We start from the raw sequence: 72,089 nt of genomic DNA on the forward strand, positions 1-72,089 counted from the left end.
ATGAATGTAGGTAGTTATTATGCAATAATGCAGTTTTTTGTTAATTCTACATAAAATAAAGGCTAGAAAAAATATTGTGTAAGGATTAAATAGTGAGCGGGTCTGAACTTGCCGTAATACGAGTAAACGCGAAATGTTAGCCAATAATATTAATAAAGGCCGAGCATACCCTTCACATTATCGAGAGTACGGCCAGTTCACTAATTGGGCTAATTAGAGAAACGTGTCGTAGCCACCCTCCGTTTCATTTGACAACTTCACATGTGCAACCCGAAATTTATGATTTTAATAGTTTCGATAAATTACGTATACACACTTTAGTTAACAAATGCAATATTGCATTCGGTGGCGGAATGGTCGTTGCACGATACTATTGCACTAATTATTCCTATTAGGTGTATTATTTTAGTCTATTAAACGGCTGTTTGGACTGCCCTAATGTATTGTTTTAATATTACTGATTTATTATGGTTCGAGGGTGGGTTTAATATCTTTTTTTTTGTTGCGGAATTAAATTCCGAGGAATTTCCCAAACAAATCGACTGATATTTAAACGACTTTATAACGACCGAGCGTCGGAAAATCAAGAAAAAAAAAAATAATCACCCATTTTTTAATATAAAGAGGAAAACCCGATAATGAAATATCCTCTTTAGATATTATTTAAATTAAATTCCGAGGGCCGGCGGCGTTCCTCTTATTTCCCTTATTTTCAAATTCGTTTCGATGATTGCACTAAAATATCTTGAAAATATTCGGCACGAAAAGCTAACGAATTTTTCAGTTAATTTTCTCAGAGGAACTGTTTCCGCTCTCTAAGGGTTCAAGATGAAAGACGTCGATATAGCAGCAAAGCCAAACTGGGGAATTTTTGCCAAAAGTTGTCCGTCGTTTTTTTCTTCGCTTTAAAATTAAAGTCGTCTAGATGAGAAAATTCACTTGACAGCCATTCCACCGGCGAATTTTAATTTGAACTTGAAAAATTCATGGCAGCTGTCATAATTGCAGCTCATTGTCACACTCTGCAGCCTTTTGTAACATAACCACACACATATGGACTCAAAAGGCAGACACTTAACACAAATTAACCTCTTTTAATTTTATTCACCGCACACAACGTGACTTTACCACTCCGAGGGGTGAATCAGATCCGAGCCATAGACTACAAATTAAAGTTAATACCTTTTTATAGCCAAACAGATAAATCTTGTGTCTTTATGTTTTGACAGGGAGACAAGCCTCGATTTGCAGTTATAATAAAGCGAATCGGGCAGGAGAGAAAACGGAAATCCTAGGGGGTGGAAAGTGTTATAACGTACAGTGGTGTAGGGTAAACCTTTTTTTTAAACCACTTCAAATAACAGCAATATTTCAATTATGAACCAAAAACTTCGAAGTCTATTGACGCCAAATAAAATTTAAACTATCATATCTCATATAAAATAAATAATAATAATAGTCACGTTTATTATTTACCATGAAAATAACATGTAAAACTTACAGGTGTATTTAATCATTGAGGTAAATAAAAGTCAATGTACCAGACTCCTGCACAAATAATATATAGATGAATTAAAATGAATTACTTAACTACTTAGGAGATATAATGATTTAGTACAGGATGCAACAATATAGTAGTGCGAAATCGCAGGAATTTTTTTTTTATGAAGTTTGGTCGGCAATTGCTCATAATTCAATATTCATTATAATTTTCATTACTGTAAGTCTACTGCTAGAAAAGATATAAGTGATATTTCTGTCGTAAATGCCTTAAAGAGGAGATTTCAGGTTACATCTGAAATAGCTTCAATGGTATTAAATTTAGAGACTTAACACTTATAATAAATATTTTAGTATTAATTATTGCCAACCTAATAAAATTTATTTAATGCCTCTAGCTTAAGTAGAACAGAAGTTATCAAGCAAAAACTCCGAGGCAGACGCAGCAAGGGCCTGCTGACGTGAAGCAAAATTTAAATCATTATATCTCATTAATAGTGAGTCATAATAAGATAATTTTGATAACGTTTGATAGACATTGGCTTTCTGATCAACTTTGATTATGATGGTCAGTTCTGTAAATCAGCTACTAAAGAAGATATAAGCGATATTTGTGTCGTGACTGCCTTGAAGGGGACAATTGATTTAATAATTAAAATATCTTCACTGCTATTAGGTTTAGAGACTTAGCACTCATTATAAATATTTTAGCGTTGATCATTGCTAACCTAACAAAATTAATTTTATAACTCTAGCTTAAGCAGAACAGAAGTTATCAAGCAAAAACTCTGAGGCAGACGCAGCAAGGGTCTGCTGACGTGAAGCAAAATTTAAATCATTATATCTCGTTAACGGTGAGTCATATTAAGATAATTTTGGTAACGTTTGATAGACATTCGCTTTCTGATCAACTTTGATTCTAATAGTCAGGAGCGTTAGTCAGCTATTACAGAAGATATAAGCGATATTTGTGTCGTCACTGCCTTAAAGGGGACAGTTGATTTAATAATTAAAATATCTTCACTGGTATTAAGTTTAGAGACTTAGCACTCATTATAAATATTTAAGTGTTGATTATTGCCAACCTAACAAAATTAATTTTATAACTCTAGCTTAAGCAGAACAGAAGTTATCAAGCAAAAACTCCGAGCCAGGCGCAGCAAGGGTCTGCTGACGTGAAGCAAAATTTAACTCATTATATTTCATTATCGGTGCCTCATATAAAGATAATTTTAATACCGTTTGATAGGAAATGGCTTTCTGATCAACTTTGATTATAATAGTCAGTACTGTAAGTCAGCTACTAAAGAAGATATAAACGATATTTGTGCCGTGACTGCCTTGAAGGGGACATTTAATGTATTAGCTGAGATATCTTCATTGGTATTAGGTTTGGAGACTTAGCACTTATTATAAATATTATGATTATTTGATCATTTCCAATCTAACAAAATAAATTTCATGACTCTAGCTTAAGTAGAATAGAAGTTATCAAGCAAAAACTCCGAGGCAGACGCAGCAAGGGTCTGCTGACGTGAAGCAAAATTTAACTCATTATATCTCATTAACGGTGACTCATACAAAAATAATTTTAATAACGTTTGATAGGCATTTGCTTTCTGTTTAACTTTGATTATAATGGTCAAGACTGTAAGTCAGCTACTAGAGAAGATATAAACGATATTTGTGTCGTGACTGCCTTGAAGGGGGCATTGGTTCTAATAGTTAAGATATCTTCACTAGTATTAAGTTTAGAAATCTAACACTGACTATAAATAATTTAGCATTAGTTATTGCCAACCTAATAAAACTTATTTGGTGTCTCTAGATTAAGTAAAACAGAAGTTATCAAGTAAAAACTCCGAGGCAGACGCAGTCAGGGTCTGCTGACGTGAAGCAAAATTTAAACCATCATATCTCTTGAAAGGTAAACCAAAGGAGAAAAATGTTGATGGAGTTTGGTTGGCAATTGCCCATTGTTCAACTTTGGTTATGGTATTTATGACTGCAAGTCCGCTAATAGAGAAGATATAAGCGATATTTGTGTCTTAACTGCCTTGAAGGGGACATTTAATCTATTAGCTAAGATATCTTCATTGGTATTAGGTTTAGAGACTTAGCACTCATTATAGATATTTTAGCGTTGATTATTGCTAAACTAACAAAATATATTTCATGACTCTAGCTTAAGTAGAACAGAAGTTATCAAGCAAAAACTCCAAGGCAGACGCAGCAAGGGTCTGCTGACGTGAAGCAAAATTCAAATCATATCTCATGAACGGTAAATCATTGGAAGATAATTTTAATGTTGCTCGGTAGACACTCATTTACCTTTTAACTTTAGTTATAATATTCATGGCCGTAGGTCAACTACTGAAGAAGATCTAAACATTTAATTAAAAAAAGGACACTTAATTTAACAGCTGAAATATCTTTAGTACTTTTGGGTTTAGAGATTTCTTATTGTAGACCATTGTCAACCTGAAAAAGTTTATTGTGTAGCTCTAGCTTAAGTAGACCAAAAGTTATCAACGAGAATCTTCAACACTAATGCCGCAAGAGTCTACTGACGTGAAGTAAAATTTAACTCGTCATATCTCATAAACTATGAATGGTATAAAAATAATTTTAATAAAATTTGGCAGACAGTCACTCAGTGTTCAACTTTTATTATTATAATGATGGTTGTAGGTCAATTAGTATAGGAGATTTTTGTATCGAGACAGTTCAAAAGAGGACATTTTACATCTTCAGTATAATTGAGGTCCGAGATTTTATAGTTACAAGTACTCAATTAGATCAAAAGTTATTATCCAAAAAATCCAGTGACGGTTTGCTGACGTAAACAAAATTTAAATGGCAATAAATGGTTGAATTCAACATCATTGGATTGGTCATAGTAAACTTGATTGTAGATCAAATACGAAAGGAGACATTACCTATTTTAATGTTTTGCCTGCCTTAAAGGGGGTATGTTGTATAACTAGTCAATTCGATTTAAAGATTTAACATTTTAGAGTCAACCATAGTAAAGATAGCAGAATCCAATTATGGTCCTGTTGCACGCCCCTGAATATTCCTATCTTCATCAAAGGGCGAAAATTAACCCCTGGGTGACAGATGTTCATGTATAAAAAATGAAGCATCCCGCGGCTTAAGGCCTATCAGCTTCACCCCAAACGCAGCAGCGGCGATGTTTTCTAGCTTAAATTGCCGTTTATTTTCCAGATTAGTTGTGTTCAGGTTTTTTTTACATCAGGATCTAATATCAAAGGAGAAAAATTGGGAATTAGACTGTGAATAATTGCCCGAGGGTGAACGTGAGCAAAAGCGACATTAAATAGTTTTAAAAAATATATTGGGAATGTATAGATTAAGAAGCTTCAGGGTGTGTGAGTAATGGTGCAATAATGAAACAAAATGTTTTTTAATTTATTTCTTAAATACCGGGTTTTATGCTTTTTTTTATAACCAGATGTAAAATGCCTCTGCTGACTGTGCTCCTCGTCGTGGTCACATTTTATAGGCTTCAGGTGCTAAAAGATTTATTTAATTTCGTCTGGATTGCTTCCCATAATTTAGGTTCTTTTAAATTCTTGTTTATCTATAGAACCTTATGTATTTTACACAGAATATCTAATTTTGTTCCAGCCTAATATAACATTAATTCAAAGTACAAATTACTACTAGAATTAGGTTCTGATATAAATTATGCCATCGTGCCATTATTATATTATGTTCCCTAGGCATCCGAGTGGCGACAGCCCAATTAATAATTTCTACGCCCTCCAGTAACAAACAAATTACATAAAAAAGACATAGAAATATGTTTCGTGCTTAGGGCAAATTAAAGTATAAACGTGCGGGAATTTGTTAATGTTCTAAGTGTTGGGGTCTTTTTTAAATAAAAATCAAGATTTATTATCGGGGATTAAGTTCCTTGAAGAAATTGTCCTTTTTCAAGGATGTACTGGATAAGAAGATTTCAGTGATGATGGTAAAAAATAATTAATAAAAAGTAATTCAACTGCCTAAAGAAATAAAAACTGACCATATATGATTTAAAATTTAAAAAATCAAAAATCATTATAATGCTTTATGACATTTTTTAAAATTACTGCCTGGACCAGTTGAAGAATTTATATGCATAATTCATATAAATTCATTTGTATTATATTATGATATAAATTAAATTCTTTAAAGATTTGTTTAATTGTCTATAATTAACTAAAAATCAAAAGAAAAGGTTAAATTTGTCTTTACAAAAAAATTACTGCTTTGTAACTTCAAAATTACGTCCAGGCAGTCATAAATTAAGAAAATTTGTTTTTAGAAAATTAGAAATAAATTAAACTAATAAAAAAAGGGTAAAAATGAACATGTTTGCTTTAAAAATTAAAAAATCTTTTAATATTTTGTAATTTCCTTAAAACTACATCCAGGCAGATGAGGTATTCATTGAACTAAGAAAAAATCATTTTTTTAAAGCAACCTCTCAAAAATTTGAAAATTACCATTTTTGTCATCAAGTTGAAGTTGAAAAATAAAAAAATTGTTTGAACTGCCTAAAAGAAGAAAAACTCATTTACATTTTTTAAAATGACTTCCAGGCAGTTAAAGTGAGAAATTTAATTAAAAAAAAGAAACACCTAAAAAAATAGAAAAATAATTGGACTGCCTAGAAAAAAATTGAAAAATAGTTTGACGTGTTTAAATCAGGAAAAAACTGATCACAGTTACTTGAAAATATAGAAAATCATTAATTGCTTTAAAAAAATTTTAGAAATACGTCCAGGCAGTTGAAGTGTTTATTTGAACTAACAAAAATTCAAATTTTCAAAGCAAATTAAGAAATTAGTAAAATTAAAAAAAAAAACGGTTTTCTTTTTTTAATAACTCTACCTTTATCCCCCCCACCCACCCCACACAACTTACCAGTAAAAAATTATTTTCAAAAATCATTGTTTTCCAAAAAAATACGCATGAATAACAGCTGATTTTGTCGTTAATATCTAATCTAATAACACAGTTTGTTTATTTAATTTTAATATAATTATATATATTTGTATAAATAAATATTTAATACAAAAAGAGTGTTATTATGTTGAATATTATGAACGAAAAACGGTGATTTTTCAAAAGAATTTCTTACTGGGCAAAAGTGTGGGGTGGGTGGGGGGGGGGGGCAAGGGTTGGGTTAATAAAAAACAATGTTTCTGCAGAAAATATATATTCAATATTTAATTTAATAATATTATTTTATTATTTAAATTTGATGTAATTTTGTATATAAATATTTAGTATACAGTGTGGTGACTTTAACAACTGGAATAAATTTAGTTAAAACTAATCAAAATTTATCTCGCAAAATTCCTGAGACCCGTCGATTTTTGTTTATTTTTTTTCACATTTCAAGATAGTTTTTGTATTTTTTCACCTACAGGGGGGGTCCAAATTAACCCCGACTTTTTTTTTCAAAAGGAAAGCCACTTTTTTTAAACTCTCATTAAAAAGAGCCCTTTTTCCTGATTAAATTGCCCTATTTACTTTTGTGATTATCTAAAGGATAAATACGAAAGAAAAAACCATTAAATTATTAAAAGTTGAGTAATATAAATAAACAATAAATAAACAAAAATCGACGGGTCTTAGGAATTTTGCGAGATAAATTTTCATTAGTTTTAACTGAATTTATTCCAGTTAAAGTCACCACACTGTATAAACAGCGTAATTAGATTGGATAATTTGGACGAAAAACACTGATTTTACAGAAGAATTTCATCAGATATTTGAAGTGTAATAATTGACCTAAAAACCTAAAACTTAAAAACTAGATATGTAACAATTTTTTTAAATGCTGAAATATTCTCCCTTTTCTGAACAGAATGGTATATGACATACGTATATTTTACAGTTTAATAAATATACCTTCACCATATACGGTTCATAAATATACCAAAACCAAAAATTTTCTATATATATTTAACGATAATGATATATGATGTGTTGCTTAAGGCAGGCTTTAAAATAAAAAAAAGAAATTAATTGTTTTTTTTAATTTTCGTCAAGAGATATGAGGTAAAAAAAACACATTTTTTGTCTTAAATTTTTTCCAGGCAGTTAAAGTGTCCATTTAAATTAGTTGAACTATTCAACTACCTGGAAAAAATTAAAAATAGCTTACTAAACTGCCTAAAAAAAGGAAAAATCTGACAAGAATCACACTTCCTTTAAAATTAAAAAATCATTTATAAAATTACGTCCAGGCAGTTGAAGGATGCACTGAATAAAGAATAATTTATTTTTTTTAAACAAACTATCAGAAAATAAAAATCAACTGCCTGGAATAAATGACGCATTAGTTTAAAGCACTTCAAAAATTAGTAAATATAAAATTTTATTTAAAAAAAAAAACATTTTAAAGCCTATAAAATTGGCTTCATTTAAATTTCTTACTTTATAGATATGCAACTAAATTCAAATTTAAATTTAAATTCAAAATGTTTATATTATCAATAAACCTTATTATAAATATTATTATCAATTTTTCTAGGTAAAACCGTTTTCCCTAGTAAGCACAGGCAAAGAAGGGATGAAAAAGCCCTTTACATTTTACAGAAATAATAATAAGCCAACAACAAAGAGCCAAGGATTGTGGAAAAACCGTCATTTCAACGATTTCTTTCAGTTTTTCGATTGTGGCACATTTAAACTAAAGCCCATATTTTTCGATTTACTATTATCTAAATACAAATGCTTGTATTGGAGCATTATAGACTTCATGTGCGGCAATTTTGATGGCATCCAACTCCCTTGGATCAAACAAATTCAACTTTTTCCTATTCACAATACAATTTCTATATTGATGTTTAGAAGACTTACTGTAATTATATTTAATTATAAAAATAATGTGCACTGTAATAAGCAAACATAAAAAATAACTGGAGTATAAGACCCTTTGTTGTCCTAAAAGAAATTTAAACTGTCGAATGCATTATTTAGCCACGAACTCAATCAGGCATGCCTCAATTATGCCAATCAATGGCAAATTGCTCTGCTTCGTTCGTCGTTTGTTTGCCCTCTGCACTGTCGTCTCAGTTCTCTTTTTTTGCAATCATCTGAATTCAATTTTTTCCTTACCTTATTTGATAACGGAATACTCCTTAAAACAATTTCAATTTTATTCACACACTATCATAATATTAATGAGTTTACGCCCTCTGGGACAGTTGTCTATTTATCTAGCTGACACTGAATAAAACTGATTCAAGATAAGAAAACTATGCCATTAGGATTAACAGGTAACCTTTTTTAAATGTTTAGGATAACAGGTGCTACTGACTTACGTCTGTTGTCATTAAAAGGGCTTTTTACGAGCGGAGTCAAAGGGTTGACTGATCCTCCGAGTTATTTTATCATCAATTCTAATCTCTTGGGTCCCTATTAGTTATTGGAGATCAGGTAAAAGTTTCATTGTCAAAGTAATCGTTTGGTCCAAAAACATGGTCGCAACTTTTAATTATTAATCCCCTTGTCATTTACATTCGTAATCCCTCCGCTAAACCGTTCTAATACTTACATATGAATAAAACAGAAATAAATTGCAACCAAATGTCCGATAGTACAAAGGGCATGCGGTGCCCTTGAAGATTTCACGGGCACACCCCCGGACGGGATAGATAAAAGGGCCGTTCGCCCTTCTCCCCATTCGCTATAAATCTCGCTTTTTGATGTCGTGAAATTTGTGTGACGGCCAGACTTTGCAAATATTTAGTCTGCTGGGACATTCTTCGAGAAAATCTATGGATTTTTTAAGAAATAATGTAGAAGCACCACTATTTCTTGCTTAATATGGCAACAATGCTAACGCGATCATTTACGAGTCAGGCCAAATTTGACTCGGCTACTTGTCGTAGTGGAATATATTCGCTTGTGCGCATAGCAGTGTTGCCAAGCGTTCTAGGCTTGAAATTTTGTATCGAGTTGAATATCGTATCGTATGTCGGCCATTTTGCTTGGCAAAATTGACAAGAATGACGTTGTTGACATTGACTGATGGAAAATTATTTGTACTTGAATGTATTTGTATTTATAGCAGGAGTGATGTCTTAATTCATTTGCACCAAGTCTAGGTTTCCGGTAAGATAATAAGATTTTATTTATTACTGTTACATTTTTGTATTGTAATTTTTAAATTTTTTAATAAAATCAAATTCAAGACGTTTTACCTTTCAAATATTTAATTTATAACTTGATACATATTAGAAAATGTTTGACCCCTCATTTTATTCACAACCAAAAAATTGATTACAATATCCATCCTGCGTGTACATTTTAAATGGTTCTGTTAAACAGTAATAAAAGATTTTTTAAATTTACTTTAGACCCCATTACAAGGAAAACATGGAATGAGATATGCAATGTACACTTGGAGCTATAGAAAGAGATCTAAGTATCCATTGTGAAAATTATGTTAAAAAAAGTTTTGACATGAACAAATATAAACAAAAACCTAGTTACACCTAACTCCAAAGAAACCATCTATTTAAATTTTTTTGGCACCTAAATTCTATAATGAAATGCCCAATACTTTCTACCACTTCAAAATTTATTATTGTTATAATTTAAATTTTCGATAATTCAAAATTAGTGAGTAAATTATAATTTTAACAATAAAAAAGATATATTACATGTTTTAAAAAGATTAAAACGATTATTAATTTCAAATGATGATTCATGGTTAATATTGTTGTTATCTAATACATTATTTGCAAAAAAATTAACCATTGCAAGCAATTTTAAGATCTTTTCAATTTAACGAATAAATGAAAATAAAAATTATGTCTTTTATACATTATACATTTTCAAAATTTAATGAATAAATTGTCTATTAATAAGGTAAAATTGTGTTCATTAAAAAAAATATTAATATATTTTTATGAATTTGTTTATGTAAACTCCAAAGAAATTAGGTCATAATTTCTTTTTTTTTAAGCAATAAAGATAAAATTTCAGGTCAGTAAATAATCATTTAAAATTATGTCAAAAAAGCTGATTTTAACCCAAAAATTCGTACTTATCAAATATGCTCAAAGAATTTAAGCCATAATTTGATTTTTTTAAAGCAAAAAAAGCTCATATTTTAAGTCAGTAAATAGCAATTCAAACTTACTCTTGACTACAAAAAACAATGTGCCATATTTTAGCCATAGTTTTAATTAATCTGGAAATAATCATTTTATTACAACCCATAAAAGAGTAAATTTGTAGACTCATTTCGGTACCTTATAACTAGAGTTATTTCAGTTTTTTTTTAACAAAAGATCACAAATATTCACCTAAAAATAACTAACCTAAAAATAACAAAAAATTGCTATGGTTTCTATTATACTAAATAATAAATTTGCATTATAGCCAATTAGTAACCATTAAAAAAGATAAATCCCAAACTACTTACTCCAGGAGCTTGAACTACGTGAAATTCCACTTCAACTGCCTGGAAAATGGGAAAAAATTATCTCAACTGCCTGAAAAACATTAAATAACTATTCCAGGAACTTGGAACATCTTAAAATTTTTGGAAAATTTTGAACAATAACTGTAACTATTCAACTGTAAAGAAACAAGTATAAAAACATTTTAGTGTCAAATCAGTGATTTCCGTGAATGTCATTAATGTGAATCAGTCTTTACTAATATATATGAGTTTTTTAAAGGAACTGGATAGGGGGAAGTCATTAAAATCATATTTAAGCAACAAAAAAAAAACAAAAAAAAACGAAAATATTATCGAATTATTGTCGAAAAAATTACCTAAAATTGAGAAGAAAAATTTTATAAAAATCATATTGATGAATTTCTTGTCAAGGAACTAATTTCATATTATTTTCAGAATATACATTTAATATAAAGAATTTTTTTTATATATCTAAGGAAATTATATTTTCTATAATTTTCTTAATATTTGAGGTAATCTATGTAATAAAAGAATTACCTATTAAAAAAATCAATATTTTTTTATAGCTCGATATTTAACATTTAAGAATAATAATTTTCTTCTGAAAATTGTACAATATTAAAATGATTAGTTTTTAAATAGCAAAAACTTTTAAAAAAGTAATTATTACAAGAAAGTTTTATTTTTTTCCAAGAATCTAGTTTTAATTATATATTTAATAAATATTTTCTCAATAAGAATAAATCTTAATTTCAAATAAACTGAATTAATAATGTCCACAAATATGAAAAGTAATTTTTAAAAATGGAAGCCTTATAGGATTTGGGAACTTTTTTATTCATTAATTTAATCATCAAAATTAAGGGTTGAGTCCGATGATAAATTATCTCATCGAAATGTATAACTCTTAAAACAAGATTACTTTTTAAGAAAACATCTCTCATTGTTATTCCGTACTTGATATGTGAACGTAGTGAATAAATTGTCCCGACAAATAAGAAAAATATTTAAATTTAGTTATTTCTTAAGATTTAATTATATTAAGTTGATGGATAAACTTTCTATAGTTCAAAAAATTATAATCATTAATAAATTAGCCGAAAATTCATTATTTATTAATTTTCAATATTTTGACCTTCTTAATTTAACGAATAATTGACTGCGTAAAATAGTCACCAATATTAATAAATAAATTTGCTATGAATTAAAAACAGACAAATAAGATGAAAATAATAATACAAACACAATTTTGATTATATGAATTTAATCCTAAGAAATTCTAAAAGATCTTTATGGTTTGAATAATTTAGAAAAACATTTAATGAATTCTTTATAATAAAATCAAAATAGGATCAATAAGTAAATAAATTTTGTGAATAAAAAACCAATAAATTAAATAATTACAGACCAAATGGTAGTATACATTTAATTATTAATTTTTTAACAAAATAATAATTACTTTTTGCAATTTGGTCTAAATATAGTACTTTATCAAAAGAAAATAATAATAATAATATAAAAGAAAGTTAAAAATAAAATAAGATAAAATAGATAGATAAAATTTTACTTATGTATTAGTAATAACAATTTCCAGATATTGAAAAATATTTTATTTTTACAATTTGGCAATATGACGGTAACAAATAAATTCCTTTAAAAATTTCGATTAAATTTATAATTGATCTAATTTACAAAAAACGCATACATAACTTGAATAAACTCTTAATTTTTATGAAGAATTTAGTCTTAATTAAATTACTAATAAAAATTAATTTTAGTGGAGACCTAAATTCGACAAGCGAATTTCCAAAAACAATAAAAGTAATGCATACACATATCAATCTATCCATGTCAAGGAGTATAATAATACGTCATAGTAAAATAAACAAATAAATAAAAAAATTTCAAAAAAACTCTTCAAAATTTAATTTAAATGTAAATTTAATAAATAAATCCTGTGAAAAAAATATTCAGTTTTTCACTAAAAAACTGATTAATGTAAAAAAACTTGTAAAAGTAAAGTAAGTTAATAAGAAAGTATAACGAATGAATATCTATAATAACACATTAGAAAATTAAGTACCGTAAAAAAATGGAATAATATTTCAAAAAATTCTTTATTTTTATAAAGAATCAATACTTTTTAAGGTAAATTTATTATTATTACAAAAAAAAATCTTTTTTTTCGGTCACAATGTTTTTCAGAATCTGCACTGCAGAAATTTAAATTTGTCGGTCTTTTATTTGCATATTTCACTATTGTATTTTTTCAAACAAAAATACTTATTATTAATATATTGTTATTAAACATTTATATCTATTATAATAAATTATTGTATATAATTTTAAGTAATTATTTTTCAGGCGAATAAATGATAAAAGTATTTAAAAAAAACAGTGTTTCATTTCCATTTTGACATTTACGAACACCTAATTTAATTAAATTATAAACACCTCTACTTCTCGCTTGGCAACAATGCTTTAGCGTTCAAACCTACTGGCCGTAGTAGAGAATATATTCTTAACCGCACAACAATGTTGCCACACATTCCACAAGTTCCCTACGAGGTATTTGTTGCGTAAAATGAATTCAGTGTAAAAATAGTAGCACCTCTACTTGTCAATGCTGACAAATATGACCGTAGCAATGTTGCCACACGTTCTAAAACTCTAAATATATTTTTATTTTGGAGAATGACCTACGGAACTATGCTTTATGGTCCTGTTACATGCGTGTAAATATGAAAGGATGTACCTGTCAAGGACAGAAATAAAGCACAAAGGAAACTTTGCGATCCTCTAAGGGACCTTTGTAATACATTTCGAATAATTTCAATTTTAATCCAGAATTCGCGAACAATACTAATTATCTAATGCAACGATTACAAAGTTCATACACACACATTATAAATATGCATATAGTACAATGTGGCTGTTTGTCAACATATTTGTTCGTACAAATATACACGTACAGCTTATTTCAGTCTAATGAACGTTTATTAGATCCTACACGTAGTTAATGAAGTTAATTAGACCTCGTGTGAGGTAATAACTTTAAATTTACGTCTGTGTTGTGTTGATGGTAACGTCGAAAGATTCTAAAGCTTCTATGTTGGATAGAATATAATATCGTATAAGCTCATTAGGTTTTTTTATGTAGAGTTAAAACGAGAATCTTATTTTAGGGGATAATCTTATTTTTAACTAAGATGATATTTTCCTTGGGTGAAAATTTTGATAAAAATTAAGCGAGGACCAGATTTCTAATTTTTTTGACCATATGAAATAATGGTGATTTAATTATCGGATTTTGAGTGTATGTTGATAATTTTCTATTGATTCTGAATTGATTTTTCAAGATCCAAAACCGTATATCGGTTTATTAACTAAAAATCAAGGAAATATTTAATTTGATAAGTTCAGTATCAGTTTATTAATATAATATCACTATATTGCCCTGAAATTCCTTACATTCTTAAAATTTTTAATTTCAATACTGTACAAACTATTGAAGTTATCTAACATATAACATATATTTAGATAATTATTAAAATAATTTATACGATTTATTAAAAAAATTGGTATCAGCAGAAAATTAATCAATAGAAAATTACCAATTAATTAATTAATTAATCAATATTAAAATTACCAAATTTACCGCAGATCAGGAATTGAAAAAACAACGTTCAGTCATTGTTCTGGAAAACGTGAATTAAAAAGGTTAAAATAAATAATTAATTTAAAAGAACCAAAACGTCCTGTAAAAAATAAATAGGTTTCGTAACGCCACTCCGATCGCGAACATTAAATTTCTATTTTGACTGTACGCAGAATAGGTGAAATTTTTTCCGGAAACCGCACCGCACCAGTGCAGAGCATTAAGCTTTGTTCACATTGTGCCCTATTTATCATTCAGTGAATAAGATCGAAAAGAGGAGTGATAACTAATGGTTCATGTATTGCCTTTATTGAAATTTGGAAACCGGGTATTTATTACACGCCATTTTATTTGACGTTTGGCAGTTAGCGCTTGGGCGGGAGCAAATATTGCCATTGAAATGGATGTGTAAACAGTAGCGGATTCCGGATTAATGCTATTTGAATTTACATTTTAGGGAACTGCTTGTATCTGGTAAGGTTTTCGTTCGAAGAGGGTGCTGTCGTCTGCAAACATCGCTGATCATAAAAAAAATTAAGGTGAATTCAAACAGTTTGATGCATGAACAATGTCAAAAATTATTTATATATAGTATACGCACTCATACATTTTTATTCTTAAAGTTACTACGGCGATAACTCACTAGTTTTTTCCATTATATGTTTTAAATTGTGTTCAATTTATGACCCACTAATAATTTTTTTAGGAACCCCTAGTTTTTTTATAGTAAACTTTAAAGGTATAGCCTATTTTTTTTAAAACTGGATGTAGCTTTTATTGGAAATAACATGTAAATTTTGCCCGACATAAAATAAAATAAAACGATACGATACACGTCGTTTTCCTAACCGTCTAAACCCATAAAATCCTTTCGACGATGCAGGAAATCAATTAAAACAACAACGAGCGTCAAGGCGAATCCGGAATGCAGCCGATTCGCATTCCTCCGGGACTTCAAAGGACGGGACAATCGCAACCGCAGAGGCATCCCGTTGCAGGCAGTCCGCAGAAGAAGCTGGGAAACTGGGAAACTAAAAGCTTTGTCAACAGAAAGGAGCGTCGACGACAATAGCACATCCGATGAGCCAAAGGCGTCGAATTTTAACTCCCTTTAATGAAATTTGTGGTTTTAATTGAAATTTGGATAAATTAAATCAATATATTACTGTCAACTTATGTCCAGGCAGGCAATTCTTTTTTCTCCTATATTACTCCAGGAAGTCAATTCAGTTAGAAGTAGCACTGGATGTGCGCATAACTCTAGTTTGAGCCAACGGTCATATCAGTATGCCAACAAGATGTTTTGGTTTGGTGCGCACAACCGCCTTTTTGAGTCAACGGTCATTGCACACTCTTCTATTATAAAAAATAAAAGTTCCTACTTCGAAAAATTTTGTATTATTTTGGACAGTTAGTTTTCGCATTTTTTTAATAATAATAATAATAATAATAATAATAACAAATGCCGTATATTCCGGAATAAAAATACAGTTTTCGAAATATAGGCATATTATGTATACAAAGGTCGCAGTCTAGCTTGAATAGCTACTCTACTGAACCACCTAAACAAGACTAACCATAGCATATAAAGGGTTATTCACGATATACGACACGGAATATTATGCCTAAACTACAGGATAAAAAAATATGGATTATTAAAGGCGTTCCAGAAGTATCATGATATACAGGTTGATTCAAGTCCAAAAATCTATCAAAGTTTTTTTTTTTTTAAATAGAACGCCTAAATTTTATATCACTAATAAATATGACAATGAATTCTCTTTCGAATTTAATAAAGTCTCTTTATACCTAAAACTTAGTTTTAATGTGATAAACACGGTTGGTCCCAATATAACTCGGGTAAAACTTAAGTTTTCAAAAAGAGGCACAATTTGACAATACCTGAACATAAATGGCTGCATTGCAGTAGTGAAACAACTGTAAAAAAAATTTCCTTTCAAAGTACCACCCCGACAAAGAATAATGGCTTTTAAACGACACTTTTGGGGGTGTTTTTGCAACTGTGGTGGCCCACAAACCCAATAACAATGGACTGGACAATTGGAAATTGAAAACCCGTAAATATACGGGGCCCCACGTGTATTTGACTCCTTTGGGCAGATGTGTGGTCATCTATTTCCTTTAAAATTTATCTAATTCACCGTTTTCTGTTGCATTATAAACAAACGAATTCAGCAACGGCCCAAATAAAACGGTCGCGCCCTATTTTAAGGCGATCTTTTAGTAATAATATAACAGATTTTAATAAAGAGTGACTGCAAACAGTGGCCATATTAAATTTTTCAGATCCCATCTCCAAGTGCAGCAAAAAATGCGCATTTACATACATATTAGAGCAGAAGGGCAAACCGTCTATGTATGGCGACGAATTTTGAAGATAGCGAGCCTAAAAAATTTAAATTTGCGGCGAAACGTCGCTTGTCATCCCCTCAGCTGACGAATTGGGGACACTTTATTAAATTTTAATGATACGACTGCAGTTACAGTGACGATTGCATCCCTAGTACGCTAACATTTGTTTTTTAAAGTTCCAAATTAAAATATGGCGGTTGCGTTTTTTTATTTCAATAATATATTCTTAATTGTACATAAGTTATGAAATAAAAAAAATATATTGATGAAATGATTGGGAAATAGCGGTCGAATAAGCAGCAACAAACCTTCGATGTGTCACGCGTAATGTTAAACTAGTAAGGAGTATGATAAATGAGCTATGATTATTTTTAAAAAAATTTGACTAACTCTATTTCTATGTAGTAATTTATTGTGAAATCATATTTTTTATAAAAAAATTATTTTTTTTAAATGATTGGGAAAATTTGGTAGATAGCGGTCGAATAAGCAGCAACAAACTTGTGGTTTGCTTAATGTAGAAGAGACTGTTAAGCGACGACTCACTACCACGTAAATAATTTATTGAGGAATTACGCATTTTGCAAAAACTATGAAAAACTATAGCATATTCTCCTCCTAGGATCTTAAAACTCATTTCAAATGTTAGAGAAAATATTGAGAGATTTTTAGCGTGTGGCGGTCGAATAAGCAGCATCAAACTTGTGATTCGCTTAATGTAGAAGAGACTGTTAAACGAGGACTGACTACTATACAAATACTTTATTAAGAAATTATGAAATTTACAAAAATTATAGCAGTTTTTACTCTCAAAGTATTAAAACTTAATTCAAATGATATAAAGAATAAAGAGAGATTTTTAGTATGTGGCGGTCGAATAAGCAGCAATAAACCTCCGATGCGTCAAATGTAATGGTGATCACTGAGCTACGCGGCAAGTAAGAAATATGATAAATGAGCGGCGATTATTTTAAAAAATTTTGACTAACTGTACTTTTTTATAATAATTTATTAAAAATACATAAATTGCAGGAAATATTTAATTTTTTGAAATTATTGGGAAAATTTAGTAGGTAGCGGTCGAGTAAGCAGCATCAAACTTGTGGTTCGCTTAATGTAGAAGAGACTGTTAAGCGACGACTCACTACCATGTAAATAATTTATTGAGGAATTATGCATTTTGCAAAAAATATGAAAAACTATAGCATATTCTCCTCCTAGGATCTTAAAACTTATTTCAAATGTTAGAGAAAATATTCAGAGATTTTTAGCGTGTGGCGGTCGAATAAGCAGCATCAAACTTGTGATTCGCTTAATGTAGAAGAGACTGTTAAACGAGGACTACTATACAAATACTTTATTAAGAAATTATGAAATTTACAAAAACTATAGCAGTTTTTACTCATAAAGTATTAAAACTCAATTCAAATAATATAAAAAATAAAGAGAGATTTTTAGTATATGGCGGTCGAATAAGCAGCAATAAACCTCCGATGCGTCAAATGTAATGGTGATCACTGAGCTACGCGGCAAGTAAGAAATTTGATAAATGACCGGCGATTATTTTTAAAAATTTTGACTAACTGTACTTTTTTATAGTAATTTATTGAGAATACATAAATTGTAGGAAATATTTAATTTTTTGAAATTATTGAGAAAATTTGGGAGGTAGCGGTCGAATAAGCAGCAACAAACTTTTTATTCCCTATGTAGAGCGATCGTTAAGCGACGACTCACTACCATGCAAATTATTTATTGAGAAATTACTCATTTTACAAAAACTAGAGCATTTTTTTTATCCCAGAGTATTAAAACTCAATTCAGTTGATAGATAGATTTTAGTATGTGGCGGTCGAATAAGCAGCAATAAACCTTCAATGCGTCAAATGTAATCACTGAGGATCGCGACAAGTAAGGACTATGATAATTGGGCGACGATTATTTAGAAAAAAATTTAACTATCTGTACTTCTGTATAGTAATTTATTGTGAAATCATAAATTGTACGGAAAATTTAATTTTTTTAAATGCAAAAAAGCGGTCGAACAAGCAGCAACAAACTTCCGAGACACGAGTAAGGAGCACGAGGAATAAGCAATAATGAGAAGGATTCTCACTAACACCACGTAATCTGTACATTAATAATTATAATAAATTATTTAATTGAAACGGCATAGCAAATAAAAAGTGAAATTTTTTATTTAATTTTAAGTCGAAATTAACGTATTTAAATTGTCTTTTTTTTATATTATATGATAATTGATTTAGAATCAAATAAAAAAAAAACATTACTACAACAATTTAAATAAATTTTATCGTTTTTTTTTAAATAAATGCAAAAACTGACAAAAAAACTATAAAAGCACGACGAGAAATTTCCCCGCTGGCAAAGAGGTCGCGTACTTTTCTTTTAGCCGTAATAAAATTTGCCCTATCCGCCACCGACTTCCATATTTTAATTTAAAAAAGCTCCGGGAAAGATAACTGAGAACTTCTTCCATTGCTTTTAAATTACGGATTAGGATACCGGGACCCGTCAGCATTTTCCTGGAACTTCCTCTTTGAAACTGCTCGAACGATTGTTAACATTTTCACGATTGTTATTCAGCGATTTATTCAAACTCACAAGCAAAGTTTTTTTCTTTTCAACATAACTTTATCAAAATCAATCGTCAACTGCTTATTATATTTTATTGAATCGGTCCTGTACAACGTTTCAAGACTCAAATTCTGGCATCCTTCTCGACTCCGGTAAATTGACAAAGGAAATAAGTGGAAGGCAAGACATCTGCGTTACTTTTGAAAGTTTTGTTTATTTGTTCGAGCAGTGCAAACTCCTTTTTGTGGTTTCTTGTTTATATTTGTTTCTGCAACTAAAAGCTTTCGTTAGTCTGGCTTTTTCAGATTAGTGAGCTTACTCAATTTTAAATTTAATACATTGAGTCATAATGCCTCTACTACGCATACTCCTCCGAATGTTAAAGGCATATAATTATCTACCTGAAAGCATAAATACGAGCACAAGGCATGGGTAACAAGAGTTAAGTTTACATACATTAACACGTTAATTGCGATCTGATTAGGTTCTTGAAGTTGAAAAATAAATTTTAATGGATTTATAATTGTCGGTTACGTCTCTAATTTAAATGTAATTTGATGGGTAGAATGGTCGAAAAATGTTGCACATTATACGATGGTTAAGTTTTAAGTATTGTTGGGACGCACTAATTATAATGCGTGATGAGTGAATTTACGCAGAAATAATTATAATGGGAACGTACTTTTTTATTCGTTAAAATAAGTGGTTGATTTTCAACTGTTTGATCTACATCATAAATTCACTTTTATTAGTTCTATCTAAAATATTAAAAGTAGACTGTTAATCTAATACTATTGGACCAAATGGGTTTTAAGGACGTAATGAGTCAAAAATCACAATTATCTATTGAGGTAGTTAACCTACAAACATAATCGTGTTGATAATCAAATGATGACCTACCAGATTCCATTAAAATATATTTTTTTTAATTAACGGTTGATGGGATATGGAATGCATTTTGGTTCAAACAACCTCAGAGATTTTCATCAATAACTTTTGACACGTTTAAGATAGAATCAGGATATAAATTTTACTGGGTTCACTGTACTAATTTCTCAAATATTGGCTATAATTATTTAAGATTTTAACCTAAACTTAATGAAGATATAATTGATATTTAAAAACATGTCATGACTCAAAAATCTCAATAAACTACTTTGGTATTTGACCTAGGATCAGGTTCACTAGTACTCTGGGGTAAATTATTTAATAACTCTATTTTTTGTGCTCAGATCGTAATAATTTTTATTTCTAAAGTTTCCCTAAAGTTATTTTGAGGTTTCATTAAAAAAACCAAGAAAATCCATAAAACAGAAACTTTTTTATGCAACTTTTAGTAAGTCATGGCTATTTTTTACTTCAGGAAGCAGTACTCTTGGGTAAATTGCTTAATAACTTTACTTTTCGTGCTCAAATCGCAATAATTTTTATTTTAAAAGTTTCCTTAGAGTATTTCCCAGCGTCTGTTAAAAGGATTGAGGAAATCCGTGCAATAGAAGTTTTTTTATGCAAGTTTTGGTAGAGCATGTCTAGTTTTTACTTTGGGAATCACTACTCTTAAGTAAATTGCTTAATAACTTTTCTTTTGGTGCTCAGATGGTAATAATTTTTATTTTGGAAGTTTCTTTGGAGTATTTCTCAGCTTCCTTGAAAGAATCAAGAAAATCCATGAAACAGAAACTTTTTTATGCAAGTTTTTGTAAGTCATCTCTAGTTTTTACTTCAAGAACCAGTATTCTTGAGTAAATTGGTTAATAACTTTACTTTTGGATCTCAGGTGGTAATAATTTTTATTTTGTAAGTTTCTTTGAAGTATTTCTCAGCTTCTTTGAAAGAATGAAGAAAATCCATAGAACAGAAACTTTTTTGTGCAAGTTTTTGTAAGTCATGGCTATTTTTTACTTCAGGAACCAGTACTCTGCAATAAATTATTTAATAACTCTATTTTTTGTGCTCAGATCGTAATAATTTTTCTTTCTAAAGTTTCCCTAAAGTTATTTTCAGGTTTCATTAAAAAAATCAAGAAAATTCAAGAAACAGAAATTTTTTTATGCAACTTTTAGTAAGTCATGTCTAGTTTTTACTTCAGGAAGCATTACTCTTGAGTAAATTGCTTAATAACTTTAATTTTGGTAATTAACTTGCAATAATTTTTATTTTAAAAGTTTCCTTAGAGTATTTCTCAGCGTTTGTTAAAAGGATTAAGGAAATCTATGCAACAGAAGTTTTTTTATGCAAGTTTTTGTAGATCATGTCTAGTTTTTACTTCGGGAACCACTACTCTTGGGTAAATTGTTTAATAACTTTACTTTTAGTGCTTAGATCGTAATAATTTTTATTTTGCAAGTTCCTCTCAAGCATTTTCCAGATCGTATTGAAAGAGTCAAAAAAATCTATGAACTAGAAACTTTTTTATGCAAGTTTTTGTAAGTCATAGCTATTTTTTACTTCAAAAACCAATACTCTGGGGTAAATTATTTAATAACTCTATTTTTTGTGCTCAGATCGTAATAATTTTTATACCGAAAGTTTCCCTAAAGTATTTTTCAGGTTTCATTAAAAAAACCAAGAAAATCCAAGAAACAGAAACTTTTTTATGCAACTTTTAGTAAGTCATGTCTAGTTTTTACTTTAGAACGCAGTACTCTTAGGTAAATTGTTTAATAACTTTACTTTTAGTGCTCAGAACCTAATAATTTTTATTTTATAAGTTCCACTTAAGTATTTTCCAGATCGTATTGAAAGAGTCAAAAAAATCTATAAACCAGAAACTTTTTTATGCAAGTTTTTGTAATTCATATCTAATTTTTTCTTCACTTACCAGTAAATTGGTTAATAACTTTACTTCTAGTACTCAGATCTTAATAATTTTTACTTTAGAAGTTTCTTTGGAGTATTTCTCAGCTTCTAGTGAAAAAGTCAAGAAAATCTATAAAACAGAAACTTTTTTAAAATTGTTTTTGTAAGTCATGTCTATTGTTTACTTCAGAAACCAGTACTTTTGGGTAACTTGGTTCATAACTTTAGTTCTACTGCCCATATTTTCGTCAAATTCATTATAATCATCAGATTTTATTAAAACGATTTTTTAAGATCATAATTAATAAGTTATGACCATTTGAATTTTAGTTCACATGAGTACACCTTGATTAGGTCAACATCAAATTCTTTAGTTCATAACTTTTGACGTGCTTTAAATAAATTTGAGTGGCTTTAATGGATTAATCCCTTAAATAATGATTATAAGCATTACAGCTCTAAATCTAATAGAATTGAAGATATTAATGATATTATACAAATAGCCTTCTTCAAAGAGGTCATGACTCAAAAATTTCAAATAACTTCATTGGTAGTTAATCTAGATTCAAAATCATTATTGAGTCAACCTCAGAGATTTACATTGATATCTTTGGATCTGTTTAAGATAAATTTCAGTGGGTTGACTGTGCTTGTTTTCCTTAAATATTGATTATAATTATTAAAGCTGTGAACCCAATACTAATGAAGATATTTAATAAAATGTCTGATTTAAGAAGACATGACAAAGAACAATAGAAAAAAAAAGGTGTGCTATCTTTATTCATTTTCTATAATAGTAATATATAAATACTAAAATTTAAATAGTTAAATGTTTCTCCCATTTGCCCAACCCACTACAAAAAAAAAGATGCTATGACACATTAATTAGTGAATATTCTTTGATTAATGACTGTTGCAAAATGGACGACTAATTATTATAGTCGTATTAAAGACGAATAATCCTCTAATTTCTATTATTCACTTAACATTAATTCGACATATTACCAAATGTACCGAAAATAAAAAGGCATCTTTCAATTACATTGAGGGCTAACGTGAATCCTTGCCAAGAATAATCAAAGGGAAATCGGTCGATGGATACAAAGCCTTATCTAATTGATTAACTTTTTAATTCGATTAGCGGTTTGCAGCCCAAAAGCGAGTAATTCTGATGTCGCCAGTCTAGAATCCAACCTTCAACGGATTTGAAATGTCAGCAGTTTAATTTTAGTCCAGTTTTACATAGGGTTAACTCGTTGACTCATTCGAGTATCAAAGCCTAAAGCGAACTGGAGGGGACTTCGATACGTTATAACGATAATATACAATCCCTATAATTTATAATGTCTGTCAAATTAAAACTCCCTAAGAAAGTCTAAAAATACAGATGTTTTATTGACCATTGTTCCTTTGATGCTGAGGCCAAAAATATAAATTGCAATTTTCCACTTCTGCCTACGAGTTACTATAAATATGAAGCAATAAAACAATAAACTGTTTTTGGTTACGCTTTTGGTTTTGATTTTATTTTTGTACGGTTGTAAATTTTCTTTAAAGCAGAAAACCATAAAATGTGACGTTTATACCATTGACTTAGTCGTATGGTGAGGAAATTTTTTTTCATAAATTTTGATTGAATTTTAAACAGCGAATTATCCAGTCCGGAAGCCAACTGGTCTAAAGCCACTTATCAGGAAAACTACATAACTCTTCCATTTAAATCCATTACTCTTGTTCTAATAGAAATTTCGACATATCTTTTAATCAAAAACATAGAGGTGCCACTTAACCGGCTTGCCAGACCATTATTAAAACAATAAAAGAAAACTAGATCCCCCTATAATTACAGGTTATGCGAGCAAACCCCTCCGAGATTCTAATAACACATGATGCACAATGTCAATATCATTATCCAATCAGAAATGTCGCCGTTGACAATATAATTGCAGTGTTGCCGGGTAATTTATATCGTATTAAGCTGCACTAGTTCGTTTTTTTTCTTCGGGTTTTTTTTAATAGTATGCCTTCTAATGAGACTTTCAAACGGCTGAAGTGCCCTAGACTATACGCTCTTGCATTATGGGTATTAATAAATTTCCCCCAATGTGAAAAACCATAAATATTTTATATAGCAGAGATTGGTGTAGGGGACTGAAGGAATTGTATGAGGCGAGTCCAAATTGCCAAGCAAAATAGTTCTAGATTCTGGTGGTAATAAAATCAGCCATGCTTACATGGGGGGATATAATGTATTAATGGATTAGGCAGTGAAAGTGTCCATGAAATTGAAGAATAAATGAATTAGTTGTGTTTTGGTTTCGGGTGGGGTCACTACAATATTATGATCAATTTTTTTGAAGTCTGGACGTCCCATGATTAAAATATTAAAAAATGGGTCAGTTTGCACCTCCTTCTAGAAGCATAACAAACATGTATATGGCGTATATGTATCAAAAAATTTGTTTTTATTAAAAAAAAACCAAGTGCAGTAAGTTCTCATCGATAAAGTTTAATGTCTTGAATTTTTAAAATTTCTTTTTGTCACAGCAGAAACAAATGAAAAAAGTTGACATGCACCTTTTATTCGACGTAAAATAACTTCAACAAACTATTCGTTCATACGATAAATCTACTCTGGCACGCTTGCAGGCGTTGGCAACGCGCGACGAGGCTGTCACACATGCAGACTTTTTACTTTTTCCCTAAACGTTTTAAAGTAGGGGAGTGTCGATCAATCAAGACGAAACTTATATATAAAAACAAAATATTAATAACATTTTAGTGGAACAAATTCCAAAGGATCAAGCACTTAGAAAATTCGTCAAAAGTGCAATTTTTGACGACCTATTTCGAGTCTAAAAAAGGGCCATAAAAATGCAAGATTTGGGCTAATATAAGAGCTACTACCTTGCGGATGGTCTCGTTGGATTCAAAAGGATCAAACTAAGACAAAACCGTTGGAATTTTCCCGATAGTGCCTATAGAAGCTGAGATATCGACCTCCAAAGTTTGGAATTTTTAATTTTTTAGGTATACATATCGAATTTTCACCAAAAATTGAATTTTATCGAAATCGAACTAACTATAACAGCAGCTTATTCTGATCACGAACATCGCAAAAACATCAGGTTATAAAAGGATCCGAGCAGAACTAAGGGAATGAGAGCATTTTGAAAATTCGAAAATGGACATTTTTCGACCTCGTTTTTGAGCCGAAAAATGGGCTCTAAAAATGCAAGATCTCGGCTAATAAAAACTCTACGACCTTGCGGGTGGTCTCGTTGGATTCAGAAGGCAAAACCGTTGGAATTTTCCCGATAGTGCCTATAGAAGCCAAAATATCGACCTCCAAAGTTTGGGATTTTCCATTTTTCGAATCTGTTCGAAATGTCTGTTTTTTAACCAGAAAAAAAATTTCAGTCTCAATTTAGCCTCTAAAAATTCGCAATTTTTTCACTGAAAAGGTCGGACGGAGAACTGAGCGGTAAAAAGAAAATGATAAAAAATAGCTTAAAATAATTAAAATATAATATATAGGTTCCACCTGTTGGGCGCCAAAATTGTAATTTGCAAAGAAAACCCACATGTGCCATTTTATACTAGTTAACAGTCACCATATGCTCATTAAATTGTACATAAAATTAAAGTGTTTTTGCTACTCAGGATGAAACCTAAAATTAAAAATATTTCCAAGGGAAAAAACTTTCATTTACCCATTATTTATTGGATAGACAATGCGTCCATTATTCCCCTACAAAACGCATATAGCGCCGTCATATCAGCTACTGTTTGATAAGCGTCATGAAACTTAACAAGTTGATTTATGGCACCGAAAAAGCTCCACGCACACCAATGAATGCCGTGTCTAATTATGTATTAAATACCCGCCCGTACTTGTTTTTGTTTCGGGATATTTTTTTCGTTTATTAATTTGCATAGATAAAAGGGTGTATTTTACAGCTATTGTGACGTGCGAACTTACAAGATTTTTCAAGTTCTTATGTCAGAAACGTAAAAAATTATTTATGTGACGTTAGGGAAAAATAATTCCTTTTACCTAGGCCCTTCTGTTTATTGTATTCATAATTGTCAATTAGCCTTATCTGTAGGGCCACACGTACCTAATCTCATTATGGTGCAGGGGCAATTACTGTTAAGGTACTTCCGCCCTATGGTTCTACTTCCTTATTAAACTAAGAATTTAATCCTCTAATATTTTTTTTTATTTTGTGAATTAAGGAAAGCTGACAGGTTCATTAATTATTCATTTAAAATAAATGAAAAGGGCTTTTAGATTTTTAAATATCACGCTGTTTTCTCTATTATTTTATGACCCGGCAAGTAGCTGAGGGTCAGCATTTTCGAAGGAGAATTTAATAAAAACTTGATCAAACTATAAAGACGGTTTACGCTCGTCGAATTAACTTTTTTTCTCGTTTATTTTTTTTTATATTAGCAACCTTGTAAACGTTCAAACACGGGGTTTTCGCTTTTATTAACTTAAAGCGAGCGAGCATAGTATCCTATTCGAAAATATATTTTAATATTAAGGCTACTTATTAACTAACTAGTTTTTGTTTATAAACGAGATAAGATTTTAATTATTACAATGTTTATACTAAATTTATATAGAGCTTCTCTTTATATTTCCACGAATCAGTAGCAGTAAACGCGTCCATGATTTTAGGTATTTTTTTATTAATTTTAATAAATTTTAATTTCTTCTCAAGGTCGATATATTATTTAGACGAGTTGATGATGGTGATCATAAGATGAAACGTCGAGCGGTAAATTGATGGTTTTCTTTTCCTAATTTTAGTTTATGTGAATAGTTATTATACTTATATTTAATAAAAAAAAAAATTGAAGATTTTAATTGCGTGAATGTTTATTAATTAATTTTTTTTTGGAAGCGTTTTTCATGCCTTGGTCCCCTGAGGATGACCAATAAATTGGATATGCAGAGTTTTTCTTTTCAAGAAAATTATCGTAAAAATTACCTAATCTTTATACAGTGGCAAATACGTTCATCTAGTAATTTGGGATTTTGGGCACTATTTTGGCGCCCAACAAATTTTATTAATTTTTGATAAAAAAATTTTAATGGCACCATATTATTTTGACGAAATTGATGATGACCGAAAGATGAAACGTCCAATGATAAATGGTTCTCTATTCTTAACTTTAGTTTATATAATTAGTTAGTATACTTACATATAAATAAAAAATTATTAATTAAAGATATAATAAAACGTAATTGTTAATTAAATAATTTTTTTCTGGAAGCTTCGTTCATGTCTTAGTCTCCTAAGGATAACCAATACATTGGATATATTGGAAATGAGATGTGTAGAGTCTAATAAAAATTACATAATTTTGACAAATTGGCAAATGCGTCCAACAAGTAAATTGGGATTTTAGGCATCTTCTTGGCGCCCAACAAATTTTCTTAATTTTCATAAAAGTTATGTACTTCTCAAGGTCAATATTATTTAGACAAGTTGATGATGGTGATCGAAAAACGAAACGTCGAGCGGTAAATTGATCGTTTTCTTTTTCTAATTTTAGTTTATGTGATTAGTTATTATACTTATATTTAATTAAAAAAAAATAATTGAAGATTTTAATTGCGTGAATGTTTATTTATTAATTTTTTTCTGGAAGCGTTTTTCATGCCTTGGTCTCCTGAGGATGACCAATAAATTGGATATGTAGAGTTTTTTTTTCAAGAAAATTATCATAAAAATTACGTAATTTTTACACAATGGCAAATAGGTTCATTTAGAAATTTGGGATTTTAGGCATCTTTTTGGAGCCCAACAAATGTTATCAATTTTCATAAAAAAAATTTGAAGGCCTCATATTATTCAGATGAAATTGATGATGGTAATTGAAAGACGAAACATCGAGTGGTAAATCAGTCCTTTTCTTATTTTAATTTTTTTTTTATGTAATATCTTTTATATAAATAAAAAAATAATTGAAGATATAAAAAAACTGTTTATATTTTTTTTCCTGGAAGCTTTTTTCATACATTAGTCTCCTGAGGATGAATAAATGACTGAAACGTCAAAACAGGCAAATAAAATCTCCTAGGCGTTTGAGATATCTAGAGTCTTTTTTCTCACAATAATAATTACAAAAAATACTTAATTTTGACAAAATGGGCAAATGTGTTAATCAAGTAATTTGGGATTTTAAGCATCTCTTTGGCGCCCAACATATTAAAAAAAAAGTCACTTATAAGTGTCTGTTTGAGGTTTTTATTTTTTTTTATTAATATACACGTTTGGAATATTAGCAGTTAATAATAGCATATAAATAGCTTTATTTATGACATGTGATTCTATAACGTACACAAAAAAAATTGTTTACTGCTACGGCGTAACGCTACCTAGGGATGGACCCGATTGCAATTAAGAATAGAAGAGAGAGAATAAGATGGGCATGGTCCTTCTATGGCTTTTTTCTATAAGAAAGAAAAAAAATTATTAAAGGCATAAAACGAATGGGTACTTTTTTTTGAATATATTATTGACTAATGACCCATACCGAAAACAACATTTTTAGCATGTTTACCAGATAAATCAAGGCAAGGAACCCCGAGACCTTCCTATCGAAAGAAACTCTCAAGATCGCGCATCGAATGATTTATTCGAATAATTAAGCATCAGGCGTAATGTTTCATAAATCTGCTCTCGGGGATGATTTAGAGGACCACGAGAGCCATTTTATGCACTGAACTTAGCTAAATTCGTAACAGTGGGCATTCATAAAGGGGTGATTAATTTCGGGATCCTCTTAAGAATTATTATTATTTCGCGCTTTATAAATAAAAGAGGTTTTGTTGATATATATCTCCTGAGTGGGAAGAAGTCCAAGAATTATTGGTCTGCTTTAATAGCTAATGCCGAAATCCCATATTCGTTTTCTCTGTATTAATATTAAATTCCGTGTTGCAAGGGGGGTTTCCTGCATCAAATCTGGGAATAGTAAAATATTTATCGTTGCGTTACGAAACAGGGGGAACGTGTAATTCCGATAAAAATAAAAGCGCATAAATAGACTCTATCTATGAATATTCTTTGAGGGTGGAGTAACCCCCATTGAGAGAAAAGCCTTGTGATAAATAAATTTATTAATATTCTTATCACCTTATAAGCATACCGTTTGTTTTTTTTTTTTTGAATAATAAAATAAGAGTGCACCCGTATTCTTTGTTTGAAAACATATTTTTTCCTGAACGTGACAATTTTATAATTAAAGTTTCTTTTTTTATACGCCAACACGAATTTGTCGCGAGCCGGACGTAATAAATGTTCGTAATAAATAAAATGCCTTCTAGAGTTCTAATTATTCAGTGCAGTAAATCCATTATTTAAATATAAAAAAAAAATTCAAATTTAAAAAACACTTGGAATGAAATGTTTATCAAAAGACCCTCATTCTCACAAGTTGTTCGAGATAATTATTATCTTATACCGAATTGTCGAACTACCGAAAGTCTCATAAACGCCGACAGATACGACGGATAAGTAAATTATTTATTTTGTCTTCTTCTTGGTTCCGATTCTATACAAAAGGACATTAAGATAATGGAATGGTGCTTACAGGTATAGTTGTATGTGGGATTATGGCCATCTAAATCGGCCCTAAAGATAAAATTGTGTTCGGATCAATTCGGTATTTAAGATAAATGTTTTTTACGGTCAACAAGGTTTGTTCCTAAAGTGGATTAGTATTCATCCAATATTTATTCAAAAAAAATTTAAAAGGTGATTCAGGACATTATTGTAAAACATTTTTTATATTATTGTCTCTCTTAGGTTCAAGAATGATGGTAACAAATAATATTTTAACAAAGTTTTTCCTTTACTGAATGTCCGGCTTATAAATCACACTTCAGGCAATGTTGTAATAAATAGAAATGTAGCATATTTGCGAATTTAAAAAAAAAAATAAACTGAGGGAACAATATAAAAATTAAACAAGAAAAATTAGAAAGATTAACAAATTACAGAGAAACAATTAATAAAACGTTGAAAAAATTAGCGTAGAGGGACGCTTTTGATACGTTTGTCCAAGCTAGTCATGTAAGAATAAGCGTAAAATATTTTTAAAGTTTTCGAGGCTTAAGGTTAAAAGGAAACTTAAATTATGTAGATGTATAATAGCAAAAGCTAGTTTGTTCACATTTTCTCTTGTTCACCTTCATATTTATATTGTCAAGGGTCTGACTTTCACCTTGACAGCCTTTAGTCAATATGTGGTTATTAAATTACCCTCCTAGGCAATGTTGTAATAGTGCTAGAAAGAAATAAGAAAAATAAAATGATGAAGTAAGGAAACAATATAAAAATTAAACAAGAAAAATTAGAAAGATTAACAAGTTACAGAGAAACAATTAATAAAACGTTGAAAAAATGAGCGTAGAGGGACGCTTTTGATACGTTTGTCCAAGCTAGTCATGTAAGTATTAGGGTAAAATATATTTTTAAAGTTTCCAAGGCTCCAAACTTAGATCATGTGGATGTACTGTAGCAAAACCTGCGTGTATAAAAAAAGCTACGTGCTTACATTACGTTTGTTTACAGTTTCTCTTGTTCACCTTCATATTTATATTGTAAACGGACTGACTTTCACCTTGATCCTTTAGTCAATATTTATTAAATTACCCTCCTAGGAAATGTTATAATAGTGCAGCTTATTTGCTAGAAAGAAATAAGAAAAATAAAACGATGAAGTAAGGAAACAATATAAAAATTAAATAAGAAAAATTAAAAAGTTATAGAAAAACAATTAATAAAACGTTAAAAAAATTGTCGTAAAGGGACGCTTTTAGTAGATTTGTGAACTATTTGCAAGTTTTAGAAGACTGATTTAAACAGGCTGTTAAAATATGTATTTATTTTTATTAACAGAAATTATTTAGTTAATATTAAGCTATTGTTAAGTTAAATATGTACTGTATATTAATTTTTTTAATGCCTTGTAGTTGAGCTTTTTTGTGTAACGTAGTATTTATGAATTAATAAATAAGTAAGTTGACGTCATTCACTCAATGTTGGGTTATCTTATATAATCTTTCTCCTCCTTTTTGCTATTTTTTTTAAAAGAAATACAAAAATAAAATAATAAAGTAAGAAAATAATATAAAAATTAAACAAGAAAACTTAGAAAAATTAACAAATTTCACTGAAATAATTAATAAAACGTTGAAAAAATGGTTGTAAAGGGGCGCTTTTGATACGTAAGAATTAGTGTTTAAAATAGCTTTAAGGAAGTTTCCATATCTTGAGGTGAAAAGAAGAAGTGGACTAAGAAATATGCTATAAGAAAAGCTGTGGTAAAATAATTCATGATTAAAACCCTATAAAAACAAAACAATTTCCAAAGGCTCCAAAATTATAGAAAACTCCAATAAAATGTAATTTTTTTAAATAAATATTCCCCAAGTCGTAAAAAATCCTAAAAAAAAGCACCATTGCAGCAATAATTCTCCCAATTTTTACACGATTTTTCCTTTTAAACCCGGCATTTTGGTGCATTACAATTAAAAAATTCTTCCTCTAAATTACACTGGAAACCCTAAAAAAATTATTTTTTCCAAGGTTTTTATAATAATCTCCCTGACTCTAATAAAATCTAACAGTAAATACTGAGCAATAAATTCCCGTTAATAATTAATTAAAAATAACTTGAGTAACTTAATTTTCTTCACAACTTAAGACAAAACAGCCTAATGCATTCTAATCCTATCAACAACAGGTACGCCGTCCATTTCAAGCCATCGTTTACCATCTTGATCATCTATAAACAACAACTAAGAGCTTCTCTTATTACCATTTTAGTTAAGATGCGATAAGTAGAGTGGAATTAGGTTAGACGTACGGTTTTGGTCTTTGCTTAAAGCAGTGAGTAATTTAGGATTAAGGCACTGTAAATAGGAAAATAAATTTGAACCATTGAAATTTCCAAACGTTAAGATTAAAAAAAATAATAATGATAAAGAATAGTATCGAAGAATTAACATGACTTACTCACCGGAAATGCCTTTATAGCGCACACAATGCAAAGTTTACAAGCTTGAATGGCTTTATTAATATTGACAAGCCTTTGAATTTAATCATTTTCGTTTTTTTTTGTACGCTATACAATCACAATACGCAATCTGAATTTTTATTTAAGGATATCATATTGCTGAATGAATATTTTATTTGTGTTTGCTTTATAATTGACTATACGGCGCATGTAAATGAGTATTTATGACCCAGCGATATTGCCACCAAGATTAAATGTTATAAAAAGAATTTGCAATGTAAACAGGAATGGGATTTGATTTGTTGTTGACAATGGGGGTATTAGGATCATTGTCATTTTTAGTTCTCAAAGTCAAAACTGCTTTATTGTTTAACATAAATATGTCATAAACAAAGCTACACGTAAGTGTTAATATTCGACGTGTGTATAAATATGAAGAAAAAGAAACACTTATAACTGACAGATTTTTTTTGTATTAATTTGTTGGGCGCCAAAGAAATGCTTAAAATCCCAAATTACTTGATGGTCGCATTTGCCATTTTCAAAATTAAGTAGTTTTTGTCAATATTATTTTGAAAAAAAAGACTCTAGATATCTCAAATGCTTAGAAGATTTTTTTTTTAATTTCGATGTTTCTATCGTTTATTCGGTCATCCTCAGGATGAAAAAAATTACCAAAAAAAAAATTCAATAATAATTAATGAATTTGGTATAATAAGGTGAAATCTTCGAGAAATTAATTGTTTATTTATTTAAAAGTATAGTAACAAATTACATAAACTAAAGTTTAGATAGGAAACTGATTGATTCGACCTTTTGTCCTTGGGTCATCATCATCAATTTCGTGCAGCTTAAGTCTATCATATGACGCCCTTAAAAAAAATTAAATTTTATTAAAATTAATAAAATCTGTTGGGCGCCAAAAAATTGCTTAAAAATCTGAAATTCATTAACGAACGCATTTATTTTTGTCCTAATGTCACCTTTCAAGATCCCAAATGCCTGGAAGATTTTTTAAATTTCGACGTTTTCGTTATCTATTGGTCGTCCTGAGGTGAGTAAAGCAGAAACAAAAGTTTCAAAACAAAAATAATAAATAAACAAGTATGAAATATTTACTGAATAATTTTTTTATTTAATTATAATAAGTATCGTAACTAAGAAAAGATAAATTTGACTGATTTATCGATGTTGGGTCACCATTATCAACTATGTGTTAATAACATGACGCTGTTAAGAAAACATTTTTTTTTTATTAATAAAAAATGTTGGGCGCCAAAAAAGTGCTTAAAGTTCCAAATTACTTTTATCATTGTGTCAAAATTAAGTAATTTTTGCCAATTTTGAACATTCAAATGACTGGACATTTATTTGGATATCCTCAATATACTATGGCACGAGCAAATATACCAGAAAAAAATTTCAATGCTTTTCTCAACTAATTAACTTGTTATTTAATTATGCTTATGATAGCTAATTACATACACTAATATTTGTAAAGTAAAACGATTGATTTACTAAACTACAATGTTTCGTCTTTGAATAAATCATGTTGGGCGCCAAAGAATTGCTTAAAGTTAATTATTGGACGCATTTCACATCTTATCGAAATTAAATAATTTTTGTGAGAATTTTCTCAATTAAGACAACGATTGATTGATCACTCGACGTTTTGTCTTTGAGTCACCATCATCAGTTTCGTGTGGTTTTAGTCTATAATATAACGCCTTTAAAAAAATTAAATTTTATTAAAATAAATGCTAAAATATGTTGGGCGCCAAAAAACTGCTTAAAGTTAATTGTTGGACGCATTTCACATTTTATCGAAATTAAATAATTTTTGTGAGAATTTTGTCATTCAAGACAACGATTGATTGATCACTCGATGTTTTGTCTTTGAGTCACCATCATCAGTTTCGTGTGGTTTTAGCCTATAATATAACGCCTTTAAAAAAATTAAATTTTATTAAAATAAATGCTAAAATATGTTGGGCGCCAAAGAATTGCTTAAGGTTAAGTGTTGGATGCATTTATTATTATATCAAAATTAAATATTTTTGTGAGAATTTTCTCAATCAAGAAAACGATTGATTGATTACTCGACGTTTTGTCTTTGAGTCACCATCATCAATTTCGTGTGGCTTTGGGCTATAATATAACGCTTTTAAAAAAAATTAAATGTTATTAAAATAAATGCTAAAATATGTTGGGCGCCAAAAAACTGCTTAAAGTTAATTATTGGACGCATTTCACATTTTATCGAAATTAAATAATTTTTGTGAGAATTTTCTTATTCAAGAAAACGATTGATTGATCATTCGACGTTTTGTCTTTGAGTCACCATCATCAAGTTCGTGTGGCTTTAGCACATAATATAACACCTTTAAAAAAAATTAAATTCTATTGAAATAAATGCTAAGAGATGTTGGGCGCCAAAGAATTGCCTAAATTTAATTGTTGGACGCATTTCACATTGTATCGAAATTAAATAATTTTTGTGATAATTTCTTTTGAAAAAAAAAAGACTTAACATCATAAATGCCTGAACGAGTTTTTTTTTATTAATTTCGACGTTTCGGTTATTTATTTGATCTTTCTCTCTTTCGATTCCATGTCTGATGAAAATATTAACATTAGAATAATAATTAAAAGGATGCAGAAATGTGTAAAATACGTAAGAATAATAGGAAATATGAAGACACAAATTTGCGATTCAATCAATTTTGTTAAATAATTATTTCTCATAGGTTTAAAGATCCCGATAAAAAAATAATTTTTTAACATAGTCAGTCAGAATTCGGGAGAAAAATGTATAAAATAATTTTTTAACGTAAATATTTATTCAGTATTTTTTACATTAATTTTTTTCAAAAATCGTAGAAAATTTTAATGAAAAAAATTTTTTTTCACATAACTGACCTTCATTATATAGGTTCAAAAATAGCAATAAAAAGAGTTTTTAAAAGAAATGGAAATAAAAATTGAACGTAAATATTTAATCAGTTTTTTACATTTATTTTTTACAAAAATCGTAGAAAACCCAGTGAAAAAAAAATCTTTTTTTTTTCACATAATCAGTCAGAATTCGAAAGAAAAATGCAAAAAAGAATATTTCTGACATGAATATTCAACCATTTTTTTTACAATTATACCTCATAGACTCAAAAATTGTAAAAAATCAATTTTTATTTTTTAAATTATGTAGCTCGTATAAAATAGTAATTAAAAAACGCTTCTATACTATAATACTAATATATTTACATAAGAAAAGTAATGCAATAATTAATATAAACAAAAAAAAATTTGCAACTTTATTTATCTTCGTGTCATTTACTTAATTCCAAAACTCCAATGGTGGCCCTCTAAACTTCTCAAAACATATTATAAAATAATTTAAATACCATTTATTTTAAGTATCTCTGCGGTTAAGCTCGCTTGTGGCATTAATTTCGGTTACCTAAGATCCACCTTGTCTTAAAAGAGCAAAAATAAAAAGCGACAATTGCAAACTCACACAGTAGTTTAGAAAGTCATCGTGGATAATAAAGTAATTTAACCGTCAAAGGGGTATATTATTACTTTGTCGGAAACAGGAAAAAATAATTTCGTTAATTGGAAAACCGGACCCGGGTCGAAAATATGTTATTTTCCAATTCTCGGGATAATCAGGTGCAGATGGCTGCGATAATAAGGCGTAGTTAGAGGCCGAAAGTTTAAAATCACGCTACACCAAGTCTCGGGATTTTCTTTTTTTTTTGTTTTAGTTTTTAATTAAAAATTAAAAACGGGACGTCCTTGAGCAGTAATCCCATGAAATCGGGGGGGAATTAACAATCAACCGGTGCCCGATAAATGTAGCAGATCAAAACAATTAGTCAGGATTTAGTTACACTCAAATGCATAAAAAGTGTCGTTCTTGATTATTTACAGTTTTGCGTGAGAACCCGCCGTACCGTAAAGAGAATTCAATAATTATTTTTTAATTATTATAAATATTTAAAGCAAGTTTATTTTTTCTCTCATTTATTTAAATAAAACGATTAATACCATTTTCTTAAATAATTTTATTGCAAGGATCGGTATTAATTTTTCACCCCCCTACATGCCTACTTAAACACAGTTGGGGCGAATAAAACTGAATCAAGATAAGTCGCAGGGATGTAACATGAGACACTGAGTCTATTAAAGATAAAGGACTCAAAATTTATATTTACAATTGCTTTTGTTCGGGCATTTATGCCTTTTACGGCGTTGCATATCTTTTAATAGAATTCGAAATTCAACGGACAAACTGACACGTTTAAGATGATATTCTAAGATTAGAGTTTGATACTCGAGAGGAGGAAATAGAAAACGCCATAGTAAGTTCGATTTATCTTATTTTAGGCTTTTTTTTTTAAAGAGATTTATTGGGTGATTAGATTGTTATTGACTGAAATAACTTTCGACAAATTAATTTATTTTAGAGAGAACTTTTTTATTTATACGTAAATCGGTTTAAATCGTCGGCCACATATGTATGCTTCAAGTCATATATTTGTCGAAAACTTCAGTTTTAGCTGATTACTTTATTCGCATATCCGCGAGCCGTATGTGGAAGAACCCCATTCGAACACATTTTACATCATTTAGGAAATTCATTTGCTCGGATGTTTGTCGGAATAATTGCTTTTACAATGACGGCAGAGAAATTCCGCCGTAGGCTGCGTTGATGTTTTCGGTTTTACGTTTTTGGCGTTTGATAAATTTCGAGTTTTCTGTTTTCTGTTTTTTTTTTTTTTTGGTTTTTTGCCCGCTAGGAATTATGCTTTAAAATGAGGTTTTCGAGACGGTGATGATTTTTTTTAGGGCTTTGTTTAATCATCTTACATTGAATCATGCAAGCATTAAAAATTGATACAAGGCGAAGTAGAGTAGTAATTTTTCAATTTCGTCAAAGAACCCTATATTTAATTCGAGTTGAAAAGTAAAAAACGTGACTTAATTTTGGGTTTAACGAGAATAAATTCTTACTTCACTTCTACTAACTTCACTTAATTTTTTCCAGTACGAATGACTAAAAACATGCTACAAAATAACAACTAGCCATCCCCTTATAAGTTTACTTACTTAATACCATTATTTTAAGTTGAAGAAATATTTTAAGTCTGATGTAATTATAAAATAAATAAATATACTTGACAAATCTGACTGTCGCCTAGAATATAAAAAAAATCTTGTACATGATTAAGATAATGGAATCATACTTTATTTATAAATGAATATGAACTAATATTTTATTCTGCTCTAATTATATGCTCCTTAATAGCAATTTTAAGAATTTCATGGTTAGCAGTATGAATCGGTTTTGAAATAAATTTATTTAAGCTTATGCCACTTATTAGAGAAAAATAAAAAATACATTAGAAGCAACAATTAAATATTTTATAATTCAATGAACAGCTTCTTCTGCCTCTTTACTTTTTTCAATTATAAGTTTCAATACAAGTAAATAAACTAGATACGTCAGATGAATTTCATGATTCATGATTCATGAATTTTATTCCTAACATTTCAATGATTTTTGTTTCAACATTCATTATTTTCTCAAAATTTATAGGAAAAGTCCAATAATTTAATTAAATTTGCCTACTTTTTTTTATAATAGCAATAATTTTATATAAGATATATTTGAATTGATTTAATACATAGTTGCTTTAATTAAATTAATAATTTTTTTTAATTTAATACAAAAATAAAGTTTTTATCACTGGCATGATTACCACCATGTTTTGGATGCAGTCACAAGTGACTTATTATCAATTTTATAGATGAATATTTTCATATTTATTTTCTCACTCAAATTAAATTTTATTGATTTTTTAACTGTATAATAAATTATTCTTTAATAAAAAAATTTAAAAGTTTTTAAAAAGTTACCCGAAGATTGTCAGTTTACCATTTTTGATTTTAATAATAATTGGCGCAATTATTCTACTCACCAAAAAACCTGGAACACTTGGATTTTGGTTTTTTAAAGCTAAATTTAAAATTTCCTAAAAACCCTAAACTTTGAAAAATCTCCACTTCTTTACATCTGCAAGTTCATAAAAAAAAATTAAAATTTAATCTGTTTAATTGCAAAAATTGTTTTTATTTATATAAGTAAAAAAACAATGATGTTGAACATTTAATTTTAAAATAATAATTATGCCCTGATGCGCTTTTTTTAATAAAGTTTAAAAGATTTAATTTTTTATCGGAAATATTGTATTAGGTTTTATTATAGGAGCTCCTGTACTTAATATAATCAATCATCTTTGACAAATCTGCTTAAGTACACTCAACTGCCTGGAAGAACTAGAAACTTACGTCTAGGCAGTTGAGTTGGACAATCATCAAGTGCTTAGATATATGAGACATAAAAAAATTTATTAGGTACATGCACTCCTATTCTAACTATGTAATAAATCTTCCAATATCTCAAAAAATACTGCAGGAACATCAATAATTTTTTCAATTATAGTTCAAGAAACATTGAAGGAATTGATTCTCAGATGCTTAGATATAGGCTCATTTATAACAGATTAATGATTTAATAAGGTGCAGGGACTCCTGTGATAAATATTCCAATATCTCATGACCTACTGCAAAAATATCACTGACTTCTTAAATTATAATTGAAGAAATATTCAATGAATCCAACGAGTCAAGAATCATACGACTTTGATTACTAGATGCTTGCATAATGGCTAAATACATTAGTTGATTTAGAAAAGATGAATTGTTTTATCGAGTACATGCACTTCTGCAATAAATCTTCCAATATCTCACGATATACTGCAACAATATTAATGATTTTTTAATTCAACTGTAGTTGAAGAAACATTCAAGGAATCTGACGATTCAAGAATAATACCACTTTAATTACTGGATGCTTGGATATTGGCTTCTTTACAATAGATCAATGATTTCGTTGAATGCAGGCACCCTTGTGAAAAACCTTCCATTATCTCATCAAGAATTTCTCACGAATCAATCTATTTTAATTTCTAAGTGTTTAGATATTGGTTGATAAACAAGAGATTAATGATTTTATTGACTACAAGCACTCCTGTAACAAATCTTCCAAAATGTCATGATATATTGCGAGAATATCGACGATTTCTTCAGTTATTGTTGAAGAAACATTCAAGGAATCCCAGGATTTAAATATCATACCGCTTTGATTACCAGGTCTTAGATATTGACTGATTTACTACAGATTAATGATTTTATTGACTCTGATAAACCTTCCAATATCATATCATTTATTGCAAGAATTTCTATGATTTATTTAACAAGGAATACAATAACTTGTAAAAAGCGACAAGTATTTTTCATATTTAATTATGCAAAATATGCCAGAGAAAACTATATATGAATCAACAATATTTTTAATCAATTTTCACCCTAATGTGCCTTTTTGAGTACATCAGCTACCTAATTTAATTTTTTTTCACGTACCCCTTATAAATAGATGCGTCCATCCTAAGTAGAGAATTTATAAACGCGTAGAAAGACAGAGACATTCTCTGTCAGTTGAAAGAAAACATCGATAAGTAAACAAATACTCAAGTTTCCTTTATCAACATCTTTGTATTCCAGCAGTTGCTAAAATGTGTCCAAATATTTGACTTTCAATTAGTGTTACAGTGGAAATAGGGACCACCCGATACTTAATACTTTTTTTTTTAGATTTCTTGACTAGACTTAGTTTAATGTGTGTCTGTAAATTAGCGCTTTACCCTTTGGGTTAATAGGACCAGTTGAGTAAAGCACATTAGGGCTGCCTAATAAAAACCGATAATTTGTTAAATAAACCACTTTGGCAAAAAGTACATAATAATAAATAACTTATATTACTACAGCTTTCCTGCATAAGGATAACCTAAATAACGTCCACACGAGTGTATAAATCATCCCTATTTCCAAATTATTATACTCTCCAAATATTTATGTCTAAGTGGTAGCATAGAGGCAACAATTTAGGTTAACCACGAGGCCACGCTACGAATTTAGTTTAATTTAGTTTATGTAGTCTGTAAACAGTTTCAAGTGTTCACTCTGAAATTATCGAGTGCATAGAACATACCCCCCATAATACGAGCATATCAGCATATTAGGGAAGTGCATAAAATTAGTTAGTTTAGTTTTTCAGTTTATAACAAAGTATTATTTAATCCAACAGGATAAAGTAACTAAGTCAAACTAATTACTCCAACGAGCAAATTAAACCTAAACTAAGATAATATTATCTCGATATTCTAATCTGCTAAACATTCTGACATCTCAATTAAACCAGTAAGCATTCGTATCGATTACATACCCGACTCAATTTAAATTAACTAAAAGCAGGCAGAACTGGCCTGAAACATTCAAATAAGCTTCAGCTAAGGCTAAAGTTCAACATTCTTCGCTAAGTTGTAAGCCTCGCCTAAACTACTATCAATTGTCAGGATTATACCCGCGCTAAGTGAAAATACCTGTTAATTACTTAAATTTTTGAAAACCCGCGTAATTAAAGGAGGAAACTGCTATAAAATTTATTTTAACTCCCTGAAAGATAATACATTCCGTTTTTTTTTTAATATATAGTCAAAATCATAAACTCGTATATCATAATCAGTAAGACGAGCATTGCCTGGCCAGTTTTATGATGAACAAGGTACCTATTATCAAATTAGATCCCATAAAGGAAGTTTTGTTTGTTTTTCGTAAATATACAAGCCGGTAATCTCGCTCGCATCGAAACCCGAAACCGTTTAGGTCTCTTGATGATAATTATACTGAAATTTATTATTCTTTAGTTCATCATCGGGCTGGACCGGATTGGTTGATGATATGGTATCTCTCTTTAAAAAGCCAGAGGCAGAACATGTTTGGTTTTCAGTTGTTACGCTATTAAGCCATTTAAAAAGAAAAAATCATAAATAACTGAAATGTTAATAAACAATAAGCAGAACAATGACTTTTGCCTAATTCAACCAATATCACCCAAGATTTTAATTAATAGTCATTAGAGTAGGTGGAACAACGAGTTTTTTATCGATATGGCAACACCGTTGTGGCGAATAGGTGCGCCCTTATCCGATACTTTGATAGTTGGTTGGACCGCTTATGGCAATTCACTTGTGCGCATCACACTGTTGCCATATGTTGTCAAAAGAAGTGATTTATATTGTTTAATTATTCTAATATCGTTTTTTTCAAAGATCCAGAAAAAAGCATTTTTTATGGTAGTATGGTAAAAATTACAAATTTCCATAAATCTAGGCAAAAATTTAGAATGGAGACGTTGATATATAAAACAGAGAAGTTCAATATTTATTCCTATATCGCCATTTTAGACTCAGATATCACAAGTAATAGTAATAATTTTTTTTTATATAATTAAATAAGCTCATCAAAAAAATAATTTCCTAAAGATCCAGAGATTATTGAACATCTCAGGAATACTCCATGAAGCTTTAGGACTTTCCCTAGGATGTAATATCTTAAATTACTTTAGGTCTGAAAGATATTTAAAATTAAAAAAACTGAAAAGGTAAAAAAGTAATTAACTGATAAAGGGATTTTGATGAACTCATTATTAACTAATTTAATTATTAGAAATTAGGTAAATAAAAATATACGCATATAAATTTGTATGCCTGCTTTTACTTTAATAATTTAAATTTTAATAATATAAAACAAATTCTATCGTTTCGATTTTATACAGTTTCATTCAAATTTTAATTTTTTTACAACATCTCCTATTTATTTTAATTTTAGAAGCCTTCTAAATTTGTCAGAAATTTAATGGTTTAAAAAAATATATTGTATTTTTATTATTACTTTGTGTATTTCAAATTTTTATAATTTAATAAAGATGAAAAAATTAAACCAAAAAAATCAATAAACTCATTTATTAATTATCATATAGCTAGCAGTTAATTGTTTGAGTAAATGTAAATAGATAGGGCCAGTCAGACTAAAAATCTAGGAAAATAACTTTTTATATATATAAGGGTGTCCCAGAAAAGAGTGTCAAGGGGTGGCGCAGAGGTAGAGCACTCCTCGGGGAATCCGAATCACATCGTATCTTTTTTGTTTTGTTAGGAGTTATGATTTTGTTGTGATTTTTTAGTATTTTCACCTTCTTAGCTAATTTTCTATAATCATGGTAAATAATGTCTGAATATTTAGTTAAAACTTGGGTCTAACTAACATGAAAACGACTAAATCATGCGCTCAAAAATATAAATAAATTGCTTTAAAAACCAAGAGGGAAAAAAGTCCAATAAATTTAAAGGCATTTTTCATTAAAAAAAGGATCATATACAGGGGATGATTTCAGATGCTGTACCTCTGCGCCACTCCTTGATACTCTTTTCTGGGACATACTACCTTTAATATTAAGATACCAACGAAGTAAAATAATTATTTGGGTACAAAAAATAATGCCAGAACAGCGTTTTTTGCTACTTGCACATTTTGTCGAAATAACGCGAATTATAATTTTTAAATTCTAACGCAATATCGCATTTTCTGTAGTTCCAACCGAACAATTGTGATTTAGTTATTATTCAAAAAAAATGGAAAGACGACATTTAACTCGAGAGGAAATGCTAAGAGCAGTCGGAATGCTTGAGGCAGGAACAAGTCAAAGAGACGTTGCAAGAGCTTTGGATATATCTCCCAGTGTAATTAACCGTTTGTGGACAGGGTATAGAGAGATAAATGATGTTAGAGAACGGCATCAAGGTCCGTCGCGAGTTATCACACCTGCCCAAGACCGTTTTATAACTTTGCAAGCTCAAAGAAATCCCACGGTAACAGCCTCTGTTTTGGTTCAGCAGCTCTCACGAGTGCATAACGTCGAGGTTTCAGGTCAAACTATTTGGAACCGTTTGCATGAGAGAGTACTTCATGCCAGAAGACCCCTAAGGGTTCCTCGGTTAACTTTAGGAAATCGAGGTGCAAGATTAACGTGGTGCCAAGAACATGTTAATTGGAATCAAGGAAGACGGGCCACAGTTCTTTTTACGGATGAGTCTCGATTTTCATTTTATCCTGATTCTGGTAGAATTCGTGTCTGGAGAGAGGAAGGAAATGAAAGTCGTTTGCGTCATGCCCAGGAAGTAGTAAGGCAAGTGGTGGATCACTAATGTTTTGGGGTGGCATTAGACTTGACGGAAAAACGATTCTCATTTTTGTGGAAAATACAATGATTGGAATAAGTTATAGGGATAATAAACTACTGCCTGTAATTATTCCATATTTACGCGAAATGGGCCCAAATTCGTTGTTGCAACAAGATAATGCCCCACCACATCGAGCACGGCTTGTACGAATCGCTATTGAGGAAAATCAAATTAATCTTCTACCCTGGCCCTCTACCTCACCGGACCTTAATCCAATTGAGCATGTTTGGGATTGGTTAAAAAGGCAACTTCTTCAACGATTTGACTTTTTGAGCTTCGTCTTGCTGTGACACATGTTTGGGAGGAGTTGCCCCAAGAATTAATTAATAATTTAATTTTAGGTATGCCTAGGCGATGCCAAAGTGTTATTTATAATAGAGGTGGACCATCTGGCTACTAGTTTAATTTGTATTTGGTAAATTTTTATTTTTGTAATTTTTTTTAATAAACGGTAATAAATGGGATTTTGTTCTTTATTTTTATTTGGGCCCTAAATTATGAGTAAATTATAATCTACAAAAAAATTTAATAATTATATTGTTATTTCATTCGAATAATGCAAAAAAATTGCAATAATTAACTTTTTTCCAATCTTCTCAAAAATATCAACATATTTGTATGTGTTCCCTAGACCATTTTGATGCGTGTATATTATAATTTATTAATTTTAAATTTAATTATATTAAACAAATTGTAATGCTTGGATTTTATACGATTTTATTGAAATATTTAATTTTTACACTTTCTCCAATTCATTATAATTTGAAAAATCTTTTACAAATATTAAATTCGTCATTTGTTTAATTGTTTAAAAAAAATTATTTCTGCAAAAAACTCGTTTTTTATAAATTCTACTATAACCCCCCCACATACCCCACACAACTTACCAGTAAAAAATTGTTTTCAAAAATCATTGTTTTTCAAAATAATATGCCTGAATAATAGCTGGTTTTGTCATTAATATCTATTCTAATAACACATTTTGTTTATTTAAATTTGATATAATTATATATATGAATATTAAAATATTTAATACAAAAACAGTGCTATTAGATTGGATATTATGGACGAAAAACGATGATTTTTCAAACGAATTTCTCACTGGGCAAATATTTGGGGTGGGTGGGGGGGTAAGGATTATGTTAACGAAAAACGCGGTTTTTGCAGAAAATATATATTCAATATTTAATTTAATAACACTGTTTATTTAAATTTAATATAATTTTAGATATAAATATTAAGTATAAAACCAGCGTTATTAGTTCGGATAATAAGGACGAAAAACACTGATTTATTAAAAGAATTTTATCAAATATTTGAAGTGTAGTAATCGAGTTTTAAAAACTAGATATGTGAATCCCGTGTTAATTTTTTTAAATGCAGAAATTTTGTCCCTTTTGTAAACAGAATTGTATATGATATACGTATATTCTACAGTCTCATAAATATACCTTGACCATATACAGTTCATAAATATACCAAAAACTAAAAACTTACTAAAAAATATATATTTAACGTTAACAATATATGACGTTTCGCTAGGGTGTTTGCATTATTTTAATAAAAATTAAAATATTTAAATATATACAAAAATGTAGTACACACAGTATGTATAGAAAAGAGAATAATTTTAAACTTAATCATCCTAAATTACTCAAAGCAAATTTAACAAAATATAATAAAAACATACATAACTAATGTGTGTAAATAAAATGATTAGAACTAGACAAAAATAAATTAAACTATAATACTTAAACAAAATTATTGAATATGTATATATATCGAAATTTTTTTTAAATTTATTTTAAAAGTGCATAAATTTCTCTTGATAATTGAAAAACAAAATTCATTTAAATTTTCTAGGAACTAAATGCTTATATCCCTGAATTTAAAAAAGTTAGAGATTTAAAAATTAGAACACATATTCCCCAAATAAAATCTTTGATTAAGCATTTCGGTATTTTTCCCAAAAATTGTTCAAAAGTGAATAAATCTTCTTTGAAAATTAATTAAATTTACTAACACATATTCTCTGAACAAAATTAATCACTACGTAATTTTTCATATATAATAATTAAAAGGTAGATAAAGTCCCTTGGAAATTAAGAAATTGTAAAAAAAGTTCCTAGGGACTAAGTGCTCATATATCTAAATCTAAGAGAGTTATAGATTCAAAAATTGGAACACGTATTCTCCGAATAAAATTATTAAATACGTATTTGGACATTTTATTTTTAAATATTTTAAGAGTGAAAAAAAAATATTTTTTTTATTAATTAAACTCAAATCGACACGCATAAATGTTAACTTTTTTAAAATAATTCGGACTTACTGGCATACAAATTAAATATATTATATGAAAAAAAACTCTTTTCGGCGTCTATGTGATGAAGTGATCCCAAACGAGAACCTCGTTTTGAACCAGAAAATGAGTGATCGTCGGTTAAACACCGGTTCTCATGATTCAAAAAATACGGCTGAACGTTATTATTTTCTTTAACCGGCAATTACCGGAGGACCACCAAGAAGATGTAACCATTCAATTGTGTTACAACAAATATTTCATCATTTTAACCCAGAACAGAGAAAAAAACGCACTCTCTAAAAATAAAACGCAGGCAGTTAGTACTGACATGTGATTTTTGCTTTTAATCTTAATCACCTCTTATGCCAGCTGGTATATCATTAGAACGTTTGCAGACTATAGTTAGCAGAACCATTAAAAAAGTTCAGTGCCGTTTTTATTCGCGATCTTTATCGCGAAAATTATAAGCGGATTGCATATTTTACATCGTGTCTTGTTTGCTTTGGTTTCCTTTAACCACCGTAATCTGTTTTAATTAAGGATTATTTTAAATTGTTGCTATTGCACAATCTGTTATCACAATTCTTATTATATATTGTCATGATTTTTATAATATAAGGGAAAGTTTGTTCAAAATTACTATATAATTAAAGATATGTCCAGGACGGGATTAACTTTCAATGTAACGTAATATCTCCCGCAAGGAAAATAATTATAAAGGCTCTGGATTAATCCGGATTACTGACCCGGATATATGCCCGGATCAACCGTCCATGAAGCACCTTAGCTTTTGGGAGTTTTGGCAAAGAGCTTATTCATTTTACTTAGTAATTAATTTTGATTCATACGTCACATCACTTTAAATAATCTGGCCTTATAACTCTTGAAGCCCTCCTTTGCACACCGTTATGCCAATTATACCAACAAAAAAACAATTGATTGAATGAATATTTCTTGCACCTCACACCTCAAAAACTCCCTCAAGCTTATTCAAGATATGTATTGTTTGAACTCCTCTTATATTAATGTACGAACTATCTACCTGACTTGTAATTCACCCTTAGATCCTAAAGAGGGTTGCTTTAATTAAGACTAATGTGCGGCTTTTAAAGTATCTAACTGTTATTATCGACAAGACGGGTTTAATGAAATTGTATGCAATTAATCTAAATTTCTTGATCAGCACTATTGAATAAAATATGCTTAATAATAAACCGAATCTAGCCTAGAGTGAAAAAAAATCTCCGTTACTAATAAGAGGATAGAGGACAGCTGCTGGGTTAACAAGAAGAGAGTTCTTGATACCGGCTTTCATCCAATTGCTTTGGGTAGGTAGCAATCACTATTATAAGAATCCGATATAATAATGGCCGTTGACAAAATAATAGGTTTCTGCTTGGAGCATTATTTGTTTTCACTTTTTCAATCTTTGTGCATTCTGCTCTGGATTATATAACGCTAAAGGGTATTTGGTTAGGTTCGATTCAAACAGTGTACGGTCTTACGATTTTTTTTTAGTCAGTTACAGTTGATAATCGCTCATTTCTTCTTGTAGGTTTATTAGATATATAATGGAATTGCTGCTTAAAAATTTCAAATCAAAAGTAGTTTTTGCATCTATTTTAATCAATGGTACAGCGAGTTCATAAATACGAAAAGACTTAAAAACATTAAATTAAAAACGACTTAGTGAATTAATTTAGGAATTATTTAGGGTTTTTTTATTTTACCAAACTTGTTGTAATTTTTCCAGTTATGGAAATCCCTTTACAACCTGTAAAGTCTTTCAGTTTTTTTCTTTAAATTGAAGAAGGTCTAAAAAATTGTTTGGCTCCATATCCAACTTAAATTTGCAAAATTGAAGAATAATCCCATTTTTATTCCAATTAATTAAAAAACTACATTTTAATAAAAAAAAATAACATGAATATTTTGTAGTTACGTCTCTTTGTTTAATGCAATTGTAATGACTAATGTCTGTCCTTGTCTAGCATATTGTCTTCAATTTTTTTTTAATATGTAAATTATTAAAAAAAAATTGAAGCCATTTTTAATTAGAAGTGAGAATTAGTTTCTCAGGCTTTCCATAAATTAAAATTAATGATTTATTTCTTCCAGGCATTTGGGATATTTTTTTAAAACTTTCTAGGATATACAAAGATCCGTGAGAAATTTTGAACTAAATACTGGTGATAAACACTTTCCAAAATCCTGTTATTTTATTTACTATTCCAGAAATTAAGGTTAATACTTTCTATTTTCCAAGAGTATTTTTTTAAATTTTATTCCGAGAATTTCAAACCATTTTTAAGCCGTAAATTGCTTAAGTAGCCTGGGATAAAATAAAAAATGTTTCTAAAAGACCTGAAAATTGTAATTTTGACGTAAAAAAAGTCTCCAAAAAAATAGAGAGTTAGCAGTGTCTTTAAATACTGAAAAAATCACCATTAGTCTAGAATTAAAGGAAGAATAATTCAAAATATCTGGAAGAGTCGAATAATTAACTTTTAATCCCGAAAAACATACCACAAATGCCTGGAAGACATTAAATATTTGAATGTTTGGCAAATTATAGGACATGACATGAAATCCGTGGAATACGCTGAAATAGGTGTCTAGTCAAATTATTCAAAGAATGTGTATACGAATTTTCAAAACTGCATCTGGTCAACTTTTGGAGTTATGGGGGTTTTGTATAATTGAAATAAAAAATTTAATTTTTTTTTCCAAAACTTTTGTATATTACAAAAAACGCTGAAATAGGTGTCCAGTCAAATTTTTCAAAGAATATGTGTACGAATTTTCAAAACTACATCTGGTCAACTTTTGGAGTTATGGGGATTTTCTGAAATTGAAAAAAAAAATTATAATTTTTTTTTAAAATATTTTTTTTTTCGAAAACTTCTATATATTTTAAAAAACGCTGAAATAGGTGTCCAGTCAAATTCTTCAGAAAATGTGTGTACGAATTTTCAAAACTGCATCTGGGCAACTTTTGGAGTTATGGTGATTTTGTGAAATTGAAAAAAAAAATTTTTTTTCGAAAACTTCTATATATTTTAAAAAACGCTGAAATAGGTGTCCAGTCAAATTCTTCAGAAAATGTGTGTACGAATTTTCAAAACTGCATCTGGGCAACTTTTGGAGTTATGGTGATTTTGTGAAATTGAAAAAAAAAATTTTTTTTCGAAAACTTCTATATATTTTAAAAAACGCTGAAATAGGTGTCCAGTCAAATTCTTCAGAAAATGTGTGTACGAATTTTCAAAACTGCATCTGATCAACTTTTTGAGTTATAGATGTTTAATGAAATTTTTATAATTTTTTTTTTCAGAAATCTTTACATATTTTGAGAAATCCTAAGATAACAGTCAAATTATATAGAGACAAAAAAAATTAAATCTGTGTCAGCTTTGATCAATTTTATGACATAAAGATTTTATGTAATTTTTGGATTTTTTTTTTTAAACTTCTGGATATTTTAAGAAACGCTGAAATAGGTGTCTAGTCAAATTATTCGAGAATGTGTGTACGAATTTTCAAAACCGTATGTGATCAAGTTTTTGAGTTATAAAGGTTTTGTAAAACTGAAAATGTTAGTCATCTTTCATGACGAATTCAATGGAAAATCGAAAATTTTACAATTTTTTTCTCGAACCCATTTTACCTCTTGGTGCATAACACACTATATACCTGATAATTGCTGTATTACTCATTTCTGAAAATATGTTAATAACATCCTCATTTATCAAAAAAAATCTGTTCTAACTGAGCTACCCCTATTACCTAGTGATATAAACTGTTAAACAATTCAGTGTTCTAAGTGATGAATTATAGTAAAATAATTAAAATAAAATAAAAGATCTTGTAGAGCATTAAATTATTATATTACATGTTAATAATAAAGTATGGTATTTTCATTAACTCTACTGGGCCTAATTGCTCAACAAGGTATTTTTAAATATTGAAAAAATATATATTAAACTCACAGTGAAAATACCATCCTAATAATAAAATAAAAAAAACAATAAGCGTATCACACCTACTTAAGTTATGCATAATAATACCAATTTCGCCTATATGCCTATAAAACGTATTACAAATTTGAAAATTTTTATTTCTATTGATCTAAAGTTAACATCATGTATTGTAAATAAACTGGTGGGTGAACCACTTATAAATAGGGGTTTTCCACCTTTTACTTGAAATATAGAGACAAAAACTATAGATTTTTTTATCATCTATAATTTTATTAAAAAACATTTTCTTATCGGACAATAATTTCCTGCAAAAAAAATCGTATTTCATTAATCCTACCCTTACCCCCCCACCCACCCCACACACCTTACCAGTAAGAAATTATTTTCAAAAATCATTTTTTTCCAAAATAATACGTATAAATAACAGCTGGTTTCGTCGGTAATATTTAATCTAATAACACAGTTTGTCTATTTAAAATTGATATAATTATATATATGTATATTTATAAATATTTAATACAAAAGCAGTGCTATTAGATTAGATATTATGAATCAAAAACGGCGATTTTTCAAAAGAATTTCTTACTGGGCAAATGTTTGGGGTGGGTGGGGGGGCAAGGATTCTGTTTATGAAAAACAACGTTTTTACAGAAAATGTACATTCACACTTTTTACCCCTGTATCTACCCTATACCCTTACCCTTTAAACCCTGCTTATTTAAATTTAATATATTAAAATAAAATATTTTTAGTCGATCCAAACACTACTAAGAAAATTAAACGATGATATAAAAAAAGGTGAAAAAGTCAAATTCTTTAAAAATTAGAAGAGGATGGAAATAAAGTGATGTTTTTCGAGTATAATTAGACACTTTGCGCCAGAAAAACACTATTTTTAGTCTATCCAAATACTATTAAGAAAATAAAATCATGATATAGAAAAAGTGCTTGTCAAATTATTGAAAGAATATTTGTTTAAATTTTTAAAACTGGATCTGGTCAAGTTTTTAAGTAATGGAGGTTTTGTACATGTACAACAATTAATTCTTTGAAAATAAACGCATGGTGCCATTTTGATCAAATATTTTGTAATGAATTAAGTAGACAACTTACAATCTCGTCATTACTAACCCTTGGCCTAAAACCAGAAAATTTAAATAAAATTATAAATAATCCATGGTTAATAATAAAAATAATAATAATAATAATAATTTTTACTTAGCATAAATAGCTACATACAAAAACAAAAAATTGCCCCAAAAATTATTAAAAATAAAAATTTATATAATATTTAATAATAACAACATTTTTAGTTAGCAAGAGTACCATATAAGTAAGCAATAAATATGTTAAATATATTTATATGGAAATCATTTTCAGCTCATGTTATGCAATTAATTCAATGGAAAATTAAAAAACTCGCCATTATTAAACCTTGGTCTAGGACCAGACAATTTGAATAAAGCCAGTGACATGTTACTCATCTTTCATGACAAATTCAATGGAAATTCGAAAATTTTACAATTTTTTTCTCGAACCCATTTTACCTCTTGGTGCATAACATACTAATTATACCTGATAATTACTGCATCACTCATTTCTGAAAATATGTTAATAACATCATCATTTATAAAAATCCTTTTTAACTGAACTCCGAAGATAATAATGACTCCTTCAACTTCTCGAAAACCAACAAAACTGGCTGACGATGACGTTTTTTGGTACCATCCCCATCAAAAAAGCACCTGCTGTCGACCTATTATACATTTTTATGATAAATCAGCTGCTCGATGGTGCGGCTCTCCTCTTTTGTTTCCTTAAAGAGGTTGATGTGTGTGTTTTTATGAAGGTTTAATTTAAAGGTATAAAATGGCGGCACAAAGGCATAATGGTCGACAGGTCCAATTTAGCTTTCTTTTTTCAAACAAAAAAAAGGAGGATGTTGTAAGTCAAAATATTTCTAAAGGGTGCATCGCCAGCAAGGATTATCGTTATAATCGAGATTTATTTTATAAGTTAATACGGTATAATTTAAAAGGCAGTTAGTAGCATTCAGCGTAGTAATTCCCGGCAGTGTAGAATTAAAATTTCGCAGTCATCTATCGTCGAAACGCGACTCTTAGATAGAAATTCCGTTGCATCAAACTATCGTTCACACATACAAATTGAGCGAATTCTCTAACGAATGGTATTTGAAAAGACTCCATTAAAATGGAGTTTTAGCATGAACGGTTTAATGTTTTTTTTTTAGCTTCTTTAAAAATGAAAATCTTACACAAAAAAAAAACGACAAATAACAAGCAAACAGCCCGGGAAAACAATTATATCAAAAACACGTAGGTTCAATTTTTAATTGTTTTATTAACGGCAAAACAGCGAAACGATTGCGATTGCCGCATAGCGGCGGTATTTCCGAAACAAATTATTACTTGTGTTGATTTTAGTTAATTAATTTCATTTGGTCTAGGCAAACATCAATAATTAAAATGCAATTTACCGTTGTTTGCTTGATTTTCGTATACTACATACTCCCGCCGTGCCATGCCATTTGCTACACTCTCATTACCTTTTATAATACGATTTTTAATAGATGGATTGCGTGTAATTGTTTTAGTAATAAATAATGATTATAACTTATTAATTATTGCAATGACCGCTTAAATTTGATTGGGTTTATCAATAAGTAAAAAATTCAGTGGGGGATCAGTTCAATGCGTTTATTGATTTTTCTTTCACAGTGGTCTATCAGAAGTAATAGAGAAAATAAGCTTTTTAGTTTCAACCAAGTATGGTCTAGATATACTTTTTTCATAAATATGAAAAATATATTTAACAAATAAGAAATGCACTTTATACATATTTTTATTGATTATTATTATTATTATTATATAATAATAATAATAATAATAATAATAATAATAAGAATATTTACATTTTTCTTACAATTATATTAAAAGACCAATTACAATAAATTCCTAAAGTGCTTTTTCCCTCTCTTCTACCAATTGCTCCCCTAAACTTTCACATTGTTGTTATAACTTCCTTGCCGCCTTTAACTCCAAATCTTCGATCTCCCTTTTATGTAATGCCCTTAAATCGGCCAGTTCTTGTTGCTGCCTCTTTTCCATATTTTGAATTTCCGGCTCAATGCTTTTTACTGTTAATTCTTTAATTTTTTGAGTTTTTCCTTCGATCCAACGCTCTCTGCGCAATTTTTCCCCAGCCGCCTGCATTTCTTTTAATTTCTTTACTTCCACTTGGTGTTTGTGTTCCAGAGCTTTCATATTTGTATTATAACGATCTTTTAGTAACTTAATATTGCTCGTTTAAAGTTCTTTTGTCAGCAATCAGCTGGTCTATAAACTTTTGATGACGTTTTACAATGCCCTCGTACTCGTCTTTTTGCTGTTTTAGTTTTGTTTTAATAAATTTTCAGTTTCTTTATTTTGGGTCATTGCCTGTTCCCTTAAAGTCGCTTTGCAGAAGATTTACACATGATGTCTTGTCTTTCAGGCGCAAGTTGAGATCTATCAACTGATGACAGAGCTGTTGTTTTGTAAATGATTCTAGATCTTGTAGCCTGGGAACAGAATCTAAATTGATAGAACATTCAATCACTTTTGAAGCTAAAGCTGCTCTTTGCTTGGCTTCGTTTAGGGATTTGGTACAATTTTTATCCACTTCGTCCAAAAAATGATAGGAGCTGACAGTAATTATTACTGCCATGAGTCTTTTCCAATACCTGTCTCAGATACGGGTGACTCAGAAAATTCTTGCCGTATCTCAGATATGATTGGAGAAAATGTGACGTAGCGTTCTGGGTCTTTTTGCGGTTTTATATTATTGTTTTTTATCATATTATTTTCTTTGTCGTTTTGGTGGACAATTTTTTGCTATTTGCTTGATCTGCTGTGGAATATTGATTCAGAGTATGGTCCACCAAGTGTTTTACCGACGCAATTTGCATATGAGATCTTTTATCCTCATTTTCTATGATATCATCCAAACTGCCTCCAATACTATTTTTTTCACCAGATTCTTCTTTCTGGTTCATGTCATTGATGTCCTCAATATCCCTTATGTTATTGAGGAAATCTAAATAATTTGGCTTTTTCGACATTTTCTCTACCCATGGCTCAATCTCAGGGGATTTTGGTTTATCGGATTCAAAATCTTTTCCTGCCTTTAGTGGCTTGGATACAATTTGCTTTAGTTTTTTTTGTTTGGGTTTTGGTTTGATATTAGGCTTAATCGTTTTCTGCTTATTATTTTCGTCGACTTCTAAACTTTTCTTATCTAAGCTCAACTGAAAAAATTTATCAAATTTCAAATCAGCTTCATTCTTAAAAATCTATTGTAATTGGACTTTTAATATAATTATTTTTTATACCTGATGAATGTTTCATTAATTTCATACGCCAGTGTTAAAGAAAATATTTCTTTTTCTACGCAGGCGTGTCTTATAAATGATTGTTCTATGTTTAATTAAATTTCAATATATTATAGTTTATTATGAGCTACCCCTATTACCTAGTGGCATAAACTGTTAAACAAATTAGTGTTCTAAGTGATGAATTATAGTAAAATAATTAAAATAAAATAAAATATACAATAATTGTTTTAAAAAAGTTAAACGTTTAATTATGGTTTTTTCGTTTTAACTCTACTGGGGCTAATTGCTCAACAAGGTATTTTTAAATATTGAAAAAATATTTATTAAACTCACAGTGAAAATACCATCCTAATAACAAAATAAAAAAACAATAAGCGTATCACACCCACTTAAGTTATGCATAATAATTTTTATATTTCTTGTCAAGATACCAATTTCGCCTATATACCTACAAAACGTGTATTACAAATTTAAAAAAAAATATTTCTACTGATTCAAAGTTAGCATCATGTATTGTGAATAAACTGCTGGGTAAACCATTTATAAATAGGGGTTTTCCACCTTTTACTCGAAGTATAGATACAAAAACTATAGATTTTTTATCACCTCTAATTTTCTCTTAAAAAACATTTTTCGGGCGATAATTTCCTGCAAAAAAAATCGTATTTCATTAATCATACCCTTACCCCCCCCCACCCACCCCACACAACTTACCAGAAAGAAATTATTTCCAAAAATCATTGTTTTTCAAAATAATACGTATGAATAACAGCTGGTTTCGTCGGTAATATTTAATTTAATAACACAATTTGTCTATTTAAAATTGATATATATTGTGTATTTATAAATATTTAATACAAAAGCAGTGCTATTAGCTTGGATATTATGGACAAAAAACAGGGATTTTTCACAAGAATTTCTTACTGGGTAAATGTATGGGTGGGTGGGGGGGGTAAGGGTTTTGTTGATGAAAAACAATGTTCTTGCAGAAAATATCTATTCAATATTTAATTTAATAACAATTAAATTTTTTATGACCTATAACTTTCTTAAAAAGCATTTTTTTCTCAGGCAATTATTTTGTGCAAAAAAACCATTTTTCATTAACCCTACCCTTACCCCCCCCCACCCACCCCACACATCTTACCAGTAAGAAATTGTTTTTAAAAATCATTGTTTTCCAAAATAATGTGCATGAATAACAGTTAATTTTGTCATTAATATCTCATCTAATAACACAGTTTTTTTGTTTAAATTTGATATAATTATATATATATGTATATTAATAAATATTTAATACAAAAGCAGTGCTATTAGATTAGATATTATGAACCAAAAACGGTGATTTTTCAAAAGAATTTCTTACTGGGCAAATGTTTGGGGTGGGTGGGGGGGGCAAGGGTTCTGTTTATGAAATACAATGTTTTTGCAGAAAATTTATATTCACACTTAATAACCCTGTTTATTTAAATTTATTACAATAAAATGAAGTATTTTTATTCGATGCAAATACTACTAAGAAAATTAAACGATGATATAGAAAATGGTGGAAAAGTCGATTTCTCATTTATATATCTCTATCTCAGTTTAAAAACTAGAAGAGGATGGGAATAAAGTGATATTTTTCGAGTATAATTAGATACTTTGCGCCTGAGAAACACTATTTTTAGTCTATCCAAACACTATTAAAAAAATTAAACGATGATATAGAAAAAATGCTTTTATACTATATGCGAGCTTCTATCTATACAGTTTTACTGAAATATTCATTTAAATGATCAGCTCTAAAATGTCACCAATTATTGTTTTGATTTAATTCGTTTTTTTACAATAACAAATATCGTTATCACAGTCGCACAAAACTTTGGTCTGTATTCCCTTTTAGTCACTTTGATTGGTTTATTTATTTCATTCTTGCAATTTCTATATTATTTCTTAAGTTTCTCATTACTTGTAGATATAAATTATTTTTATTAGTTTTACTAGACCTTTTGTTATCCATTTTCCTATTACTTTAATTATTTTAATAGGGTTGGTGCTTTTACTTTTGAAAATATCTATAAAATTGTTTGTTTGCAATTTCTATATTATCTGCGAAATATTTTTATTTATTTATTTATTTATTTATTTAGCAGTTTATTTCGAACAGGCAAATCCCAGTTACAGGAAAATCTACAATTAATATTATGAAAGTGTAAACAAGTATTAAATTACTATAAATTAAATAACAAAAAGAAAGAAAAATAAGGAAAATTTAAATTACTATAGTAACATCATGTATATATCAAAATTAAAGGAGATGTAAATTAACATTAGAATGAACAAACATTTTATATTATATTATTATGTTATTATATGGTAACTGTTGGTTTTTCAGAGACAAAACTAGATCATTTATGGAGCATACAAATATGTCACAGGATGATGATACTGAATTAAAAATTCTGCACATTTGATATACGGAATCCTGAAACCTAATGTTAGTTCTGGCGCGATTTAAAGCAAAAGTGATATTTGCTCTAGAAGCAAATCGTGGTACATGAAATAGAATATCGTTCAAGAGAGGAGGAGAATTTATTTGATTATTGACCAACTTCCATAAGAATGTTACAAGATGAATTGTTCTCCTCATGGCCAGAGATTGCAGATTAAATCTACCTAACATCAGATCATGATCATGTCCCCTAACAGGATATATTCCATCCTCACAAAACTTTAAAATCCTTCTCTGAACACTCTCGATGTAGCCAACATGGCATTCATAGAAAGGACACCACACTAAGGAACCGTATTCCAGTCTTGATCTAACAAAGGAAAAGTACAATAGTTTTATTGAGTTTGAGTTATTAAAGAGTCGGCTATTTCGAATGACAAAACTCAGAAGTTTCAACGAGGAGGTCACTGTCTGTTCAATATGTGGCACAAATGTGAGCCTATCGTCGAATACAACCCCTAGATCTTTAATAGAAGTACTTTTACAGAGCATTTGATTGTCTACATTGTAATTAAACAAAACAGGATCCTTGGTTCGGTGAAAGGAGATCACACAGCATTTCGAGATGTTAAGACATAACTGATTTCGACTGCACCACCCCCTAATTAGGTCCAAGTTACTCTGTAAGAATAAGCAGTCCAAGATACTATTGATACACCAGAATATTTTCAGATCAGCATAAGCTAGTCTAAGGCAGGAAATCAATTCTATAAGATCATTAATATAAAAGATAAAAAGAAGTGGGCCGAGATTGGATCCCTGTGGGGCTCCAGAAGTTGAAACAAAGGTATTAGATCTGCAACCTTCCACCTCAACAAACTGTAGACGGTCAATAAGGTATGACGAAAGCAACGAAATTAGCCTTTCTGAGAAGTTGAATTGCTTGTTCAATTTTTCCAGCAGAATGCTATGATTTATCTGATCGAAAGCCTTACTGAAATCAGTATACACCTCATCAACCTGACTTTTTCTGTCCAGGGTTGAAGAAATAAAATTAGTCACATTACAGAGGTTAGTGATGCACGACATTTTAGGAATAAAACCGTGCTGATCTATAGAGAGTAGTGATTGAACTTGGGGAAGAATTGTGTTATAAACAATAGTTTCAAAAGTATTGGAAAAATTGCAAAGTATGGAGATAGGTCGGTAGTTCTCGATTCTGTTTATATCGTCTTTTTTTGTGAATTGGTATTACTTTAGCACATTTCCAGACGCCTAGAAATTTGCCAGTTTCCAAATAAGGTTAAAAATATGACATAAAGGCTGACAAAGGACAAACATGCAGTCTTTAGCTGTTTTTTAGCCTCCGACTAGCAGCAATAATTTCCTTAGTGGTAGTTAATGGAAGAATGTCAATGAGGTCAGAGGAATTAGAAGGAGGATAGGTTTCTGCGAGGTTGATTGGATCTTTATAGGCGTTCTGAAAGAGTTTGGCAAAAGCTGGCACAATATTTTCTGTTCCTTGAAAAGAATTACCATTGGCATCGCACATGATACGGAAGTAAAGAGTGACCTTTCTTAGCTCTAACAGAAGACCAAAATGATGAGGTATCAGTTACAATGTTCTCCTTGGCTTGGGTCACAAATGAGTTATAGGCCTCACGGGCTTGAGATTTTACTGTCTGACGAAGCCTGTTGTATCTGGAAAAATTAAATTCAGTTGGAGAGGATCTATAATCACGATATGCTTTTTCCTTCTTAAAGATATTAGAAATAATTTGTTTTGAAAACCATACTGGAAATCGCCGTCGTCTTCGTTGTTTTAAAGGTGCTGAAGCAGCAAAAGCTGAATCAAGTCTTTTATAAAGTTCCTTGCAAGCGCTGTCAACGTCAGAAGACTGCAAGACGGATAATCAGTCTGCATCGAGCAACAAATTATACATGAGTGGAAAGTCTGCTTTTCTGAAGTTAAACTGCTGTAGATTATTTGAACTTATAGAAGGATTATATTTATGAGGGGAAGCCGGTTTAAAAGAAATTGTCAAAGCAGGATGATGCAAATCTTCGTCAATAAGCGGTGATATACTTTTAATGACACTGACGTCGAAATTTGAAAAAACCAAGAAGCCTACTATTATCATTTGGAATATTGTTAAACTGCTTAAGACCAAGGATCTCGCATAGGTTGGTCAAAAGCTTGCACTTGACACTGCCAGCTTCGGTTGTCTAATAATAATCATAACGCGTTTTGTGTGGACCAGATCCAGTGACAAAATTGTTTCACACAAGGTCTCAAAGTCTCTCTCGGTTGTGCAAGGAGGGACATAGATTACAAATAAATAAAACACAAAATAACCATAAGTGAGCTTACAACCTAAAATATCTATAAGTGGTGTGGAGTTAAGGATGTCTTCCAAGTGGACCCTCTCTAGGTGGATGTTGTGAGAAGCTGCGACCAAGCAGCCACCACCACGAGTAGCGGCCACTCTATCCAGCTGTCTGTCAGATCTGAACACTCTAAATGTTTCTGGACACAATTCAGAGTCGAGAATATCTGGTTGAAGCCACGCTTCGGTGAAGGCAATGATGTCAAAGTCGCACACGGAGATCCCTGTATAAAGCTTATCAGTTTTGGTGCGGAGGCCACGTACATTTTGATAACAAAGACGTAGGTGGTGTGAAGTGCTGGAAGGATTTAGTTTTTTGTGGCGATGACAGGCCTGCCATTGTCAAACTTGATGTACAGATTTTTTTCCAGTTTTTTGTTTTTAATTCATTTCTCAAATTAGTATATAGTCAAGTACAGATTTCTAATTAATGACAATGGCCTTTTTTATTCTACTACAGAAGTTGAATAAAAAAAATGATCAAGACATATATACCAGACTTTGGTCGTGCTACTTTATTAATATGAAAAGTTAAATAATCCGAGCTTATTATATAATTATTGTACTTCTTATATTCAGGCTTTAGGGACAAATTGGGTTATTTTTTAAATAAACTTTTTCCTTAAAATGATGACATTCTTTTAAGTCCAAAACGCTAAATAATAAAAATACCATATTTTTTTTATTATAGCATTCTATACAGGTCTATATTTAAAGAACCTCTCCTCACACCTACAAGTACCAACTGGGACAAGGGTAGACATGAAAAAAAAACCTTTAATGGAAAATGACTTTAATACCACATGATCTTTCTGTTAAGCTCCAAGATTAAAGCAAAAGCTCATAAAGAAGAAAAGATATTCTCATAAAGATACTTATCTCGGTCGAGAGACAAATGACTCTTTTGAGACAGATAGGGATATTGGTTTTCTCCGACTCGCGGTGGTCAATATATTAAATCCGAACCAGTTTGGCCTATCTTTTTTTTGAACAAAACGCTTTCAGGTGTCAGACGGCTTTTTTCCTGATGTCATAAATAACGACACCTTTTAAAAGGGCGCAGCTTTTTTGAACGGGTGTCACAATATTAATCGCGGCTTTAGATGCTTTATGAAATATGGAGCGGGATCTAGGGGAATAAAAAAGGAAAAATTCCGTGTTTTGTAATTTCAATAAATTTATTCGAAACCTACTGACGTATAATGTTCGGAAGCACCTGTCTCACGCCACCAGGGTCCTTATCAGTTTATTTTGTTACGTCAAGGTAAACCCGATGATGTAAAGTTATCTTAATCCGTTTTGTCTTGGATAAAAATACAAATGATCTTAAAGGTTTCAGCGTTCAGAGGTTGTGTTTTTAAAATGCCGTTCATTAGTTCTTGTCGCTATCACCTTTAGAGATACCATCTTGAAAAAAATTCTCGGGACAGTTACCAATGTTTTGCACAAGAGTGGTAGAGATTAATTTATTTACTGCATATATTTATCTTCAAAAAGATTGGCGTAACTATTATTTAAACATAAATGGGATAAGCTCAAAAATTCCCTATTCATTTTTTAGTAAGTAACTGTCTATCAGGTGCAATTACTACTGGACTATTTATTCTAAAACCTCCTTAAGACTCACCTGCCCCTAATCATTATTAACTGACCGATGAAAAAAAAACCCAATTTACTTTTTTGTCCCTGCTGCATTGTCTTTATCTAAAACCGAAGAAATACATGAATATCCCTGGTCGACTTAACGCTAACGAGATAAGGTGTAAAAAATAACACACCCCAAATCGTCTCGACACTTAATTGTTTAAGATTTATAGGCAACACCTTTCTAGTGGTCTAGGAGTTAATAGATAAGATGCTTCATTGAGATTTGTTAGACCCTTTCATTTATATGTTTCTATAGAAAAAATAGATAAAGGTTAATTGTTTTTAAAGAAGTGGTCTCAGTTTATTTATTCCTCTTCGTATTGATATATAATAATTAAAAAAAAATTAATGCATAATTTAAAGGCATGTTCTACACAGTTATTTACAAAAAATAAATTTAATAAAAACTTCAAAGGGATGTCTTATATGGACGTATGTAAGCCACCCTAGGGCAGTTTTGAGCTTTGACTAACTTTTAGTAACTAAAAATGCATACGAGGGTGATTTCTCTTATAAATAACGAAATGTACGCGTTACTAAAGTAAGTTTTAGTTTTATTCCAGGAATTTCACGTTATTTTTTGTCTTTTATGTATTTGAATTTTTTTATTGCATTTCAGGTTTTTATAGTCATTTTTCTGTATATCCGAGGTATTCGAAATCGACACTTGGCTATTTTAACGGAACCTCTTGGCTAAATTATTTTTTTTTATAAAATAAGCATAACTTAAATGCAAATGATGCACTTTATTAATAAATTAAAAAAATAACTAATTTTTTAATATTATCATTTAATTATTCATCTTAGATGTAAATTATTTCTCGTGACCTCAGTTTATAGGTTTGCTTAATTTTTTGAATTGCTTTGATTGAAGTTTATTTGACCTATATCCAACAAAAACAAAAAAATAAGAAAACGTGTCTCAGATACTTTTAAGTTATGCATACTTACTCTTAAATTAAATATGATCTTCATGTCTTTTAGGAATTTAAAATAATTTGTTACTTTATTCCAAAAAATTAAATGATTTTTCTTCCAAGTTTGTATTGAATTTTAGGCATTTATAGTATTTTTGATTTATTTATTAAATATAAGATCCATTGAACTTGGCTAGTGCCTTAAGTAAATTATTATTTTTAAATAGTTACAAAGAATATTATTTAATTAGCACCTTCATGATACTTGGCTCTGAGAGTTCTTCATTTTTAGAATTTACAATTTTTGGCTAAATTAAAATTAAATTAATAAATTAAGCATAACTTTAGTGTAAATCATGCACATTTGTTTAGTTCGTCCTGTATGTAAGTGTGCCTCACATGCATTTAAGTTATGCAGTTTTTATTTCAGCCGATTCTTTTAATGAGCGTAACTAATCATACACCTAGAGATGTCAAATAATTTGCTATTTTAATTTTTTCTTTAGATTTTTAATTGAATTTCAGGCTTTTACATTTTTGATATATTCCAAGAATTTCAGATTTTATTAGGGTTATATAAAATAAATCCTTTATGATACTTGGCTCTGAGAATTGTAATTTTTCACTAAATTAAAATTTCATAATTTTTTTATTAAATAGGCATAACTTAAGTGTAAATAATGCACACTTATATAATTATTTAAATAAAAAACTTTTAAGTTTACTCAGTTAATTATTAGTCTTATATATAAGTAAACGTGCCTAACATCCATTAAAGTTATGCATTTTTAGCATTAAAATAAATATGGTTTCAATGTGTTTCTGGAAATTAAAGTAAATATAGATAGATACTTTGGGAACTTTTGATATTTAGTGTCAATTTTGGCTATTTAAAATCTGTTAAACTTTGCTTCAAAAAATGAATATCTTTAAATAGTGATTATTAATTAGGACCTTGGCTCTGAGAAATTTTAATTTTTAACATATTTTTTTTTATTAAATTTTATAAAGGGTGCATAACTTGAGTGTAAATGATGCACAATTATTCTTTATTTAAACAAAAAAAAACTATTTTTCAGTTTAATCTGTTAATGATTGGTCTTACATATAATAAAACGTGCCTCATACCCATTTAAGTTATGCCTTAAGACAAATAACGTTTATTCTTAATTGGAGACTCATTCCATTAAAAAATCTGACCAAATACGTTCTCGAATTGGCATACGTTCTGGAATAACAAATTGGCTGCGAGGGAATATTTTGAGTAATGCTACGCTCCTGATTCCCACATGAGTTAATCTAAACGGTTAAATCGAAAACGTCAAAGTGTATTTAAACTTCTTAATCTATGGCGGTCACTGATGTAAACTTTAACTAATATTTTAAACCTCTGCATGAAACGCCGCGTAATTATACGGTTGCCCACGTAACATGGCCGCCGCAAGGCATTCCGTTAAAATATATTCGAAACTAACATTAAAAAAAAAAAAAGGTGAGTATGCGTAATGGCCTCAAATTTTATGTATGTATGTATGTATTCTCATAATTTATTGTTGGTGTATTTTTAACAGAAAGGAACAAATATAAATATTTCTGTTGCTTGTGCCTACCACGCACGAATAAAAACCATATAAATAACGTTCAAATACAAAGGAGTGAAGTTATTTTATGACAATTTTCTTATATAGAGGATAGTGACGTTTCTCCGGTTTTTCCGAAGGCATTGAGCCATAACAAATTAAATTTCGGTAAATTCGATTAGCGAACTCGTCAGCCACCTACCGGGACGAAAGTTTTATAATATTATTAAGTGTTTATGATTTATGTTCGGAAACGACATACGAAAACTGGCTGCAGTCTTGCCGCTATAAATCAGCGAGCAAATTTACTTTTTGGGTGCGCATAAATCAGCGAAATTAAACAATTTCCAAATCGTTTTGCTTTAGCGAATTAAATAGATGGGCGAAAAAAAATTAATCTATTGGAGGTTACCTACCGCGGAGAGGGTTATCAAGATTAGGGGTTATTAGCTGCATCGGCCAGAGTCATTACTCTTCTGTGGCACAAAAAAAATTCTAATTGGTTTGCAAATTTTGACGCATTTAAAATTATTAAAAAAAGGGTTTTTAACGTCTTATTTCTAATATAAATAAATATGTGTCATGCACATTTAAGTTATGCATATTATAGGCAAAAAATACATTTCATACTATTCCAGGCAGTTGAATAATTTTTTTTAGGTAGTTAATTAAAATATTTTTCTCTCTTTCAACTTTATTAATTAATTAGGCAATTTGATCTACTTAATAATTTTTTTAGGTAGTTTATTTCAAGTGCCTGGAAGAAATAATTAAATTAAAAAAATCGCGTTTCTATGCAGTTATACAAAACGATTTTTCTGTTATAGATTTTTAAATTCGGTTTTAACTACTTGCAACAAAATAATGAAAACTTACCATTACAAGGGCTGATTCCTATAATATTCCGAAAGTACAAAAACTCCCTGTTAAAGCACAATGTTGACAAATAAAATAATGTTTCACCCCCTTATTGAGATAAAAATATACATAAATAAGTGGCACTAGTGCATTAGTCTAGGTCTAAATTTTTTTTTAATTTTTACGGTTTTTTGGATTTATCTATCTTTTAACTTTAAGTAATGGAAAATATTTTTTCAGTTTTTTATTTGGATTATTAATCTAAATACAAGAAACAACGTCAATTTTTGCTTAAAATAAAATTAATTGTTATAAATAGGCATAACTTAAGTGCATCTGATGTACATTTATTTATTGTAAAATATATTTTTTATTTGTGTTTTTCTTGTATAATCTTGTATAATTTTGTTAAGGTTCTTTGGATCTTAACAAAATTCGATGAACCGATTTCTTTGGATTTATATATCTCTTAATTTAAAGTAATAAAAAATAATTCTTCAGCTTTTTATCTAGAATATTTATTTAAATACTGGAATCATTCCTCTTAAAAATTAATAAATGTTCATCATGCCCATTTAAGTTATGCATCTTATGGTCAAAAAATAAATTTTAATTTTCACAGTATTAATTTTTTATTTTATTCTAGGCATACAAAGAATATTTTTTTTATATCTTCCAGGGATAAAAAATAGTGTTTATAAAGTATTTCTAATATTTATAATAGTTGCCCCCAATGTCAATTTTTGGCTAAAATAAAATTAATTAATCATTAAAAATAGGCATAACTTAATTGCACATGACGCACATTTATACATTCATAATTAGTTCTATTTTTTTAATTATATTTTTCTTTTCTAGATTATCCAATTGCATACGAAAATAAACATTTCATTAAGATTCTTAGTAAAAGTCTATTACATTTATCATTGAAGAGATTGACCTTACTATTATTTAAAGTTAAATAGGTTAGGTTCAAACATGCATTAAATTTATTCTACTGGAAATTTATTATTTTTTTTTATATGTAACTATATATCAAGTATATTTAAATTATGCATTTGTTTAATAAAAGCTTTATTATGCACACAAAATTATTTGAATCTTAGAAAACTCGTAAGTGTGAATGTGTTATGTTTACTAAATTTTTTTTCCCAAAACATCATTAAAAAATCAGTAATAATAATAATAATAATTTAAAATACTTAAGTGCAAATGATGCACATATATTTATTAATAGCTGTATTTTTTTAATTGTGTTTTTCTTTCATATAGGTTACGAGGTATGACCATTTGAAGTTTGTGCCACGTCCGCAAAGGCTTGCTGCAACATGATGACAGTTTTAGGTTGATAACTTATGATCTACGTAAGCTAGAACCGTGAATAAACCTTTATTTGATTAAGAATTTCTTGCTTTACAATTTTGCTTACATCTTAAAAGACTCTAAACCCAATACTAATGGAGATATATCAACTTCTTTAAGGAACCCATCACTTCCCATACCTCTTTTATTAGTCAATTTCAAGTATCATAAATAACGTTAAACCCTAAGTCTTGAACATTTTAGGCAATTGGAGAGGTCCAAAACTCATTCATTCATTAAACAAATCAATTATGGCTTAAAAAAATAAATATATAAACAAAACAGACCAGAGTTTCACTTGAAAATAACCAGACCGGAATTACTCCGTTCCCCAGTCTCAAATTTCCACCGATTTACATCAAAATGATCTAATAAACAATTGGACCACACCGACGACCGTTGCCCGTTCTGTTCAGGTATTAATTTGATAATTGGCGTAATGGTAAAATTTTCTGGCAAACGACCGCCGAAATTCTGAGTAGAAATTACATGGTGGCTGTCAAGGTAATGGAAACTCGAATTCACCTGTCGCTCGCCTCTACTATTCAGAATGGAAACTTTGTTGAGGAAATGTTACAAAAAGAAATAATTGGGGTTTATATAGGCAGTTATTTAATCCATTTTAGTGGGTATTAGGGATTTATTGAATTTATGGTATCCTCACATATTTTTTTTAGGTCTCTATGCACACTTAATAACTGAGTTATAAATAAACGTGCATCAAGGGCATTTAAGTTATGCATAATTTGGTCTTGAAGAAATAAATTTTCTGGTTTTAATGGCGGATTTACGCGATTAAAAATTAGGAGCCCTGCAGTCTTTTTTCCTTTCTACTAAAACCAGTTTTATTAGATTTTAAACATTTTGAACGCAATCCTCTAATGGAAATTTTTCGTTACAGGACGGCCATTTCCATACGAGAACCGAGTGCAACAATGTGGTTTTTATTTCTCGTATAAAGAGCTAAAATAAAATTCGCAAAATATCTCTCGCGATGCGAAGCACTGTCGACTATATGTTATTAAATAAATGAAGGACAATTTTAGCAGTTTTTTTTTTAAGATTTTATGAGGGGAGGTTATTCAGTAGTGAGACCGTCAAAATATTAATTTTTTTAACGTACAAAATAGAACGTGTTGCAAAACCTCTCCGATTGTAAGTACACCTCTAATTGTGAATTCTATTAGTATTTCGGTGCGATGTGCACTCTAATGTTTAATTGCTCAAAGGTGTGTTTAATTGAATGCGGTTTCGTCCGTTGTGTTTGACTTACATTTCAAATAACCACTGGAAAATAGGCGTTATTTGTTTGGTGGGCTGTTCATACGTTTTTAAAGCGGGTATTGGGATATACTCTACCCGTAAACAAAGTAATAAAAAATCATAAATAAATTTTAGCGCTCCAGCCGTGATTAAATATAGGGTTATGTATAGTGATTTCGAGTTTATGGACTATATAAGGGAGATAAACGTAAAACTACTTATGTGGTTGAACTTCCGGAATTTTTAAGGGTTTATTATACTGTAAAATAACTTGGAGTTTAATAATGTTTAGTAGCAGTGTCCCCTATTTTTCAGTGGAGTAAAATAGGAAAATCATCGATGTTTGTACAAAAATAAAAATCTACAAACATCCATAGAGAGATCCTCTAAGTTTTATTTTGGCTAATATAAACTTAGATGTCAATACTAGGCATAACTTAAAAGCACATTATGCTCATTTATTTATTATTTGTCTTTTCCTTTCACATTTATTTACGTATAAAAACAAATATTTTATGAAGATTTTTAGTATAAGTCTAAAATGATTTTTTAATTTTTATAATTTTTTTTATATGTCATAATTTTAATTAAATAAAAAAAATCCGATTTTTTTTGATTTAGAATATTGCATTAAATAAATGATTAATTATTCCTAGTGAAAATAAATAAATGTTCATCATGCTCTTTTAAGTTATGCATATTATGGTTAAAAAATAAAATTAAATTTTCGTATTATAATTTTTTTTAATTTTATTCCAGGCATATAAAGTACTTTTCTTATGTCTTCAGAGATAAGAAAATAAAATTAATTGTTTAAATAGGCATAACCTAATTGCACATGGTGCACGTTTAATCAATGTGCATGCGTTTATAATTAGTTTTTTTTTAATTAAGTTTTTCTTTCATAGTTATTTAATATTTGATTAAATTCACTGAAAAATCACTGTTTTTCGTCCATATTATCCAATCTAATAACACTGTTTTTATACTAAATATTTATATATAAAATTATATCAAAATTTAATAAATAATGTTATTAAATTAAATATTGAATAAATATTTTCTGCAAAAACATTGTTTTTCATCAACACAATCCTTTTTTCTTCTACGTCGAAAAATGCCCCCTGATAAGTACCTAAAAGACATCTGCAAAATCTACAAAAAAATATTTTTAACACCTTGTAGATCCGAAACTAAGACGTTTAGAACTTACACATACAAAATAAACATTTGTGTAACTATCGGGCGTTGCTTGGTATAGTACAGTTCTCGATAATAAATGCCATCTCTATTTAATCACGACACTAACTAAAATTACGAATTTAAATGAAAAAAAGATTACCAGCGATAAATTATCAATAAAAGGCCGATTGAGAAACCGCGGTCCCGTTATTCAAATTACCTGCGCCCTATTGAAACAGTATTTAGGATACCAGAAATACACACACATAATGGACGACTATTAACGACGCAATTATTTGATCAACTGACCGATTGATTGATACTGGAATGGGACAAATATGAAGTAAAACAGTTAAAAGGGTGTTGAAGGGTACATACATTGGAAAACCTGATCGCAAACATGAATCAAATTACGTTTTCGTTACTGGGGTTTGTTTTAACGGTAAAATTAATTAATTTAAATAAACATTTGAAGTATTACTAACTGATACTACTAGAAATCATTTTAATATAAAGTATTTTTAAGAACGACTTTTTTCTTTTGAATTTCAGGCTGTGTTTAAAAATAGCGTTTAATTTAAAGGAAAATGAAATGCGTTCAAAAATAATTACCGCAGCGAATTTATTCCAGTTGGAAAAAATAACTAAAAATCGAAATACCGAACCGCAGATAATTAGAACCGCTTCAGTGCCTCACCTTTCCGTCGTCTGTCGACATTAGTGTCGAAGCGAGATGTCATTACCTAAATATGTCCCTCCTCGGTTATAAATCGGGCTCTCGCTCTTGTTCCTTGACAAATTCACAATTTGGTACCACCGTTAAAAAACGAAAACATCGAGGCGGCAAAACCTTAAGTAAGTTCGATGGTTTTGGTTCTGTTATATTTTTTTTGTTCTCTCCTTTTTTGGTTTGTTTTTTTTTTTTATTCTCTCGCTCTGGCCTTTTATAGGAGAGTCGGTGCCCGGTGGGTATCAGCAAGAAGTACAATTTTAAATTGACAAGTCGAATATTAGAAAAAAAACATTTAAAAAAGTAGAAGTTGTGGTAAAGGTTAGTGATGATAAAGACACAGAAAGAGACCAAGTTCTTGGAACAATATTTTAATTATTTAAATTAATTTTTAAGTCCAGGCATTTTACGTATTCTAGGTAAAATCTATATTTTTTAAATTGAAATAAATAATCTTATTTTAGATATTTAAAATAGCTTTTTATAATTTTTAGACCTTTGAAATAATATTTCAGGTCTTAAAGGGATATAAATAGACTTGTTCTAGGTATTTAAAAGAACTTTTCACATTTTTCAGACTTTTGGAATATAATTTCAACTCTTTTAATCATTCTAAGTAATTCTAGTATAGGCAAAGTTCATATTTTTTAAATTGAAATAAATAGACTTGTTCCAGGCATTTAAAGTAACTTTTTATATTTTCTTCTTTTGAAATAGTATTTCAATTTTAGTCCAGGCATTTATGTTTTTTCCTCGATATTTTTCGATATTTTTTTTTAAATAAAATAAATACACTTCTTACAGGTATCTAAATTAATTTTTCTTATTTGTTAGACTTTTGGAATAATATCTAAAGTCTTTCAATTATTTGAAGTAATCTTTCGTATTTCAAGTATTTTAACTATTTCAAGTAATTTTTGGTCCAGGCATTTTACGTTTTTCAGGCAAAGTCTATATTTGTATTAAATTTAAATAAATACACTTGTTATAGTTATTTAAATTGACTTTTCCTATTGTTCAATGTTTTGAAGCAATATTTAAATTTTCCACTAATACGAAGTAATTTTATTTAGTCCAGGCTTTTCACATCTTCCGTATTTCAAGTATTTTAAGTATTCCAAGTAATTTTTAGTCTAGGCATTTTACGTTTTTCAGGTAAAGTCTATTTTTTTTTTAAATTAAAATAAATAAACTTGTTACAGGTATCTAAAATGACTTTTCTTATCTTTCAGACTTTTGGAATAATATTTAAAGTCTTTTTATTATTTGGAGTAATTTTATTTAGTCCAGGCATTTTTTTTATACACACAGTTTTAATACCAGTTATATTTAAGGAATTCTTTTGACGTTTTATGGTTTTATTTAAATTTATTATTAATTTATTGCACACCTGGATAAAACTTGGTACACATACTTACGTTTACTAATTTTATATTTGTTTTTTTTATATGCTTTTCCCTAGATCTTTCACCGTGTAATTAATTTTTTTTATGCATTTAAAGTTAATTTTTTATATTTTTAAGACTGAAATATTATTTTAAAAAAGGTGATAAAATTAAAATAGGACAAAGCAAAACTCTTTAAGGGGAAGCTGAAACATTGGTCATAAACAATAATTTAGAGAAAATTTAACCGATATTAAAATAAATAATGAAAAATATATTAAATAACTTTTCATATTTTTCAGACCTTTGAAATTATATGTCTAATGATTTCAAGTAATTTAAGTCCATTTTACGTCTTCCAGGCAAAGTTTATTTTTCTTAAATTGAAATAAATAGACCTAATTCAGGCATTTAAAATAACTTTCAGTATTTTTCAAACTCTTGAAATAGTATTTTAAGTCTTAATGATTTGAAGTAATTTAAGTTCAGGCAAAGTCTATATTTTTTAAATTGAAATAAATCTACTTATTGCAGGTATTTAAAATAATTTTTTATAGATTCCTAGAATATTATTTCAAATCTTTCAATCATTTAAAGTAATTTTAGTCTAGGTAAAGTCTTTATTTTTTGAACTGAAATACATAAATTTGTTCCAGGTATTTTAAATAAGTTTTTATATTTTCCAGGCTCTTGGAACATTATTTCAAGTATTTCAACAAATTTTTAGTCTTCACATTTGTGTGTTTTATTTTGTATACATACAGTTTTTACATTAGTTTTATTTAAATAATTTTGTTTGTTGTTTTGTATTATTTATGTGTTTTATTCTCGCATAAGACTTGGTGCATATACTTAATTTTTACTACTTTTATGTATATTTTTTTTATCATGTATCCTTAGATCTTTTACTTTGTAAGTTAAACGTCTTATAAATATATTTAATATTTTATTATTTTTTGTAAAATATAATAAATTAATATATTTTTATTAAAAAAAAAGGTGGACTAAAAAAATAGGAAAAAGGGGTCTTTGATATCGGCATGATTTTTTCTAAAAAAATTATAATAATCACTTAATAGCCGTAAAACTAGTGGATCTAAAGTAAAACCCAAAGGGGAATTTGTTCATGTAAAAACGCATTAGTTGTCACAAAAAAATAATTAAAATGGTAATATGAGTTCCTCAGAAATTTCGACCTTCGTAAAGCCTTTGATATGATTAATATTTTTTTGAAAAAATAATAAATACACTAAAATAGTGTTCAAACTAAAGTGAAAAATTTACATTTTGTTTAATTTTGAAATTATTGCGTTAGTTACGTTTTAATATAAATATCATTGAAATTAAAATATTCTTATAGTAAAAACTCAAAAAATGCCAAATTATCGACGATTTATCAATTTTTTGTTACAAAAACCTTTGTCAGACACTAAAATAAAGCTTGTGGTCTGATGTGTCATTCTTAATCCAAATTTATTACAACAATATAATTCACTCTTTACATTGTTTACGACCATACCAAGCACTACACGAGCTGTAAACTCTAAAACGGGTTTCAACCTCATGTTCGATAATATTATTATTTAAAAAAAAAAAACTCAAAAACCCTCAATAGTATTTTTATCGAATTTAAAAAGCAATCGGATGTTGGGCTTATGGCGCATAATAAATGCTGAGAAGGAGTTCCAAACACGTTCATGTGGGTCTGTTTTAAAATAAATTTGTCCAATTTGGCCATACAAACGACGTCATTAGGCCTCCATATGGCCGTAAGATATGTAAGATGCGTCGCTGTTTTGGTTCTTAAATAAGTCCAAAACAAAGTTGGTAAGAGGCCAGTTTTTACTTAATAAATTGGTCATTTGTGGCCAAAATATTGTCTAGTAGAAGTTTCCAGGTCAATTAAGACCGCACTAGCCCTTTTCAGAAACGAGGGCATTAACTTATGTTCTTGTCTATTTTAAAGCCTACCCCTATTATTAGGCCTTGTTAAAATTTGAAATACGGTTATCTTAGATCCTGTTAATTACGTAGAG

This window comes from Anthonomus grandis, chromosome 22, assembly GCF_022605725.1.
Source record: "Anthonomus grandis grandis chromosome 22, icAntGran1.3, whole genome shotgun sequence".
NCBI classification, from domain to species: Eukaryota; Metazoa; Arthropoda; class Insecta; order Coleoptera; family Curculionidae; genus Anthonomus; species Anthonomus grandis.